Below are 69,929 nucleotides of genomic sequence, written 5' to 3'. Positions count from 1 at the left end.
TCTGTTCAATAAATGTTTGAAAACACACTTCATTGACAGTCTTTCAGCCTCTATCTTCAAACCAAGAGTGCCACCTGGTGGAGTCAGAAAATATAGAAAGTGGTTCATGAATCTGCTTTGAAGCTTCATTTGCCCATCTCTACAATCAATCAATCAATCAACTTTATTTATAAAGCGCTTTTAAGCAGCCGCAGCTGAAACAAAGTGCTGTACATTGTAAATAAAAATATATATCGCAAAATAAAAACATTAAAACAATAAGATGTTAAAACAATAAACAAAACATAAAAGGTTAAAACAACAACAAAAAATGAAGGCACTAAAACCAGACCAGAGTCTCACGCTGAGGTAAAAGCCAAAGAATAAAAATGTGTTTTAAGACGAGTTTTAAAAATGGACAGTGAGGGGGCTTGTCTAACAGGGGGGGGGGGGGGGGGGGGGCATTCCAGAGGTGAGGATGACATGTTCACCCGTCACTCTTTGGCTTCAGAGTGACGATGTAATGAAAGGGAGGATGCATCCCAATCGGATGTACCTGTGGCAGAACCCATCAACATCTCTGAAGCTGAAACAGAACTTGAAGCCAAACATGCTGCATTTTAGTGGCCAGCAGGTAAATATAAATCTCATCAGTAATGTGGATGAGTATATACATAACCTTTTTTTTTTTATTTATTGATTTCTACTACTATTTCCAGCAGATCTTTGAGCTTCAATCGGTGATTGAGGAGGTTCACGGTGTACAGAGAGGGGAGGTAGAACGCTGGATTTCATCTTTGACGTCATGCTTCCAGAAGTAAGATGGTCAATCTTGCTTGCTTTGGAAATGGAAAGAAACTATTGGGTCAGTGCGGTCAATACGGCACTCCTGAAATCCATTAAAAACTCAGTAAAATGCTGCACTACCTGGAGCAACACAGGGGATGATTAGAGCATTTATCCAATTTTCTCCCTTTTAAAAGGGTGTTTTACCTGTCCATCGCTCATGCGGATTTGTTGGGTCTGTCTGTGTAAAAGTGCCGCAGATTAACTGCCAAATAAAGTTGAATTAAATTAACATTTGGTGAACTATTTTCCAAAGTCTTCACGGGGCTGTGGAACAGCTTTCATACAATGTGGGTTTTTAAAGCACTACTGCCTTGGGGGGTCAAAGGTCACAGCCATACAGTGTCGATTTACAGCCCTGCCCTCTACCCTCTGAGATTTCTCTGAATCCTTTAATGATACCAAGGGTACGTCCGAAAAGTCCCTCCTATCTCCTTTTCTATTGACGCACACTTTCTCAAAGGAGGCGAGCCATGCACCCATTCCGAGCGTTTACGTAAAATGACGGAAAAAGGATCATGCAAGTTACTTACCAGAGCAATAATCTACATTGAACTTCAAATCATCTAAACCCAGATAAATGTTATGGATGTTGTAGCCTGGCAGCCTCTTTTCTTTTGAGTTAATTTCAAACTTTGACATACTTAAGTTTATACCAGCGGTTAGACACAGGGGAAAGTGGTAGAAATGTGCTTTTTGTAGTCCATTTTTGGAAACTTTTAGTTCTCTCCCCACCACAGCAGACGTCACCAACTTGCACCGCCGTCGCATTATCATGACATCACCAAGTGAAAGTGCGGTCCGACAGCTATACCAACATGATCGCCTTTTACCAACTCTTTTAGGAAGCCCAACACCTTTCCGTAACTCTGTGACGTCATCCACGGGGTTGAAGTAAAGTCCATAGATAAGGAGATGGGGACTTTTCGGACGTACCCCAAGTGTTGCAGATGTTGAAACAATTTTAGAGGATGCCCAAGTGTTTGTCCCTTTCATTAGTTTAAAGGCTCTTCAAGCTAGATATTGTTTAATGCATTTATTGTAAAAAGATTTACAATACTATATTTACAGGAATTGGCAACCTTCAAAACGATTTAACTTACTTTGCCTTCCATGCCCACTTCAGTTTTACATGTTGTGCAAAGTTATTAAGCACCTATAGAAGTATAAAATTGTTTTCCAATCCACCAGCAACTTCACACAATACAAGGTTAAGTTTTAAAATCCAGTTACTTTATGCCAGGTAAATTATCCAGTATAGTGTCAAGAAATGCATGCCTCATCTGCAGGCAAATAAGACTTCTTCCTGCACAGTGGTCACTTCCAGTGCAGAGATCAATGGCAGCACTCTTGCTTGTTGTAAGGAGCCTCTCAAGTTCCTCGATAATACAGCAGGAAATAAGTATTTTAACATCTTTGGCAAGTTAAGTGAAAACACCATGAAACAAATACAAAATTCTATATTTTATTTCAAAAAATACATTTCCTCAGCAGGTTCAGGTTTTTCAGTGATGTGTCACCTAAAGACAAAAATCCAAAATTACAACTCCGCATTGCATTTGAAATAGCACATTTTATGTACATACCTTATTCATTGCGCTTCTTGACGAGAAACACCAACTGAAGAAAAGGTTACAGTTACTGTTCAGATATTCAACCTGGAAGAATGTGCTGATAACTTACCCATCTTATTCACCTGAATCAATCCACCAAAAGTCAAAGTTGTGTTGCACCAACAAATGTTAGCCAGTGAACTGCTTGGTCTGCCAAGGGTTCTTGGGAGTGAGGCGTCGCCAGTAGACTGGCTGCTTTACTTGAAAAATTGAATCCTTGATCTGGAGCTGCAGAGTCTTGGGCTTGAAAATTGGATGATGGAAGGGGTCGACAACGATCTTTGGCAGCTTGGGTAACTGCTTGAGCATCCCGGGCCCCTGCGGTGGCAGCTTGGGCAACTGCAATGGCATTTCAGGCAGCTTGTGTAACTGGGGTGGCAGCTTGGCTAACTGGGGTGGCAGCTTGGCAAACTGGGGTCCAAGGTATTTGTGCTCAGCTGGCTTGTGATGGTGCAAACTGTTGGGAAGCCCATGGTGGGAGGGGTGCCCAGGTCCAGGATGCACATAGCTGGGGAGCAGCTCATTGGATGGCTCCAAAGGTCCAGGATGCACATGCTTGTGGGGCAGATTGTGGAAGGAGGATTGTGGAGGGCCATAGTGCAAATTCTTCTCAGACAGCCCACTGTAGGGGTGCTGCGGCCAAAGGTACGCATGCTTCTTGGATGGGCCGTTGTAGGGTTGCTGCGGCCAAAGGTACGCATGCTTCTTGGATGGGCCGTTGTAGGGTTGCTGTGGCCCACGGTACGCATGCTTCTTGGATGGGCCGTTGTAGGGTTGCTGCGGCCCAAGGTGCGCATTCTTGTCGGGAAGCCCGTTGTAGGGGTGCTGCGGCCAAAGGTGCGCATTCTTGTCGGGAAGCCCGTTGTAGGGGTGCTGCGGCCAAAGGTGCGCATTCTTGTCGGGAAGCCCGTTGTAGGGGTGCTGCGGCCAAAGGTGCGCATTCTTGTCGGGAAGCCCGTTGTAGGGGTGCTGCGGCCAAAGGTGCGCATTCTTGTCGGGAAGCCCGTTGTAGGGGTGCTGCGGCCAAAGGTGCGCTTGCTTGTCGGGAAGCCCGTGGTAGGGGTACTGCGCTTGCGTGTCGGGAAGCCCGTTGTAGGGGTACTGCGCTTGCTTGTCGGGAAGCCCGTTGTAGGGGTACTGCGCTTGCTTGTCGGGAAGCCCGTGGTAGGGGTACTGCGCATGCGTGTCGGGAAGCCCGTTGTAGGGGTACTGCGCTTGCTTGTCGGGAAGCCCGTTGTAGGGGTACTGCGCTTGCTTGGCGGGAAGCCCGTTGTAGGGGTACTGCGCTTGCTTGTCGGGAAGCCCGTGGTAGGGGTACTGCGCATGCGTGTCGGGAAGCCCGTGGTAGGGGTACTGCGCATGCGTGTCGGGAAGCCCGTGGTAGGGGTACTGCGCATGCGTGTCGGGAAGCCCGTGGTAGGGGTACTGCGCATGCGTGTCGGGAAGCCCGTTGTAGGGGTACTGGGGCCCGAGGTGCACTTGCTGGTCGGGAAGCCCGTTGTAGGGGTACTGGGGCCCGAGGTGCACTTGCTGGTCGGGAAGCCCGTTGTAGGGGTGCTGCGGCCCGAGGTGCGCTTGCTTGTCGGGAAGCCCGTTGTAGGGGTGCCACGGCCCGAGGTGCGCTTGCTTGTCGGGAAGCCCGTTGTAGGGGTGCTGCGGCCCGACGTGCACTTGCTTGTCGGGAAGCCCGTTGTAGGGGTGCCGCGGCCCGACGTGCACTTGCTTGTCGGGAAGCCCGTTGTAGGGGTGCCGCGGCCCGAGGTGCGCTTGCTTGTCGGGAAGCCCGTTGTAGGGGTGCCGCGGCCCGAGGTGCGCTTGCTTGTCGGGAAGCCCGTTGTAGGGGTGCTGCGGCCCGACGTGCACTTGCTTGTCGGGAAGCCCGTTGTAGGGGTGCTGCGGCCCGAGGTGCGCTTGCTTGTCGGGAAGCCCGTTGTAGGGGTGCTGCGGCCCGAGGTGCGCTTGCTTGTCGGGAAGCCCGTTGTAGGGGTGCCGTGGCCCGAGGTGCGCTTGCTTGTCGGGAAGTCCATTGTAGGGGTGCTGCGGCCCGAGGTGCGCTTGCTTGTTCGGAAGCCCGTTGTACAAGTGCTGTGGCCAAAGGTGCACTTGCTTGTCGGGAAGCCCGTTGTACGGGTGCTGTTGCCCAAGTTCATATTGGTGATTTGGTGACACATGCTGGGGTACGGTTATATTCTGGTGCATCCTTGGCTGTGAAGAATAAAGCAGGGTCTCAAACAACTGTCATTGGGCTTTAGAATACACTTGTAACTGTAACAGGAGAAAGTGCAGAAGTATTTTGTAGCTACTTGCCTTAACACCTTCATAATAAAAGATAACAGGTCCTGATGAAGCATCATCTTCAGCATCAATGCTCCTTACATCTGGCACAGCTCTGTATTTTTCAAGAGTTTCCATTCTGGAGACTGAAACATTTAAATATTTTAGACCAAAAATTGATATAATTAGCCAATAAACAGTTTTCAGTTGATATTTACTAGAGATGGGCAAATGCAGCTTCAAAGCAGATTCATGAACCACTTTCTATGTTTTGAAGCCACTAGATAGCACTGTCTGTTCAATAAATGTTTGAAAACACACTTCATTGACAGTCTTTCAGCCTCTATCTTCAAACCAAGAGTGCCACCTGGTGGAGTCAGAAAATATAGAAAGTGGTTCATGAATCTGCTTTGAAGCTTCATTTGCCCATCTCTAATATTTACCATTTCTTTGATGTCCTCCTACAGCCAACAAGGATAACAGCAACCATCTAGACAAAACAGACAAATTACTTCAGGTTATGATCTCTATATTTCACTGCATTAATTATTTAACGTGAGAGAACTTGTACCTCAATTGCAACCCCATCATGCCAGCTGCAGGCGACAACAAAGTCAGTTTGACACTGAGGTATCTTTTGTAAGCTCTCCTCTCTTTAGGACTTCATTGGATGCAGGTGTGGGTGGTTGAAGAAAGGTGTGTCCACCATTGAAAGTTCAAACACTTGTGGGGCATGGCAATGACTTCAGAACATTTCACACAAAGACACGTGTGTATATATATATATATATATATATATATACATATATAGACAGAGAGAGAGAGATGCTAAAAGAGAGATAATCTTTCCTCTGCCTGAAATGATTGTATTGATGCATGTATTGGATGCTATAGAAAGAAAATATAGAAATAAAACTATATCGAACTTTGGGGGACAGGAAGTACACAGAACTGTGTAAGTGCGTAAATGCGTAATGGCTTTTTTTGGTGGATAAAATAATTCAAATAGAGAAACACTGTGTTTAGTCGACCTGACATACCTGTAAAATATATGTATTTAAAGTAATAACATTCCATGTTCAATTAAAAAATTTGATTACTTAAAGTCTACATTTCATGAAGCAAAAAAAAAAAGTCTACATTTCCCATGCGAGACAAAATCATGCAATTATAAGCCACTTCCTGCACTTCAAAATTAGGCCAAATCGTTCCCAACACATCAAACAGTGCATCACAAACATCAGCGATGAGTTTTATTTTGAAGTCAAAGTTCCTCCTCCATTTCCCGTCGCTTCCTTTGGAGACCCCAACAGCCGGTGACCTGGGGTGGGGCAGCCTCATGTTGACGCTCCCTCCGACGGGTCAAATCTGCCGTGATGAGGCTCCGACTGGCTTCTTCTTTTCGAAAGGGAGTTTTTCCTTTCCACTGTCACTCATTTGTCTTCATGTGGATTTGTTGGTTTTTTTCTCTGAAAAAGGGCCTCAGATGTACTGCTATATAAATAAAGTTGAATTGAATTGAATTAACATTTGCTGGACTTTTTTCCAAAGTGTTCTTGAGGCTGTGTAACAACTTTCATATAATAATGTGCACATAATGCAGTTTTTTACACGCTACTGCCTGAGAGGTCAAAGGTCACAGCCATTCAGTGTTGATTTTCAGCCTTGCCCTCTACATTGAGTTTTCTTTGAATCTTTAATTATGACTGGGTTGTAGATGCTGAACCCCCACAATAGATGAAATAATAATAATTATAGCCAAGGATGTCCAAGTGTTTAAGCCTCTTTTATTCGTTGTTTACTACTCAGTTTTACTCACTGTACAGTCATTAACTCAATCAGATAACTACAGAACTATAAAATTCTGTTTTCCAATCCATCGGCTACTTCACGCAATATATATACAAAACCATGTTTTATTTGGCCAAGACAACCACATTGAGAGTAAAAATGTCTTTTCCATGAGTGCCCTGGAGAGCTGGGGGACTGAGGCCCTGGATTTGAACCCACGACCTTCTTACTTTGAGGCAAAAGAGCTGACGGCTGTGCCACAACCAACTACGTTGCGAGTCAAAACCCACCAGCAACTTCATGCTGTGAAAAGTGACCTGTATGGTGTTGAGAAATGGCGGCATGCCTCTTGTCTGCAGACCAAGAAGACAACCTTCACAGTGGTTACTTCCGGAGTAAGAGAAATGGCAGTATGATAAATCACCCCAGTAAATAACTGAATATCTAACCTGCGTCAGAGCAGATTCACATTATAGATCATTTGGATCAGACTAACAGCTCTGCCTCTTCACCAATCAGATCTCATGGAAAATTAGCTGCCCATTCTTAGATGGAGAAAGCATTCAGAGCAATCCATTTGACATAACCTAAACCCTCGTCAGAGTCTATGAAGGATGTCATTGACTCGTTCCAAGTCTGTTTAGCTACATGAGGGATGACCTGCAATAATAGTCATGACAGAACTGCAGAAACATTGAATTTATGAAGCACCCATCTACTCCCGCCGTCACGGTGATTAATATTCTAACAAAACACACGGGGGACACCGCCTCAAAACCACTGGATGGAAAATTAACTGAAAGCAGTGAGGAAGTTCTGCCAGACACATTTCTATTAACACCAAGGGAATTGACAACTTTCAAAAGAATGATTTAACTCACTTTGTTTTCCAAATGCCAACTCCAGTTTTACATGCTGTGCAAAGTCAGTCAGTCTAGTAACCAACTATAAAATTATTAAATTGCCTTCCAATCTGTGGGCAACTTCACACAATACAAATTTAAGATTCAGTTTCAAAGTCCAACTACATTATGACATGTTAAGTTTCAGGTAGTGTTAAGAAATGCATGCGTCTTGTCTGCAGGCAAAGACTTCTTCCTGTGTAGTGGTCACTTCCAGTGGAGAGGTAGAAATGGTGGTACTCTTGTTTGCTGTAAGGTGCTTCTCAAGTTACTCAACATTTCTTGCTGTAAGTAAGTACTTTAAATAACTTCTTGCTCAAACAAGATTGAAGTGAAAACACCATGCAACACAAATACAAAATGTGATATTTTATTTCACAAGTATATACATTTCCTCAGCAGGTTCAGTTTCTTTAGTGATCCGTCACCTAAAGACAAAAATCCAAAATTACAACTTCGTATTCCATTTGACATAATGGTACACTTTGCATACGTACCCTATTTATTGCTCTTGTCTTGACCAGAAACACAACAATTGAAGAAAAGGTTTCAGTTGCTGTTCAGATGTTCTACCTGGAAGAATGTGCTGATAACTTGCCCATCTTATTAGCCTGAATCAATCCAACAAAAGGTAAAATTGTGTCGCACTGAAAAACGTTAGCCAATGAACTGCTTGGTCTGCCAACGATTCTTGGGATGGAGGCGTCGCCAGTAGAATGGCTGCTTGACTTGAAAAACTGGATGTTTGACCTGGAGCTGCAGAGTCTTGGGCTTGAAAATTGGATGACGGAAGCGGTCGACAACGATCTTCGGATGCTTGGGTAACTGCTTGAGCATCTGGGGCCTTGGTGGTGGCAGCTTGGACAACCGCGGTGCCTGAAATGGCAGCTTGGGCAAATAGTGTGGTAGCTTGGGCAACTGAGGTCCAAGGTCCTTATGCTCAGCTGGCATGTGATGGTACAAGCTGTAGGGCAATGCAAGGTGAGGGGAGTGCTGGGGTCTTGGATGCACATACTTGTAGGGTAGCTCATTGTGGGGTGGTTGCAGAAGTCCAGGGTGCACATGGTTGTGGGGGGACTGTGGAGGGCCATGGTGCAAATGCTTCTCAGGCGGCCCATCGTAGCGATGCTGCGGCCCAACGTGCGCATGCTTCTCGGACGGCCCGTAGTAGCCGTGCTGCGGCCCGTCGTAGCCGTGCTGCGGCCCAACGTGTGCAGGCTTCTCGGGTGGACCATCGTAGCCGTGCTGCGTCCCAACATGCTGCGGCCCGTCATAGCCGTGCTGTGGCCCAACGTGCGCATGCTTGTCGGGAGGCCCATCATAGCCGTGCTGCGTCCCAACATGCTGCGGCCCGTCGTAGCCGTGCTGCGGCCCGTCGTGCGCATGCTTGTCGGGAGGCCCGTCGTAGCCGTGCTGCGGCCCAACATGCTGCGGCCTGTCGTAGCCGTGCTGCGGCCCAACATGCTGCGGCCCGTCGTGTGCATGCTTGTCGGGAGGCCCATCGTAGCCGTGCTGCGGCCCAACATGCTGCGGCCCGTCGTAGCCGTGCTGCGGCCCAACGTGCGCATGCTTGTCGGGAGGCCCATCATAGCCGTGCTGCGGCCCAACATGCTGCGGCCCGTCGTAGCCGTGCTGCGGCCCAACATGCTGCGGCCCGTCGTAGCCGTGCTGCGGCCCAACATGCTGCGGCCCGTCGTAGCCGTGCTGCGGCCCAACATGCTGCGGCCCGTCGTAGCCGTGCTGCGGCCCAACATGCTGCGGCCCGTCGTAGCCGTGCTGCGGCCCGTCGTAGCCGTGCTTGTCGGGAGGCCCGTCGTAGCCGTGCTGCGGCCCGTCGTAGCCGTGCTGCGGCCCGTCGTAGCCGTGCTTGTCGGGAGGCCCGTCGTAGCCGTGCTGCGGCCCGTCGTAGCCGTGCTGCGGCCCGTCGTAGCCGTGCTGCGGCCCGTCGTAGCCGTGCTGCGGCCCAACATGCTGCGGCCCGTCGTGCGCATGCTCGTCGGGAGGCCCATCGTAGCCGTGCTGCGGCCCGTCGTAGCCGTGCTGCGGCCCAAAGTGCGCATGCTTGTCGGACGGCCCGTCGTAGCCGTGCTGCGGCCCAACATGCTGCGGCCCAACATGCTGCGGCCCAAAGTGCGCATGCTTTTCGGACGGCCCATCGTAGCTGTGCTGCGACCCAACGTGCGCATGCTTGTCGGACGGCCCATCGTAGCTGTCCTTGTCGGACGGCCTATCGTAGTCATGCTGCAGCCCAAAGTGCGCATGCTTGTCGGACGGCCCATCGTAGCTGTGCTGCGACCCAACGTGCGCATGCTTGGGGGACGGCCCATCGTAGCTGTGCTGCGACCCAACGTGCGCATGCTTGGGGGATGGCCCATCGTAGCTGTGCTGCGACCCAACGTGCGCATGCTTGGGGGACGGCCCATCGTAGAAGTACTGCGGCTCATGGTGTGCATGCGGGTCGGGAAGCCCGTTGTAACGATGCTGCGGCCCAAGGTGCACATATTGGTGATTTGGCGGCACATGCTGGGGTACAGTTACATTCTGGCGCATCCTTGCCTGTGAACAATAAAGCAAGTTGTCAAACTACTGTCATTGGGCTTTAAAATACACTTTCAACAGGAGAAAGTGCAGAAGCATTTTGTAGCTACTTGCCTTAACAACACCTTGATTATAAAAGATAACAGGTCCTGATGAAGCATCATCTTCAGCATCAATGCTCCTTACATCTGGTACAGCTCTGTATTTTTCAACAGTTTCAATTCTGGAGACTGAAACAGTTAAATATTTTAGCTCAAAAATTCATATAATTAGCCAATAAACAGTTTTCAGTTGATATTTACCATTTCTTTGATGTCCTCCTACAGCCAACAAGGATAACAGCAACCATCTAGACAAAACAGACAAATTATTTCAGGTTATGAGCTCCGTTTTTCCCTGCATTAATTATTCAACATTTGTGAACTTGTACCTCAATTGCGACCCCATCATGTCTGCTGCAGGCGACAACAAAGTCAGTCATACAATGACCCAGACTCTGAGGTATCTCTTGTAAGCTCCCCTCTGGTTAGGACTTCATTGGATGCAGGTGTGGGTAGTTGAAGAAAGGCGTGTCCACCAGTGAAAGTTCAACCACTTTTGGGGCATGGCAATGAGTGTTTCACATTTCACATAAAATCTCCTCTCTCTCTCTCTCTCTCTCTCTCTCTCTCTCTCTCTATATATATATATATATATATATATATATATATATATATATATATATATATATATATATATATATATTTTCTTTTATAACCAATCATAGATATTCATACATTTGGTGTTTATTCATATACTCATTTGCTGCACGTGGTTCTGCAAAGATTTCATCCCATCACAAAGATCACCGATGAGTTTTATTTTGAAGTCAAGGTTCCTCCAGGTGATGAGGCTCCGACTTCGGCTTCTTCCTTTTGAAAGGGAGTTTTTCCTTTCCACTGTCACTCATGCGTCTTTATGTGGATTTGTTGGGTTTTTCTCTGAAAAAGGCCTCAGTTGTACTGCTATATAAATAAAGTTGAATTGAATTGAATGAACATTTGCTGGACTTTTTTCCAAAGTGTTCTTGAGGCTGTGTAACAACTTTCATATAATAATGTGCACATAATGCAGTTTTTTATGCACTACTGCCTGAGAGGTCAAAGGTCACAGCCATTCAGTGTTGATTTTCAGCCTTGCCCTCTACATTGAGTTTTCTTTGAATCCTTTAATTATGCCTGGGTTGTAGATGCTGAACCCCCACAATAGATGAAACAATATACATTTTAGCAGGTTAAGAAGACTTCTTCCTTTATCGTGGTTACTTCCGGAGTAGAGGGAGAAATGGCGGCACTCTCCATCGTCTCGTGTTCACAGTCAGGTGCCTCTCAGATAAATCACCCTGGTAAATAACTCTCAATGTCAATCCTGCTTCGGAGCAGATTACATTATAGATACTGTGACACAGACTGTAATGGCTCCGCCCCTTGACCAATCAGATCTCATGGGAAATGACCTGCCCATTCTTAAATGATCGTGATTGGTGTGTGGAGAAAGTATTTAGACCAATCTATTTGACATGATAACCCAGGGGTGGGCAATCCTGGTCCTCCAGAGCCGCAGCCCTGCATGTTTTCAATGTGTCCTCACATCAACACAGCTGAGAGAAATTATTGTCTCGTTATCAAGCTTTCTGCAGAGCCTCATCATGAGAACTCAGGTGTGTCTGAGCAGGGAAACATTGAAAACGTGCAGTGCTGTGGTCCTCGAAGACCAAGATTGCCCAGTCCTATAATAACCTAAGCCCTTGTCAATGAGTCTGTGAAGGATGTTTTTGTTATTGACTTGTTCCAAGTCTGTTGAGCTCCGTGAGGGATGGTCTGGAGTAATCAATAAAAGCACACATCTACTCATGGCGTCGCTGTGATGAATCAATATTCCAACACAAAAACACACTCACACGGGGGAAACTCAGCCTCAAAATCCTCTGGATGGAAAATATAAAATAAAAGAGCAGTGAGGATGTTCTGTCTGAAACATTTCTACTGTAATACAGTGAAATTGAGTAATCACAGTCTGTTTATATTGTCCGGGTGAATTAAAATTGCATAATCTCACAAAATCACGAGTTAACAACTCTCAGAGAATCACTTTCAGTAATCTGTAGAATGTGCTGCAGGGATGTGTTTGACGGGTCAGATGCTGCAAACTCTGCCCCTTTCATGTGAACGTGCACACTATTGTAGGAAAAACACTGGGTTGAACGAGCAAGTTGATAACCTGCTTCCTACTGCTGTTGATCTGGACCGCACGGCTGGATAAGTCAACCAAGGCAACAGAGAGACATTCTGGATGTGTTTATCGCGGTTCTAATACAGGCCTCAGTTTCTGCACTGAGCAAGTCCTGTTGGCTCCTCAGCCACACCTGCCATTAACTCGTCCCACCTGACTGCAATCAACAAGACAAACTGTGACGGCTTTAAAAAGGAGCCACGTCAGGTTGCTTTGGAGTTCTGACTGAGCTTGCTGCTCACAGTGGTGGAAGTCATGGAGTTTTGTGTGAGGTATGTGGTCAAGAAGCTGCCTAATGATTAATTTAGTTAATTATCTTGTTGGTAACTTGATCTTCTTGTCCAGATGGATGCTGCTGTCTTTGCTGGCAGTTGGGAGACATCAAGCAGATGGTAAGGTTGTTAAAATAGCTTTACTTTGTTGGCTGTATGAACTTGTAACTGAAAATATTTGATTCCCAGCCTTCACTTTTGAACCTGCTGACCATCATGAGAGTGGGGGAGTCGGGGTTGTACGTTATCCACCAGCTCCACGTGGCTTTATTGCGAGTGCTGCTTCATCGAGGACCGGGCTCCCATGGACTGAGTCAAGCATGCATGAAAACCAGGCAAGTAGCTGCAAGACTCCAGCGATTGTTTAAAAACCTGAACCAGGTTGAAATGAGACCTGAGCCTGATGTGCAGTTTTGTGTTTCCTTCATCAGCCACTAGGAGCAGCACCGGGTGTATGGAGGCCGAGGGCAAAGAAGCCAACCACCACTCCAAAGCCTGACGGCCCCTCCACCACTACAAAGAAGCCCCCCTGCCCACGTGATCGACCTTACTGTAATCAACCATACTGGGGGCCTAATCTCTACCACCATCACTTTGTGCTCTTGCCAAATGATAAGGAGCCCCACTATCCTGGCCATGATGATCATGAACATGATGATGATAACCGCTACCCGACGGGGCCACAGGCGCACGACGAGGTCAGGCGCTACCCGACGGGGCCGCTCAGCAATGGCGGGCGCTACCCGACGGGGCCGCAGGCGCACGACGAGGTCAGGCGCTACCCGACGGGGCCGCTCAGCGATGGTGGGCGCTACCCGACCGGGCCGCAGGAGCACGGCGAGGTCAGGCGCTACCCGACGGGGCCGCACGACAAGGGCAGGCGCTACTCAAGTGGACCGCAAGGCGATGGCAGGCGCTACCAGACGGGACAACACGAGCACAATCCTCGCCGCTACCCAACTGGGCCACATGGTCGACCTCTTCACCAACAACGCCATTGGCCAGAAGCACAGCGTCACCAGCTCCAGAGGTTGCAGTGGCCTAAACTGAATCGTGGTTAAACCAAGCACTTGGCAGAACATTGACTTTTTAGCACTTTCAGCAGCCTCTCGGTTTCTCAAGTATTTGTTGGTGACTAATTGTTTTTTCAGGAACAAAAACCAGAGACCCTCTACCTGCTGATCTATTGTGACTCAAATAAAAACTATCAATGGTGGTTTGACTCTATGCCTCTCTCTCAAAGTAGCTTTCCAGTCACATGCAACCCTACAAAGAATCGCTAGACGTCACAATTTGGGCACTGCTTCTCAAACATGTCTTTTTGCTGTGAATGCCTAATATCAAGTATTTTTACTTCTGTGGAGATCTATAGCTGCTCTCTTACATTATGTCTAAAGTAACACTGCAAAATAAGTGGAGTAGTTTGTCAATGTTGACACAAATGTGTATTCTGCCAAATTGTCTTACTTTATATAGACATATTGTGTACCTGAAGCCCATCTCCAGTGCATAATATGCACCACAAATGTAACAAGGCTGGTACGCTTGGACTGGAAAATCCCAGAAAAGGGCCCATCAGCTGGTAGATTCAAATGGGGATGGAGGCTGAGCAAACAGCTGAGTGTTGTATCATACTAAACATTTATTATATAAAATGTCTCCACTGCCCTTTAGTCACTAATCCAACATTTAAAAAATCTGCATCAACAAAATATGAAGTGTGTTGGAATAAAATGTAAAGTCCCATGTGTACTGTGTTGAACAGACTAAAATACATACATTTACAATTTCATATACACATTTTTTGGGCTGTTCTAGCACTGTCAACTCACCTGAACAAGATGCCAAGAATGACTTCAGGCCAACCATTGATTGCTGTGAGTTTGCAGGTTTTCTCTGGATTCCACCCACGGTCATAAACCTGCAATTGAAATAAATTCACGACCAGGGTTCGAATTACAATGTGGCTTTCGGGGGAACCCTATTTTCCGATCAGACCTCTCAAGTTTGTAGAATAGGTATGCCGCATGTTTTTAGAGCTCCCCCTAAATTTTTCAAATTAGGCTTTCAGGGGAGCTCAGGTCCCTTTCAGGGGAGCCCAGCTCCCCTTAGCTCCCCCGTAATTCGAACTCTGTTCACGACTCTAAATGTCCTGTAGATGTGAATGTTTGTGTGACTGTTTGTCCAGTGATGGACTTGCATCCTGTCCCGGGTCTCACCTGCCTTCGCCCAATGTCTGCTGGAACCAGCTCCAGTGTCCCGCCCCCTCTCATGTAGAATGTTTGCTTTCTAAAAATGCTTTTTAGGCTTGTCTGAGAACTCTTGTCAATTGTTCAACCTCAATTGCAAGAGATTCTATTTGCTATACTTTATAATTCATCTTTCTTACCGTGAAATGTCCTGCTGTTCACTATTCTAAGAATTAAGTCAGCTTGAGGATGGCTTACCGTCATATTCTTTTTTTTTTTTTTTTCCGGCCTTCCTGAGTAAACAAACATCAACCCTTCAACACGAAGTCACAATAAAGCACATGTGTGCAAGAAGAGAAAGAACAGACAAAAAACAAACCTAATCTAACTGAATATTTTATGAATGCAATACATTTTGCCTGAATGTGTTTGGTGGAGCCGACATGAACTTAAACACATTGCGGTCATGTGAACATGTAAACAAACCAATTCAATCCAATCATCAGGATTTTCTACATTTGCTTTACACCAACGTGACTGAGGGGGAGGTTGTTGGACTGTATTCTGATCGTGATGACCTAAGCACTGGTTTCTTCATTTTTTGTTTGTTTGTTTGTTTTTTTTCACATGAGCTGAGACAAGAATATAATTGGTCCATTTTTCCTTAAGTCACGCAATCCTTCAACACATGTCTCTGGTCTTTGCAATGCCCTGTACCACACCTCCTGAATACTTAGCCCCACCCACCTCCACCCAGTCACACCTGCATTCATTTAATTAGAAAAGTAAGTGCAGAAAGCTTATAAAGAGTTGGTCTGGTGGAGGACTGTTTCCTGCCAGATTTCGCTGCTTGCCGTGGCTAAAGCCATGGGGTTTCTCCTAAGGTAAGTCCCGTAATGAGGAAAGTTGTTCAGTGAAGTAAAACAACATATACTAACTAACTTGGGTGTGTGTCTGTCTAGATGGTTGCTGTTGTCCTTGCTAGCTGTTGGAAGACAACAAGCAAATGGTAAGCTTGATCGAATGGCGACAGTTATTGGTCGTGTGCAGTGACTTAACGCATCTCCAACAGCGTTCAGTATTCGATCTGCTGCTGAGGAACTCGAAGATGAGAAGGTGTCTGTTGCGGGCAATCAAACGGAACCACTTGGCTTTCATGCCAAAAATGAATCTTCATTGAACGTGGAGATTTACGGGAGTGGTGATTCGCCTTCAGACGAGAATGAGGTGAGTAGCTGCTTTACACTGCTGCCTGATGACCATCTGAAACTAGAAAGGCAAATGGGAATGAAGCTGATGGGGTGTGTATGTTTGTTTTTTGTTTGTTTCACCCCCAGCCACAGGAAGAAGGTTGCAAATCTCAGCAGCAGGAAAATCGCCCACAGCCAAGGTGCCCCCCATGCAAATCCCCAGTGACTAAACTGGACCAGTGTCCATTCAAACTGCCAATCTGCAGCCCCCGGCAGCTCCAAGAGATGAACCCACGCAGCTGCCCACCAGATCTGCCAAACTGTGATCCGGAGAAACTGCCGGTAGGTGAACCGCGCAGTTTCTCACCGGACCTGCCAAATTGTGATCCCAACAAGCATCAGGTAGCCGAACCGCGCAGCTGCCCACCTGGGGTGGCATCCTGTGAGCCCAAAGTGTCTCAGCCACATGTCTGCCCGCCACATCTGCACACCTGCCTGCTGAAGCAACCTAATCGGCTGAAAGTGACCCGGAAACCTCTGTGTTCGCCCGACCATCCCCTCTGCCAACCGAAACGGCCCGGCTACCCCCCCAAGCGACAACCGTATTATGTGTTCGCGTCCAAGCGGCCCCAGCCTTATGTTCACCCTTCCAAATGGCGGCAGCCGCACGCTCCCCTTTACAGGCGGTCCAAACGGCCCAAGCATCCCAGCTACTCCATCCACTGGCCCAAGCAGCATGGCTACCCCAACCGACACCAGCTGCCCAGCTATCAGGTCATGAGGCCAAGTTAGCTGCCCTAAATACTGTGCTACTGGGCCAGGCAGCTCCAGCAGATCAGTCACTTCAGTGATTTTTGATTTGCTTTTTTTTTTTTTTTTTTAATGAACCCATTTGAGGATGATCCACACCTAAGCTACAGATTGGTAAGTTTTATTTAATGCATCACTGAACAGAAAAAAAAAAATCCTTGTTGAACAGTTTGTTTGTTCAGGTGAATGCAGCATCAGGGGTGTGTAAAAACAAAGTCGTGAGGAGCAATGGGCAGGGTATGTACGTTCATTCAGTATGATAACTCATATTCTCACTGTTCATAGTTTAACGCTTATGCTTTGTCTTAGGCACACAGAGGATGCAGAACCTTCGCTGACCTATTAAAATAACTTATTCTGGACTTGCTTGGCATCCTATGTTTGTTTGTTTTTTGTTTGTAAGTGCCTCAGCTTTGGCATGATTCTTCACAACATGGTCAATGTAAATATACAAATACTGGAGTAAAATGTTTGGTCAGTTTTGATCTGGTATAATCTGAACTTGAATTGGTTCCTTTGTCTTAAACATGTGCAGGACTAGCTTGCACTACTTCTCAAAAGAAAAATGTTAATAATTTGGCGGGGAATTGTTAGTTTATGCCAATGCATCTGGTTAAAAGAGTAAATGGTATTGCTACCAAACATGGCCTAGAAAGTTGTGCCACATTTAATTTGAACTGTACAATTGTACACCATGCAACCCTGCATTTGTAATACAATCAATTGTGAATATTTGGTTTCAAGAATGCTCAGTCATTAAATTGTCCATTTAGGTTTGTTTTGTTTAACGCACACGATTGAGTCCCTTTTTTTTCCCGCCCCTCCTTAGATCCAGTGGTGCAGTAACGCAAAATGAAGCAGCCTGTGAACATCGAGTGAAGACAAATTGGAAACCAAAACGAGAACTGATTTAGAGGTGTGGAAGGGCTGTTAGATTCCCCCTCCTTGCCCAAAAGCTGTGGGAGAATAAATGAAACTCTAAAAGATACAAGAGTGGCGTCAGGAGCTGTAACTGTTGTAGCCCACCAGAGGGGGTCGGAGTCTTCATCTTTCTCTACCTTCATGAACCCATGCAATGAGCCTGGGGGGGGGGGTTGTTGTGCTCTCTCACATGTATATCATCCACTATCTTGATCTGTGCATTTGTTTCAAAATGTTGGACCTCGGTTGACCCAAGTGGTTCTCAAACGTTTTCAGCCCGTGACCTCTGGGTTCTCATGTGGGTCTGACAAAAAACATGTTGGCTGTAACTTTGGAGGATCATTTTGTCATCAAATATTTACTTTGGGGGGGGGGGGTAAATCATGCATCTTCATGCCCTTGAAACTTTTTAAATGTTCACATTGTACCCACAAACTATGTTCATATGTGACGGATAAACATGAAGTGGAGCATATTAATGAAGAGAAAAGCAAAAGGCTTTAGTACTTTGATCAATAAATTACTGTACTCTGATACTCTAAAATAAATTCAATGCAACCTATTGTCTTCACAAGTTGCCTAAAAAGTGCACAGTCTAATTTATATTCATTAGGAATACAGGTGTTCTGAGAAGGCCTCAAGGGTTTGTTGAACACTGCTGAACAATGAGCAAAACGAAAATCAATGAAAGTCCAGGGGTAAAATGATCAAAAAGTTGACAGCTGTCATAATTTATTTATATTTAAATATACCTCACAGAGCACTCACTTGAAACTTGGTGGGATATGTCTCGGCTGCAACGTAGGTGTCCACGTAAACTTAAAGCCCAGAAAAATGGATCACTGATCAGAGACTTCACAAATATGACCTTTATCGGAAAGTGGCAAGAAGAAAGTTGTAAGCAGTCCTGGTTGCAGTTTTCCACAAATCATAAAGGGGACAGACCAAATATATGAAAGTAAGATTTCTGGTCAGATGGTTGGAATGTTATGTATGGATGATAACTACCACTGTGCATCACCCTGAACACATCATGCTCACCTTGAAGCATGGTGGAGGAAACATCCTGCTGAGGGAAGCTTCTTTTCAGCAGAGCCAGGTAAGCTGGCCAAAGTTGATGGGGAAGATGGATGAAGTTGAAGACGGGACAATCAAAAGACAACAAGCAAAAGGCTTGAGAACAGAGCGGAGGTTCATCTTGAGCTCATATAACATTCAGCCAGAGGTGTACTTATCCCAATAGAATGGTTTAAATCAAAGCATATTGACGTGTTGGAATGGCTGTCAAAGTTCAGACCTACATCCAAGAGACAATCTTTGACGGGTTGCTATTCATAGGCTTTCTATACAGTCTGACTGTTGAGTTATTTTGCAAAGAGAAATGTGCAAAAATGTCTCTATGCATTTACAAAGCTCATCAGAAGAAAACTGAACGCAGTAGAGGTCTTGCAGGAAAGGAAAATAATACTCGAGCTGGCATTTGTTTTACAATAACTCTCAGGCTTTGAAAACATCCTGAGAGATGAAGAGCCAATCCAGTGAATCCATTACCGGGACAGCACAAAGAAGCACAAACGTGGCATTTTGGAGTCTCCTCTTGACCCAGACCTCGGCCCTTTGGTTGTCTGTGATCGTCTTTCTGGAGATTAATGGAAAAATTATAGATAATTGTAATGGCTGTGCATGATTCATGCAACAAATTGAATTTGCTATGTGGAAGGATTTTATTTCTTTGTAAAATGCTTCGGCACCTATAGCCATCTTTACTGTGTTTGTGAGCGGTGCTTAACAGTCGCTATCCCACATATCAGGTGTATAGTAGAGTATGGAAAAAAGGGAAGTTGTGGATATTGAGGCACATACCATCTTGAGTAAGACTGTGAGATGAGTGAGATTTCAATGAGACATGCAGCATGACACTGGACTGTAGTATCACTGATTTACCCGTTTTGTTTACACTGACGGATGTTGACATGTCAAAAAAAAACAAACATCAACCTGCACTTGATGGCCACTCCCATTCTGATTCAGGGGGTCTGGGTGTATTTCCTCAAGCTGATGACATAATGATGAAAAACAGCAGCTTCCCTGAGTTCAGTCGGGACAACAGTTGCTTTTCTCCATAAAGTCAACCAATTACACCGCATAGATATTCAACAAATGCTGAGACGAGCTTTAATCTCCGTATCGGGGATGCTAAGCTCTTTGGCAATGCAAGTAAATAACAGCTCTGGTTATTTTCATTGTGGCCCTACATCTCTCTGTCACATAATCATTCCCCATGGTAATTTCTGTGAACCATTTTGAGAAACACAGTACAATAGTCCAGTTTTGCAAACCCATACTGACCCACACCCATGAAGCTCAATTCATGTTTTATTTTTGAATTGTGCTATCCGTTTTCAAATGACATTTTTGCTCATTGGAGGATGGTGGCTTTGAAAAAATTAAATAAAATGGCACAGCAGTTTCAATGTGAGGCAGTATTGTCTACTTACAGGAATATAAAAATATTAAAGTATCCAATCTTTGACAAACATAATAATAATATTAACATATTTAAAAATACATATGTATGCTTTCAACATCATTGACTTAGATGATGCTGCTTTATAGAGTACTTTGCATTACAAATAATAAGAGTGAGTTCAAATCAACCAGGGGGGTAGTCAGTAATTACTAACAGGCACAGGACTAATCTGTTGAAAATAAGCTAAAGGAAATATTTGTCATCAAGTTTTTCAAACATGTCATTCATTTTCCAATTTCATCTTGAGGTTGCTGCAAGGCAGTGGACTTCCCCTGCATACCCAACACTTAGCCACACCTACCTTTAACTACTCACACCTGAATCTTATTACTTAACAAAGCAAGGCACATAAAGGGTCTGCAACACAGCAGGGGTGTTTTTTCTTTCAACGGAGGTTGCAGTGACTGAGGTTGCAGCCATGGGGTTTCCCTTACGGTAATTATTGAAGCATTTTCAAGTTGGAAGTGAAGCATGCATTAACTCGGGTGTCTGTATCCTAGATGGCTGCTGCTGTCCTTACTAGCAGTTGGAAGACATGATGCAAATGGTAAGTTTGATCAAAACCAAGGCTTCATTGTTTATCTGTATGAACTAAAATGTGTTGATAGCCTTCAGAATTGGATCCGCTGGGAAGCATGGAGAAGAAGGTGTGGCTGTTGCGAGCTATCCATCAATGCTGCGTAGCCTTCACACTGGAAATACGTCTTCATGGAATATGGGACCACTTGGAAGTAATAATTCATACTTCAATGCAATTGAGGCAAGTGACTGTCAGTTACAAGCCAGAAACTGTTGTAAAAGTCAATCTAATTTCTGCTACCTTTCACAGGAGGCAAATCCGCTGTCAAAGGCCTTACCCCAAGCACAGATGCCACAGCAGCATGTCAGTTGGCTCAAATGGCCACAAAAGCCCCAGTTACCTGGTTCCTCACTTCAGAAGCCTCACATGTCCCAAACTGAGGAATTCTTGCCACAGTCACTGCAGGTGCCACAGATCCTATATGACGCACTCAAGCAGCCCCAGCTTCCAGCCCAGCTGCCTCAAGGTCCATGGATGCAGGGTCACCAGTCTCTCAAGTTTCCTCTTGGTCTGAGGGAGCATCTCCAGTCCACCCCTGGTCTGCCCCAGGGTACACGGCATCTCCTAGCACCTGCTCACGGTCCCTGGCCTCGCCCTCAAGAGCCTGGTCAGGGTTCCCAGCCTCAGGGTCCCAACTCTCCCGCTCTCAGTCCTGGTCAGGGCCCTCAGACTCTCTTTCCTCCTGGTCAGGGTCTCCATCCCCCATCTCCCCACTTTACTTCCGGTCAGGGTCTCAAGCCCCAGGTTCCTAAGCCTCCCCACTTTCCCTCTAGTCAGGTTCCCCAGTTCCCCTGGCCTCCTAAGCCTCCCCACTTTCCCTCTAGTCAGGTTCCCCAGGTTCCCTGGCCTCCTAAGCCTCCCCACTTTCCCTCTAGTCAGGTTCCCCAGGTTCCCTGGCCTCCTGAGCCTCCCCACTTTCCCTCTAGTCAGGGTCCCCAGGTTCCTGAGCCTCCCCACGACATTTCCAGTCAGGGTCCCCAGGTTCCTGAGCCTCCCCACGACATTTCCAGTCAGGATCCCAAGCCCCAGGGTCCTAAGCCTTCCCACTACATTTCCAGTCAGGATCCCAAGCCCCAGGGTCCTAAGCCTTCCCACTACATTTCCAGTCAGGATCCCAAGCCCCAGGGTCCCTGGCCTCCCCACTTTCCCTCCAGTCAGGATACCAAGCCCCAGGGTCCCTGGCCTCCCCACTTTCCCTCCAGTCAGGATACCAAGCCCCAGGGTCCCTGGCCTCCCCACTTTCCCTCCAGTCAGGATCAGAAGCCCCAGGTTCCCTGGCCTCCCCACTTTCCCTCCAGTCCGGATCAGAAGCCCCAGGTTCCCTGGCCTCCCCACTTTCCCTCCAGTCCGGATCAGAAGCCCCAGGTTCCCTGGCCTCCCCACTTTCCCTCCAGTCAGGATCAGAAGCCCCAGGTTCCCTGGCCTCCCCACTTTCCCTCCAGTCAGGATCAGAAGCCCCAGGTTCCCTGGCCTCCCCACTTTCCCTCCAGTCAGGATCAGAAGCCCCAGGTTCCCTGGCCTCCCCACTTTCCCTCCAGTCAGGATCAGAAGCCCCAGGTTCCCTGGCCTCCCCACTTTCCCTCCAGTCAGGATCAGAAGCCCCAGGTTCCCTGGCCTCCCCACTCTCCCTCCAGTCGGGATTCACAGGATCCTGAGCCTCCCCACTTTCCCTCCAGTCGGGATTCACAGGATCCTGAGCCTCCCCACTTTCCCTCCAGTCGGGATTCACAGGATCCTGAGCCTCCCCACTTTCCCTCCAGTCAGGATTCCCAGGGTCCTGAGCCTCCCCACTACATTTCCAGTCAGAATCCCAAGCCCCAGGTTCCCTGGCCTCCTAAGCCTCCCCACTTTCCCTCCAGTCAGGATCCCAAGCCCCAGGTTCCCTGGCCTCCTAAGCCTCCCCACTTTCCCTCCAGTCAGGATCCCAAGCCCCAGGTTCCCTGGCCTCCTAAGCCTCCCCACTACATTTCCAGTCAGGCTCCCAAGCCCCAGGCTCCTAAGCCTCCCCACTTTCCCTCCAGTCAGGATCCCAAGCCCCAGGTTCCCTGGCCTCCTAAGCCTCCCCACTTTCCCTCCAGTCAGGATCCCAAGCCCCAGGTTCCCTGGCCTCCTAAGCCTCCCCACTACATTTCCAGTCAGGCTCCCAAGCCCCAGGGTCCTAAACCTCCCCACTACATTTCCAGTCAGGCTCCCAAGCCCCATGTTCCCTGGCTTCCTAAGCCTCCCCACTACATTTCCAGTCAGGCTCTCAAGCCCCAGGGTCCTAAGCCTCTCCGCTACATTTCCAGTGAGGATCCCAAGCCCCAGGGTCCTAAGCCTCTCCACTACATTTCCAGTGAGGATCCCAAGCCCCAGGTTCCATGGCTTCCGAAGCCTCTCCATTATATTTCCAGTCAGGATCCCAAGCCCCAGGGTCCTAAGCCTCCCCACTACATTTCCAGTGAGGATCCCAAGCCCCCCCACTTTCCCTCTAGTCAGTTTCCCCAGATTTCCTGGCCTCCTAATCCCCCTCACTTTCCCTCTGGTCAGGATTCCCAGGTTCCCTGGACTCCTAAGCCTCCCCACTACCCTCCTCCACAGGATCCACAGGGTCCCTGGCCTCCAAAGCCTCCCCGCTTTCAGTCCAGTCAGGGTCTCAAGCCTCCCCACTTTCCCTCAAGTCAGGGTCTCAAGCCCCAGGACCCTAAGCCCCCCCACTTTATTTCCAGTGAGGGTCCTCAGCCTTTTCACTTTCCTTCCAGTCAGGGTCCCCGCTCTCCTCCGCTCACTCCTGGTCAGGGTCCTAGACCTCCCCGCTTTACTTCCAGTGAGGGTCCTGAGCATCCCCACTTTGTCCCTTCCCTGCCCCAGCATGCACAGATTCCCCAGTCTGCCACATTGCCACGGCCTCAGGCACACACCCCACCACCTCAGAAACCGAGGTTTAAAATCTACCGGCGCGAACAGGTCAAAAGACCTCAGTGGCCTCCGTATCGTCGTGGATCAAGCCTCCCATTCCAGCAGCGCAGGGTGTCGAGCTATCCAGCCAGATTTGCGCAGCAGCCTCGTAACAGGGTGCAAAAACGTCCACACCCTCAGCGTTCACTAATACGGGTGTCCGGCTTCCCAAGGCATCGTCCACAGGTGTCCGGCTTCCCAAGGCATCGTCCACAGGTGTCCGGCTTCCCAAGGCATCGTCCACAGCTGTTCCGTAACCCGGCCAAAAAGCCAGTATCTCTCCGCGAGACTCGCTACCAGCCCAAGCAAGTCCAAAAGCCACAGTTGCCCGCAGCTAATATGGTAACAGCCCCAGCAGCTTCTGCTCTCTGAGTGAGTTCAGGGTTCTCCAGGTTTTTAAAATTTCAAGGTAAGGTGCTTAAATTGGTACATGTTGGACTTTCTATTTCAATGTATGTGACGTTTACAAATCTGTTTGTTCTAGGCACTGCAACACTGAAGATACCTGGCCGATTCATTGTCACGTACTGTGCTGAACGTCATCATAATAAATCTGCTGCCATATCAATACTTGGATTTATTTTCAACTTTACACAAGGTCAGGGGTCACGCTGCACTTCAGTGAACCAGCATATCATAACTTGTCACTCCAGCTTATTTGTTAACAGATGCACAGTAACTGACTGTCATGGAACTTGCTACCATTTTCATACAAAAAAGGTTGCCTGCTCATAAAAGGGTGCTTAATTTTATTCCAAATCTTGAGCATGGAAACTCCTATATGGTATTTTCATACTGGAAGTCTTGATGCTGGTTATTTGAGTTCTCCTGGGTGAACTTTTGAAAGTCAATTAACTGAGTTTTGATGGCGCCGCCTTGACTTTGCGTATTTGTCAATTAAATGTTGCTTAAAGGCTATATTACATTTTTTTAAGGTATTTTTGATAATTTATTTTGGTGGCAGCAATATATTCATTGTACAGTTTTGGTTTTTTTTGTCTTGGAGTGCCAAATAACTTAAGTACTTATCGAGAAGAAAAACCCAACAATTCTCAATCTGCAAGCTTGGATAATTGAAAGCAAAAACTCCATGTTGGGAAGAAGCGTTACTCCTGATTATGGAGAAGTCACAGGCACAATAGTGGTCCTGTAGACTTTAGTGTGAGAGCTGCAGGATAAGTTGTGGTCAAAAATAACTCCCAACTTTATGTGAATGTCGAAGTAATGCACTCGTGCTGTTTGTTCATACAATTTGTCTCTTGGCTGTTTAGGCCCAAGTATAACCTTAAATTCAGGAGAAGAAAATGACTGCTCATTCAAGGTTTAAAGATGAGCTTCTAGTTTGATCAGCATCACCTGGTTCCATAGATTTGCTTTAAGAATGGGTTTTATTGGAGTGTTTCCTGAAAGAAGCATGTATAATATGAAAAGCAACTGTCTGACAGAACCCGGTGGAACTCCATGTTTAACTTCAGTCTGGGCTCAAGTCCACATGAACAAAAACTACTGAAACCGGCTTAGTGCTATATATTTACGCCTGATGGTACATTCCAGTCTGTCATAGGGTATTTGGCACTTTGAAAGAAAATAATTTCATGAACCAGAGCAACACTGGACTGTGAAATGTTTTTATATCATATTTATAGGCATCTTAATGAATTAATGGCACCTTTCAACTTCATATAGCACCAAATACAAGTCATCTCTAGGTGCTTTTAACAGAGAAAAGAGAAAAACCCAACAAATCCCCATGAGCAAGCAGATTTATTTGTGAATGAAAAAGGAAAAAAATTAACCGGAAGAAACCTTTGCAGAAACCAGACTCAGAGGTGGAGGCATTCTGCTGACCAGTTGGGGTGAGGGGATGGAGGAGAGGATAGGGGAGATGGAGAGTGAGAAATGAACCCTGGTTTGGGGAGATGGAGAGAGGTAACATTTGTGTATTCATTTCCATTTTTAATTAGTGACATCTAATTAACTATTTAATAGTGTGTTTGATTTTGGCACCATTAGTCCTCCATACAGATGGAACTGTAACGTTATTTGAATTCATTACAAGAGTCCTCCCGACCAGTAGAGGTCACACTACTGAACCAAATCACAGAACGACTGGAGAAATGATTGACGTTCCATTCTCACCAATCGAAATACAAAAGTTTTAACATTTCAGCCAATCAAATCTCGCGTTACAGTGTAGGGGGAGGGGCTAGAGGGAGCTGCCAGGAAGCTGTGTGTGGCTGTCAGTGAAGCAGCTTATCGACACGCAACTCGTTTAAAGTATTTTCCACGTTAGACTGGAGCATCTGTGAATGAATATCGGCTCCTTCGGGCTCCAACTTGTGATCTAAAGGTCTATTTCCCGTCAGGTAAGCGGATAAATCTCAGCCAGTGTTTGGTTTGCTCGGGTGCTAGTGCCACATGCTAATGCTACATGCTGAACGTGTAGATTTGGTCTTGATGTTTCTCGTGGAAACAGCTGTGTGAGATGTAACCGCGCCTCTGCAACCCGTCCTTGTCCGGGCTTTTTTGTTTTGTTTTTGCAGGAGTCGTCATGGGTGAGGTGGAGCTCTCCTGTCGGGCTTACGTCAAGATGTACCTGCACGCCTGCCTCTTCCCCCGCTGCAGCATCAACGGCCTGCTGCTGTCATCCAGCCCCGCAGGGGGCGCTGTGTGCGTGACGGACTGCGTGCCGCTGCTCCACTCGCACCTGTCTCTGGCTCCCATCACCCAGCTGGCCCTCACACAGGTCAGGTCTGATGGCGCTCAAGCACCTTGTTGAATACAGTATGTTGCTTCATTACGAAGAAAGAGAAAGAGCAAGTGCTATTTCTAAGACGACATCCCAATGTGCAAATACAATTTCAAGAATTTCCCTCATGGATTAATATGTTATATAACCCTAACCCCTTCCTCTCTCTGCAGGTGGACGTGTGGTGTTCACAGACTCAGCAGAGGATTGTGGGATACTATCAAGCCAACGCTTGCGCGTCAGATAACAGGTGAGGGAGTTTTCAAGACCGTGGAAGCTTCTTCCTTCATCTTCCCTCCGGAGTTCATTGCTCAAGATTTGATCAGAGAGCAGTGGAATCCCACCACGTCCTCCCTTTTCCAGTCGTCATTTGTCAGTGACGTCCGTTTCTCTCGCAGCCCGACGCCGTGTGCACTGAAGATAGCCGATAAGATCGCCGAGCAGTTCGACAACGCGGTTTTGTTGATGGTAAGAAACGCCAACGCGGAAAGCCGGAGCGGCCATGCCGGAGGTGGGGAAACAATCGGCTGAATAATTGTCTCGTGTCTCCCCCGTCCCGCCCCGCAGCTGGACGGCAGCAAGATGTCTCCGGACTATCGGGTTCCTCCCATCGTCATGTACGAGCGGAAAGACTCGCGGTGGATCCTCAAAGACAAACACACGTAAGAGTCGAACGGTTGATGGGAGGAGAAAGGCGTGTGATTTAAATTTAAAAAAATACAAAAATTTAACAGCAGTGAGTGATTGTCTCTTGCTTGGCGCCTCTTCAGGATCATGCTGCGGCAGTGGGAGGAGACCCGGGCCATCGCCTCCCAGATGCTGGAGTCGGGCGACCACTCGCTGCTGGTGGACTTCGACAGCCACCTGGACGACATCACACAGGACTGGACCAATCAGAAGCTCAACACCAAGATATCGGAGCTCGCCTCGCCGGCCAACGGGAACATCTAGACGGGAGGAGCGGCGTCCGCTTGAACCCTCCCGCCCTGCTCAAATGTGATTCTTGCTCGTTTTTGTTTTTACACAAACCCACACCTGCTGCACAGACTCCAGGAAGATGTTTGTTTGTTTGTTTTTTTCTCTCCACTGAACGAGAACGTCCGCACATAAATAACATGATATTTCCATCTCGGTACGTCCCTCCAGTCTTCCATCCAGTGTCTCTTCCCACTAATGCAGCGTGTGCCTTGCGGTCCAGCCCGACACCACCCTGCTCTCAAAGGCATCCACCACCACCACCGTTCCATCTCCGCTACCGCTTTGTGCATTTTTAGAGTTTGTGCTTGACAAAGTAACGGAGACAACCCCAGTACGAGGAAACCTGGACTGGACGTGTCCACGCGTTGAAGCTCAGAATGTTTTGTCAGGAGGTTGAAAATGAAAGCCCACAAGCTGTACGTGGGCCTGTGGCGAAATACAAACGACGCTACAGTGTCGTTTACGTTGTTTGTGTGGCTAAGACGGTAACATTCTCCTTTAACCTGCACCATCAACTCTTCTTTTCACTACTTTTTTTATTGTGCACATAAACATAAAGCACAGGTGCAGTTGGTGTTTTTTGTTGGGGTCCAATAATAATAATAATAATAATCATTATTTAGCACAGACCTCTCAAATGTGTTTCCGGACAAGTTTGATCAGCTTTGTAATACAACTAGTCGCCACAAGGTGGTGCAGTGACACGCCTGTAAGATGAGACAAAGAAATCAACCCTCCAGCTGCAAAAACTGTGAGGAAGCAACACAGTTGTTAACTGATATTGCAGCAAACAGGAATATGAAGAAGCCAAGATGATGCACAAGATGGTCTGGGGGGACAAAAAACAAAACAACAAACCATTCTGAGCTTCAGCTTCCTTGTTCTCACCGCGGGAGTTTTTCTACAACGACTTGAATCCGTTTGGTACCACAGCAGCGATAAGGCCCCGCTTACACCACGTTTTTTTCAAGAAACTATGTTTCATTTTGGGTCCGTTGACGTGACGTACTTTTCTGGAAATGTTTGGCCTCCGTCTCCGTGGAAACGGGAGAACACAACTTTTCTGAAGCACGGCCGTCGTAAACGGTAGATGCACAAATAACAACAACGGCGGCCTTCAGAGCGTCATGACTCTCAGTCCATATATCGTCGTCTTCGGCATTTCCGCCGTCGCCGTGTGAATAGACATCATTTCCAAAACTTAAAACATGTCAACGCAAACCTTTTCTGAAACGAAACCCCCCCCCAAAAAAAAACATGTCTTCACTTGAAACGTTGTCGTGTAAACAGGGCCCAGGACACTAACATTATCACTGATCTAAAAATAATTAAAAGTGCACTGAGCGTCTCAGACGGATGATTCCTGATCGGCAGCACGAGACTTTTCCCTTCAAGTGTCCAACCTGCTGCGTTTTGCCTGTGTGACACTTTTTAATGTATTAAAAAAAGATGACTAATAACCCACGTGTGTGTGTGTACAAGCATTTATTTACCGAAAGACGACACATCCAATAAGGACTATTGTTCTCTTCGGCGACTGAGCTACTTCAAGTTAGGATGTCTTCCTTTATCGGAATGGTCATATTTGTATCCGTAGTATAAACAACAGATTTTTAAAGCCTTTCAGACTCGTGATCCTTTAAAACAAAACAAAAAACTAAAAGTGACAACAAAAATAGCATTATAAACTCAGTCCACAGGTTGAGCACCACTTCCATCAAGCGCTTTAGTGTTTACAGAAAACCAACAAATTAATCTTTAAGGTGCATTTACTTTCGCCCGACCAAACCTCGGCATCCATTATCAGTGTGTAACAAGTCCAATTATATAGTGAAGTTTGATTAATCTGTCGTAGCTCTGAAACAGAGAAGAGCTTCCGCGTAACATAAAAGTTCTCATCTTGAAAACGGCACAATGACGTCAGGGAGGAACTTTAAAAAAAAAAAAAAAGACCAACAAAACCTGTCGAGCACAGCGTTCAGGCTGTACCGCAGGCGGTGGCCTCCGGGGGCACCGCCACCAGGCTGAGGGTGATTTCTCCCAGAGGAGACTGACTGGCCAGAGACTGCAGGAAGGAGATGGAGTCTCGGATGGCGCGAGCCTTCTGCACCTGCTTCTCCGCCCAGGGAAGGCTGATCTGCACACAACACACAGTACACACACTGTAACACACACTGTACACACACACTAGTACATATGGTTACATACACTGTAACACACACACTAGTACACGTGGTCACACACACTAGTACATATGTTTACACACACTGTAACACACACTAGTACACATGTTACACACACTGTAACACACACTAGTACACATGGTTACACACTAACACACACACTAGTACACATGGTTACACACTAACACACACACTAGTGCACCTGGTTACACACACTGTAACACACTAACACATGGTTACACACTGTAACACATCCTAGTACACATGGTCACACACACTGTAACACACATGGTTACACACTGTAACACACACACGAGTACATGTGGTTACACACTGTAGCACACACACATTAGTACACATGGTCACACACACTGTAACACACTAGTACACACATGGTTACACACTGTAACACACACACTAGTACATGTGGTTACACACTGTAACCCACACTCGTACACACATGGTTACACACACTGTAATCAAATTATTATTATTTTTCAACTTGGGCCATAATGATCACAGCTAACTAAATAAAGTTTGGGTGTTTTAGTTCGAATGAATGAACTTTTAAATGATCCAAAAAAGTTGTTTTTTTGATAATGTAATTCAATCTATGAGTCTCCGTCGTGGATTTATGACACATAAACTGTAACATCACAGCTTCACTCTTGGTTTGTAGCCGATTCGGAGAAGAAAAAAAAAAGAAAAAGACATTATTCTCATTGTTTTCATTCTCTTTTGTGCTGCTTAAAATGTATTTGCACAAAGACACTCGGCCACTTTGTTGATGGGCGGACGATGTTTGCAAGGATGAATTGTTCACCTGCACGATGATCAGCTTGCTGGACGGGTCCTCCTGGTTCCTCAGCTCCTCCCCGAAACAAAGAGTGATGCTGCACTTTGGAGGCTCGCCGCCGTTCGTCCGGAACTCGTCCAGTTCTGATGTGGGGAGGAAGTGAAGAAGTCGGTGGCTATTTGACAGGAAAAGGGAAACTTTGGGCTCCGTCCCCGACGTTAAAGCCTCCCCGACTCACGCTGCTTGAAGACGTCTTTGCTGAAGAGCATCAGCGGCTCCGCGTTCCTCTCCATCTTGTGCAGGCCCGGGCTGGTGGCGTGCGGCCCCGTCCAGAAGACCCGCCCCTGGCAGAAGCGCTTTCCGTACACGCCCTTCACCAGGGAGGTGAGCAGCACGCCGCGCTCCATGAAGGGCAGCAGCGTGTGGAGGCCCTGCAGCTCGGGGCCCGGCGGCAGCGAGGTGGGGGGCTCCGGCAGCGGGATGCGGGGGAAGCGGCTGCACAGCGCCGCCGGCGTGGAGGGGATGACGGAGGACGGCAGGTACATTATCCGCACGTCGGCGCCCTGGATCACATACCGGAGGACCTCCAGGCCTAAGTAGTGGATGGTGATGCCGAAGGAGTCCTGGACTGGAGAGACAGGGAGACCAAAACCAGTTTGACGAATTGAAAAAAAAAAAAAAGACGACGACAAAAGACACTCCGTACGCGTCGTCGTTTACCGGCTGCGGGGGCGGGGACGTTCTCCTCGATCCGCAAGTCCAACACCGCGTCTGCGAGGGCGAGAACAATACACACAGCGTCGTCAGAGCGAAAGCAGCTTCAAACAGCTCAAGTGTGTGAAGCTGCTGAACAAAAACAAAAAAAAATGCTTTTTTTTTTTCTTTTTGTTTTTTATGCAGGATATTTATTGTAAAGTGATGGAAGTGCCTTGAACTCACCATCGGTCTGTATGAGGTTGCTGTACTGAACACACTGCAGGGGGCTGTCGCTCTGAACACACAGGAAACACAGAGTTGAGGTAGAGGACAACCTCCACAACTGTACGTTTACGTGGAAATGTCTTTGATTCAGGCACTGATGTGATGACTGTCTGAGGAGATTGGTATTCAACAAGACGCCGTGGGTTTGGAACCAGCCGCGGAGCCACGTGTGGATCCCGCATGCTCTCAGGAAGTTATCAACACAATGTGAGTGATGTGACTTTTACATTAACCGATGATGTAAGAGCTCCAAATCCCACTTTGCTGCACGCAGCCTTTCCTGCCTTTCACCTCCAGTGAGTTTCTTGGTCAGACTCGTTTGTTTCGCAGTGATTATGCTGGTTTTCTTTTTGAAATGAGATTGCTGAAGGTGGTCACAACTAAAGTGGTTAAAACAAACGTCTCAAGAGGAATCAAACAGCCGAAGTGACTGAAATAGATTACATTTTTTTAATAATAATCAGAATGCCTCAATAATTCAAAACTGATTTTGAAAAAAATAAATAAACAAGTTGCTGAATATAGCTAAAATAAGTACAAATCAAACAACTAAAAAGGGTTCTAATGATATGAACAAATGTTATTTTTTTTTAAATGCAGACTTTTTTTATCTGTGTTTAAATTTAATTTTAGTGAATTAAACTTTCTATACGTACGCAACATAATTACTTGCTCAAGCGTTCAATTAAACAATAGATAATTTTATTACACTTATCCTAAAGTTTTTGCTTCTTTTTTATGTCTTTCTTAATCTCTTAGTTTGAATGTATTTCATAATCTTGACCCTTTAAATTTGAGATTCTTGACCGCAATTCTTACCCGCAGTACCCCGGTGGTCCTGCGGGGGCGCAGTGGAGATGCAGTGGACTCACCAGTTGTGACGTCGCCTCCTCGGTTTTGATCCGCTGCGGCGGGCTGGCGTCTCCGCTCTCCGAGTCGCTGCTGCTGCTGCTGCGCCGCCGCCTCTTCGACCGCCGGCCGGCTTTTTGTCTGCACTTCTTCTCGGGAAGCGACAAACCTGAAGCACACGGAAAACTTGCGTCAAACATTTGATCATTTGAGCTTCTCAAAAAAAAAACCTTTTTTAAAAAAATAAATAAAAGTAAAGATGCAGAAAAGTGACTCATGGTTTTTTCAGTGTTCGGTCACAACTGAACCTAAACTTGCAATTTTAACCACTTTAACGACCTGAGACTGTTTCTTTAAGAAGATCATCCAGACATTGGATGTTTGAGCCGTCGAGTATAAATCCCTCCTAATTGACCGTGACGGTTTTCTTGCAATTTCCACCAGCGTGTCGGAAGATGCTGCTTTATTATTTAGCTTCCTTCGCTTAACCACGTGAAAGTGCCGTGCATGTTTCGTCGCGCGGCGGCAGGCGTCCTCACCCTGCTCGCTGAGCGGCACGAGGCGGTACACCTTGTACGGCTCCGAGATGTCCAGCTGCGCCCGCTCCATCACCTCCTGGAACTCGGGGCTCTTGTTGAGGGCGCAGCGCAGGCGGGTCTTCCAGTTGGCCGGGTTGTCCTGCGCCCCGTCCGTCAGCTTCCCCTTGAACTCGGCCCAGGCCTGAGAGGTGGGGCGAGAGAGAGAGAGAGAGAGAGAGAGAGGAGAGTCAGAGGGGGCATAAAAACAAACAGCAACACCCACTGGTGGCCCAACGTGGGAACGAACAGCGTTTTCAGTGTTTCTGCCGTTGCCGTGTAAAGTAGGGCCGCAATGAGAGTGTGCCATAACATATTGAAGTCAACATACATTTTAAAAAAAGGCAAACAACAGTCTTTTCTATAGAACTCTTACAAGTGCTTGAATGCACGGGGTATCAAAACCTAATCTCTCACAGCTGACTCGGCATTTGCATGCCGATGTCGCGATTGCAAACTCTGACGTATGAAAATGTCCCGTTTGTTCCTGCTTCAGTGAATTAGATATGTCAAGATCTGCCTTCAGAAGTGACTCACACGTTGACCAGAGTTTAGTCTTCGTCCCGCTGGCGGAAACCCTTTCAGTCAACGTTTACAGCGTCTCAACCAACGGAATGTGTCGTTTGGCTTCCTGCCTGCCGGGTGAGAGCAGGAAGGACTCAAGAGCGCCCCCCGGTGTTTCCCGGAGCAGGGAAATGAAGCGGGACTAAATGTGAAAAAGAAACACTATTTCGTGCTCCTGGCCCCTGCAGCTTCAAGCCGCGACGCTGTTTTCAACAGACTTTGGCCCAATCCCAATTCTCTTTTGTACCCCTCCGCCTCCGCCTCCAAAACGAGGGCAAAGGCAAAGGGATACAAGTTTCAGCCCTTAGATTTGGCCCCTCTCGCTCCGTCTCACAGTTATGACATCATAATACGGCGCCGTTATATCAGCAGAGCTGAACCACGGATGTTTGTTGATTTTCCAGCAGGAGCGTCGTCACGCCGTCCCAAATTCAACGTGTCGCAGCAGCTTGGCTGCTTTGTTTCGTTTTCCGCCGTTCCACCATCAAGGATAAGAAATAGATGGAGACGTGGATTACTTCAGTTTTTTGCGCTGTATTTGGACTTCAGAAATATTTCCTCATTCACCATGTGAAAGCAGAGGAGCTTCCTCGTTTGCTCGGGGCTCCCTGTTTTCAAAACACCCATATTGGAAGACTTTGGAACTATGAAGTGTAATAATAAAATGTTATAAACACGGTCTCTACCAAACAAATACACACGGAAGCTCCATACGGCAGAGCTACTGCCGCTCTTACTAGTATAAAACACAACAGGTTTATATAACTTTAGAAGCGTATATATGTGAAATGCGAGTCCTTCGGCGCCATGTCCTCATACCCCTCTGTTTAAAGTGTGCATCTGTAAAAGCTCTGTTTCGAGGGGTGAATAGCCCTTTGCCTTGGCACAGTAGTGAAATGGGACACCCCTCAGACTCGTGAACGCGCATTTCAAAGGGGTAGAGGGGTCAAATGAAGGGCTAAGGGGGAGAATTGAGACGCAGCCTTACAATTCGAGGTCCGGCACCATTCATTCCCACGTATTTTGCAGATAAAAAAACATTTACTGACACGTCGCATCTCTTACTCTAACCTGCGCTTGACCCTTGGATACGCTCCAGACGACTGCAGCCACTCGCCACATCGTCCACCAATGACCAAACGCACCATTTTTGGGTAACAATAGAAAAATAAGAGCTACACACACAAACACGGGTGTGTGTTTTTTTTTACCTTAAAGATGGCGGCGTCCTCGTCCTTGCGGAAGTCCTGTTTCCCGGCGTGTTTCCATGGGATACGAAACCTGGTTTTGGAGTCGTCGTCCCACACCAGCCCCGGGTATTTACCACTGCTGACCTGAAACCAGACGGAACACACGCGTTAAAGGGGCTCATTCTTCTCCACACGTGTGTGTGTGACTTCATTACAAACATAAACAACAGCGCCAGCTGGTGGCCTACGCCGTTTTTAAAGCATTCCCGTTTGAGTGACTCACTGCACCCTCCTGTGGTTAAAAGCGGTATTACAAGACACGTGGCTTCAGCGTCAGCATCTATAAGATTATTACTTGTAATCAGTTTAATCACACGATTTATAAGCTGTGTTTATCTTCAGTTTAATGTTTTGTTGCTCAGAGAAGTAACATTGTCCTCTGGAGTAGCAGGGAAGGAAAACAATTATAATAATTTGATAAGATAACAAAAACGGCACCACCTGTAAAAAGATCTCACAATGTGTCCAAACACTTCTTCACCTTCTTCCACCTGAATCCTTATCATTCTGTTAATTCTCCACATGAGCACGCATCTTTCTGCTGGTGGCGCCTGCTTGTAAAAACTAGACTCGGAAAATCCGTGCGGCAAAAATAAATCAACATTGAAGCGAGATCTGGAAGGAGTTACAGTGATTCACTGGCTCATGTGAGATTGTTGCAACACAAACCACGAGGAAGTCCAAATGAGATGGAAAGCAGATGGAGGAAGAGGCAACGAAAGCACAATTCTGTTGATATGTAAATAGAGTCGGAAGTAAACTTTGCTGGAGGCTTGATTAAAAAACAACAACATTTAGATGTAAATTATTCGCCATTAAATGGGTTAAAGATTTGACTTTTTCTAAATTTAGACAATTTACTGTTTTATTTTTATTTTTTTTGTTTAATGTGATTTTGAATTAAATTTGTTTTTGGCTGTAAAACACAAGTGATTTGAGGATGCTACTTTTGTTTTTTTGTTTTTTAAATAAAATATAAACCAGTTATTTGCCTGCATGTCTTTGAAAGATGCTCCAGCTGATATGTAACCTTATGATGAGCTACTGTTGAGCGGCTGATGCCTAATAGAGGCTTTTTACAATCTATAAAAGACAATTTAAAACATACAAAGAAATAATTTTAAGTACAATACATGTTTTCACACCATCAGATGACTGAAACTCACTTTGAAACTACATTTCCTACATAATAACACACACTGAAGAAACCTGAACCTCCATTCTAACCTACAGGATTATTATTATTAGATTAACAGCACAACTAAACAAATCAAACAATGGTGGTCGATTAAAAGTGGATGTAAACACACCTGTTGGCTTAAACAATGAATGGAAATGACAAACTGAAGCCACAGGCAACGTTTACTTGGGGCTATATCACAAGAAGAATGACGTCAGATGTTGTCGCTGTAATTGTGACTCCATTAAAAACCCATTAAACACATTTCCTTCACATTCCTAAAGATCAGTACAAAGTTATACCGAGTTGTGTTTTGGTGGGGAAAAATCGTTTTGTAATAACGCATTTCAAATCAAACACGAGACCAACTTTGTTGAGACGAATGGATTATAGCATTTCATTGAAATAAAGACAATAAAGGTTGCATTTGAGGAATTCAGTGGGTGTGGGTGGTTACTGGAGGGCGGATACGGCGAGTGCTGTGATCGCAGTATGCTGAGTAATCCACTTTGATTACTTGTTTCTCTTTCCGTCTCTCTCTCGCACGCGCACACACACACCCACCCACCCCCCACCGACACCCACACACACACAAATTAAACACTCTTACCTGCTCGACCATCCAGGCACGCAATCTGCGAGTGGAACGCATTTTCCCCGCTGCCATCACTCCGTTAACGATAAGACGTCAACACGCACAAACTTAAGAAAAAAACAAACCAAAAGTAGTGAATACAAAAGAATACAACACATATTCTCCTATAATGGATGTAAAAATGGACAACAACACAGTGAACGAGCGTAAAAGTCATATTAAAGCCTCGCGTTTGCAGATCTGAGAAACACACACGCGCAAACACACAGTTCTCGCAGTAAACAAGAGAAAAAAAGCGCTCCCACAAACACGCTCCGTTTCAGAAAACGAGTGGAACAAAACGATCTCTGGCTCGGCGGTTCTTTTTATTTTTTTTTGTAATTATTTTTAAGAACGAATCAGATTTAGAGGTAAAAGGTGTCGATAAGAGGAAGTGGCTTGAAGTTTCGCTAACCTCGCTGCCTGGTGTCGCTCCTCTCCTCCGGCCGTGCGCACTGACGCTCCTCCGCGACGCGCGCGCCGCGCTCACAACAGGCGCTCCTCTTCCCAGAAGTCACGTGATTTCACTGAAGAAAAAAAAACTCTCCCTCGGACGTCCACCAGAGGGCGACAGCCCCAACTCACGTTATTAAAACGATGATAAATAATAATCTAACAATAATCATGATAATAACGATAGCAATGATAATAATGGCAGTTTTATGCGAGGCTGCGATCAGTCTGCAATAAAATTAACTTTTTTTTTTTTTTTTTTTATCAATCTGTTGTGAAAAGTGCAGTGTTTTTTGTATGCTGCTTATTATTATTATTTATCTTGTTAAGTCTGTACTGGTGTGAGTGTTTAGTGATGCAACACATTTAATAAAATGTGTTGCTGCTATCAAACTCAAAATGAGCAATTACAAATGTAGAAATGTCTTTTCATGTTTATGTTTGATCAGAAAAAAAAAAAAAATAATGGCTTTATGAGATTAGTAATACATTTTTTTATTTTGCATCCCACCGTTTAAGAATTGGGGATGGACAACAAGAGATTCCAGAAAAGACACCCGTGTCAGTTTTGAGTCAATCCGAGCACTGAAGGTAAATATCACAAACACAAATTATAACTTTTAAATCCACATTTTTCTTCTTTCAAGAAGAAGAAACAAATGATCCACAGTACAAAGTGACTCCTTTAAAAGTTTCCCCACTTTACTCAGCCCACTGATCACACTGAGCCACTTCATTTTTACCTTCTCTTCAATGAATTAAAAGAAAGTTTGAATGGAAGCGTGTAAAAACCCTGTAGTGAAGTGCCGACGGTGGACATGATGAACGTGTTTCTGCTCCTTCGTGCTGAAAAATCAACTCTTATTCTGAGTTAGTTCACCTGGCTGACATTTGAAAATACGATCAAACATGAAGAATTGTGCTTCCATATTTAATCACAGTACCTGAGGCACTCAGATAAACGTCCAAACTGCCAAACAATAAGGCTGAACAAGACTTTTCAACGGATCCCAGTAAGAAGCGGATCCATTTATTCAGGAGATAAATGTATAATCTTTAATTTTTTGCATTTAAAAAGCCTTAAACATTGTCCCAATTTAAAATATTCTCTTTCAAACTGTTCAAGAAGTCAACACATTAGTCTTCATCAAAATAGATTTTTTTTCTTCCCTCCCGTTTTAAAGATATGAAAAGAGAAAGAAAAAAAAACAGGAACGAATGAAAAGAGCCATTACTTGACTTCAAAAACCCCACATAACATGTTTTCAAACACGCGATTGTCTTCATTTCCGGGGAACTTTTTCTCCGAGGGGAACCTCCATCAGTTTCTGTGAGGAGAAAAAGATCAAGAACGAACATGACATTTGTTTTAATGAGAGAGTCCAGAGACCAGACTTGCACGTGCTGATATAATAATCAACCACAAAATCAAAACTGGATTCAAGAGTGAAGATTTAACCAGTTAATATTCAGTTCTTTTTGTGAATAGTTTAACCATTTAAAAACAAAACACATCATTGTTTCTAAATTGTGACAGACTGAGAATAAGCCTCAAAGCTTGTGCTGTACGGGTGCGTTTGTAAAAACATGCAGAATACAACAGGTATAGGACAAGTTGTTGGACATTTCACTGTATTCTGCATCATTACAACTGTCTCCATGTTGAGATTGGAGTCATTTTCTGGACTAAATGTTTGGTTTTCGTCAAAATACAGACATTTTCCTCACATATACACGACAAAGAAAAACGTAAAAATTTATATTTAAAGGTTAAAAGGATGAAATTGGACTGCATGCGTCCCCTGAACTAAAACGAGTGACACCCGCGTGTCAAAGTGTGTGTGTTTGTTGCAATGTATTTCAGTGTGCCACCTTGAGGAGTCTGGCGTGGTGACCGTGGTCGTCCTCGGTCTCCCCTCGCGCCGTGTCCACCTGGTATCTCTCGCAGGCCCTCTTCAGCTCGGCGGCGTCATAGAGCACGGCGGGGTCCAGAGAGTGAGCGTTGATCAGGCTCACCAGGTACTCCCTGTAGTGCTTCCTGCACGCACACACACACACACACACGCGCTAAAAACCTGCAGCATGCGATGGTACAGGCAAGCATTTGCTCTCCGACTGGGACTCACTCGCAGAGTCCCGCCTGTCCTGGCTGAGTCTGGACGCCACACGGCGAGTCCTCCTGCTCGCTGCCTTCATCCTTCTGCTCCAGCACGCCACAAGCGTCTGCAGGGAGGACACACACACACACACGCGCACACACACCCAGATTACCATCACATGAAACTTCATTTGGAGAGCTTTCCGAAGACATGGGACAGATTCATATTCACCAGTGGAAGCGTCGTTGGAAGGCTCCGTGTTAAACTCCACGCCGCTCCTCTAGACGAAAGAAACGCAAACGCGTGACTTAATTAAGAACAATTTCAGACACGATACAAGTTTTGCTGACATCTTGAATTTCCTTTAACAAAAACAGTTGATACTTTAATCGCCGAGTGTGTAATCGCATCTTTCCTGTATGGAATGTTTATTTGCAATTGGTAGATGATTTGTTATGATCATGTAAACGTCATTGCACGGGTGATGCTTTCTAAAGGAAATGATGAATTTGAACATCTCAGGCTGCAGATACTTCATATAAATATTGGCAGAGTATTTGGATGTCTTATAGTTCTAATTAGATAGATCTATAATAAAAATAAACAAACAGATTTGATTGCGATCATTCTCATTATTATTAACAAAATAGGTTTTAAATTAAAAAGGCTGCTGTTCAGGTGAGAAGGTGTAAAGAGTGTGAAGGTATGGCTTCGACCTTCAGCAGCTCCTGCAGCCGCGCCGGCTCCCAGTCTCTCAGGTAGAAGAGGCAGTCTCTGGGGTGGTGGGCGTGAAACCCCGGGCAGCTGCACTGGGCCGTCTTGCAGTTCGTCTGCGGAGACGGGGAGCAGCAGGGGTCAAACGACAAAGAGCGTCGCGCTGAGGAGGTGGAATCAACGCGGCTGCAACCGTCGACCTTTACACAGAACTATCCCAAGCTTCGTAGATAAACAGAAGGACTTTTGGTCCTCGTCGTGTTTCAACAGAACCAAACGATCACACAATAAATCAGCTTGCATGTTAAAGACAGACAGAGATGTATTTTGTCCCCCCTCCCCCCTCCTATCAACTTTTCTCTTGCCGCAGTGTATTGTTACCTCTCTCTACCAGATTTTCACTTGACTCAGTTTGACTATTTGACAATTTCATGCTTCTTATCGATTTAAATTCCAATTCCGTCTGTGCACACTGATGCCGACTGTGGACCCGCATATTGCCGGACTGGTCGTTGCAGTCGGCGCTCACCTTGTGGTAGGGGTTGTTGCAGCCGCTGCAGAACTGGTACCTGCACTGGCAGCAGGTGAAGTGCATGCAGCCTCCTTTGCTCAGGGCGTACTGGAAGCGGCAGTCAGGACATGCTGCAAGAGAACAACAAGGTTTCACCAGAGAGGCTCGACAGTTTTTATTACGCCACCCCCCCCCCCAGGAGGCTTTAATAAACACCGTGTGGGGTTGTGAAACGATATTCAGCGGCTTGAACAAGTATTTGTACTCTTTTAAAACTCTTCCACATTTGGTCGCATTGCATATAAATGTGCTTTACTGGGATTTTTATGTCACAGACGAACACAATGTGCCGCGGGTGTGGATTCTATGATATATCGTGAAGAAAAACCTGGAAAATGCCGCATGAAAAACTATTCCTCCTCCTTTATTTTGATCCTCCAAAATAAAATCCAGGACAACTAAGCGATTGATTAGAGGACATTTGTGAACAAACGGCATCACGGAGACTGAGAAAGACGTGGAGACCTTTAAAGTGGTCATAGTGTGCAAAGTGGAGCCAATCCCAATTAAGGTAGGCTCCTCCCTTAATTAAGCAGCTCTGCTCTGGCACATGGCACCACGAGAGGAAGCACGTTCTCCTCTTTCCAATCTGGGCCTGTGTGGGCGGAGCCAGTCCAGCTCACGCTGACACAGCAGAAGTCCAGACCTTCATCTAGCTGAAAATCTCTGCTATATGGAAAAGAAAATATGAAAAGCATCCATCATTTCCCTTAAGAAAAAATCCTCACTGATGCCGTTGTCCCGCAGGTAGCCGGCCAGGCCCTGCTTCTGGTACTCCGGGTCGTTGTCCCTCTTCCACTGCTGGAACTGCTCGCAGGTCACGTCCTGGTGCTGAGGCTCCCACTGCCGACACGGGAGGGGGGGAGGGGGGACACACAAGCGTCATGAGCTGGAAGGGGGCGACGCCGCACCCCTAGCAGTCAGACTGCGTGAGGAAGGTTTCGACTCACCGGCTTCTTGCACTGAGCGCAGAAACTCTTGCGGCACGACAGGCAGGTGACCTTCAGCTGGTCTCCGTCGTTGATAAAGCCGGAGGTGCACTGCGGGGGAGGGGAAAGGGGGAGGATTCGTGTTTTTTTTCCCAGCGTTTGAGGCTCGTACAGGGTCGCCTTTGTTGTTTTAATCTCTCTTCCAGGGCCATCATGAGCCGAGCGAAAAACAAAAAACAAAAAACAAAAACCCAGAGCTTCATAAAAACAAAAAAAATAGAGAAGTCATGAGAGCCAATCAAGAAAGGTTATGGGAAGTTCAGTTCCAAAAAAGCAACTCCTCAGAGTTATATTTGTACTGTTTAGCTCAGCGTTTCTCCGACTCTTGAGAAAAGCCTGGTTTTAATTCCCAAAACATGTTCGTGAGTTCAAACGCTGAATGGTTAGATATGATTTTAAATCTGCTGCTCAGAAGAAATGGAAGTGTAAGAATCGACTGTAAGAATGTTCTCACAATCTTACCAGAATAAAGCACATCTTTTTGTTGGTATTTACCAGGAGTTTATCAACATTTTGTAACTTTATATTGAGCTACTTCAATGCAAGGGAAAACATAATCCAATGTAAATTTCTCTCATTTTATAACAAGCAAATTGGATATTTGGAAGTTATCAGCCAACGTGTGACTCATTCTGATCTTTAGATGGTATTTTCTTTTTTATATAAAATTAGCACAAACTAATCAGCAACTATTTCAATGGTTTCCAACCAGTTTGAATCGTTCTTGAAGCAATTCATTTTGTGGTTTCAGAGCTTTTTTTGCAGCTTTACTTTATAAACTGACTTTTTTTTAATTTTGTGCTTTTTATGTTAAAAAAAAAAAAAAAAGAAGATTGTTCAGTGCAGGTTTGTAGTTGTAAGTAACGTCCAAGCTTGGCTGAAATTCAGACATAATAAAAGCAAAACTTGGACCCGAGGGACGTCCCGACATCTTCCCCCTCGTCCTCAAAGGATGTGGGACAAACTCACATTGTAGCACCACAGGAACTTTGGGTCTTTTTTCAGCGTGTGCTCCGTCAGCTTCTTGTGAAACAGCTCGTACACGTCGTGCTCCAAACAGTCCCGCAGCTGCAACAGAACCAAACAGCTCAGGCTTCCTGTGAGCAGCGTTTCATTCTTTCCGCCACGTTTGTTCGTTGAATGTAACTTTTACAGCTAAACTCATTTACATTTAATTGAAATGGGTCGTGAAAGCATTTCCATACAACTCAACGGGCTTCACAGACGACGGACAAGAAACGCAAGCTCTCAACATGAATGATTGAGTGACAAGGCAGAACACGGTTCGGTGGAAATGTTTAGTGAAAGGGGAAAGAGATGGATGGATGAGCTGACCTGTATGTCCAGCGTGGAGAAGTAGCTGTCCAGCTGCTCGGGGTCGTTGATGTCGGGCTCGCTGCAGGAGGGACACACCATGTCTCTGATGTGTTTGTCCCTCACGGCGATGGTGAAGTGCTGCCTGAAGCAGTCGTGGCACACGGAGCACTGGCAGGAGGTCAGAGACTGCATCTGGAAAACCCGGGAGGGAAACAAACAAACAAAAAAAACACAAAACAAAACAAAACAAAATATGCACAAACGCTTCCCGTTAGATACTCCATGTACACCACGTCTCAGTCGGACCAGACTCGGTCCACGTGATCCACTAAATAAATACGTTTTAGTTTGAAACAAAGCAAACATTTGATTGACAAGCTTAATTTACAGACATTCAGTTCAGTCTTGATGGCTCCACTTCTCACACATCACTCACTAATAGAGCACGCTGGTAGAGAGGGTAATATACATTTGACATTCTCAATACGATCAAAGATGAGCGGTCCTGCTTTAACAGGGTGAAACCTGTGACATCACTCATCTGCAGCCTCCTTCCTCACCTGCTGGAGTATCGGCAGACTTTCCATTTTATTTTGAACTGTATTTATAAAACAAACCGGACTTTCCCTTCACCGTTTGACGTCTCTTCTGAAATGTTGTTTTTACACATGATCCTGTCTTTTTTTTACATTTTAATTGGCTTTTAGTTCAATCTTGCATATTCGTCAACATTTCTCGTCAATTTCGCAGCTTCAGCCCTTCCCTCTTTTACAAAGTTATTATACACTCAAACCATGTATAAATGTTCAATTTTTTTTTTTTGAAATCCTATATAGTATACAGTTTTTACCAATTGGATTTGATTAAGTGGCGTCTCACTTTGCTGCGCGGGAAGATGCTCAAGCAACACGGGCACTCGTTGTTGAGGAGGCGGCGGATGAAGTCCTTGTCGTGGGATTCCTTCACGGCCTGGACCACGTCCTCCAGGGAGTACGGCGCTTCCTGCTCCTGCAGCAGCGCCAGCGCCAGCTCGCAGCGCCCCCAGCTGGGCAGGTCGTACAACGCCAGCAGGCGGCGGCACATCCTCTGCGGGAGCGCGGGGAAGAGGGTGAGCGAGGACAAGGGCGGAGGCGGTGGAAAGGAAAAAACAACAAACTTCCCGTGTTGTTGTTTTTTTGACTGTCTGACCTGTTTGTCCGGGTGTTTGGGGTCGATGGGCGGCTCCGGCTGGTCGGCCCAGATGCGCTGGTGGAAGGACTCCAGGAGGGGGCGCTGGAGCAGCGACAGGGCCCCCTTCACCTCCCCGCCGCTCTGCCGCAGGGCCTCCTCGCACCGCGCCACGTCCCGGAAGCCCAGAGAGTGAAGCTCCCTCATCTGTGTCGGTCCAAAAAGACATGACAACTCGTGTTCTTACTTGCTTATTAGATAGGGAAAAAAACAAAAAAAAAGTGCCACTCTGGATTGACTGAGCTCATTATGTAAAATATATTCGAATAAAAATGAAAAAAAATATCACAAATGTCATTTTGTTAACGGTTAAAAAGAAACTCAATGGCTTTCAGACTAAAACAAAACTGTTATATAGAACAAGCCTGACATTTTATGCAGATGCGTTGCAGAAAAACATTAAAAAAAATTTTTTTAACATAATTTGTGCCTGATATTAAAAAAAAATAAAAATTTCTGAAACTTAAAAAAAAAAACTTTTTCCATCTGTATTCCCTGTGGAAGAACTGAGTCCATAGTCGGAACGCTTTGTCGTCATAATCTGTGAGGTGAAGATAAGAGAAGTGGAACAGGATGTGATATAAAACAGCCACACGGCCTTGAAAACGGTTTTAGACATCTCACGGTGTTGCTGTGTGCTGAAGACGTTCCCGGTGAAACTTTTACACTTTGACACTCTTTTCCCCCAGTCGCTTGAGTAAATTAACCTCGCGGTCCGATTCTTCTAACGCATTTCCAGGAACTTTTCTTTCTCTCGGCCGCAGCTTCAAAGATCCTCCGGGTTTTTTTCTTATCGGGATGGAGTTTGTACATATTTGCTCAACACTCCCACAACATCCACACACAACCAGGGTCACCCTGCACTGCCGTATTTCTGCGTGTAGAGCCTCAGCGCCCCCTGCAGGTCTCTCATGTGTCTATGGGCCGCTTCCTTTGTTTTTAACGGTTTTTACAGTAATACTATTAAATGTTGTTTCGCTGCTTTATTCTGAAGGGAAACGCCGTGGCAGGCCAGATTCCACTTTCTCGTTCTTCAGAGAATTCTGACTTCATACAAAGATTTGATAGAACAATTACAACGTGAATCTATAGAAAAGAACGTCTTGCTGTATGGGTTTTTTTTTTTTTTTAACCGATGTGGCCCAAGTGAGATCCAATGGGGCAACAGATAATGAGTTTTGTGGAGAATTGCTTGTAAAAATGTACAAATATGAGAGGGAAACTCTCACGTTCTTATTTTGCTTACCAAATAGTAAAAAAAACACAAACTGTTCAGTTATTAAAAAACAAAAAAATAATCAACTCTTGAGTGCGACCTCATTTGTGTGTTCAGGTAAATTATAACAACAACAAAAAAAAATTGTAAATTGGCTGCATTTATATTGTGCATCTCAACTTTTGCAGTCGGTAAGGCAGGAGATTCACATTCTTTTTAGTCGAGGGGACACAACTTGACCTGGAGTGGGATTGGCCAGGAGATGACGGCATGAAGGCGAAGAAATTTGCTCAAATAAAATAAAATGTTCCCCTTTGTTTCAGTGCAAACGGGTATGAATCCATTATGAAAACACACAAAGTTCTATAAAGTTGACTAAAGTAGCCTCATTGCAAAAAAAATGCAGACTGGACCTTCTGGTGGACCGGGTCCACATGTTGAACACACCTTTTATAAACTGTTTTTTGTCTCACACACTCGATGGTGACGGCTGTAATACAACGTAATGCTGTAATGTAGCTCGGACATATAGAAAAGGAGGGACGAGGGATACAGATGAGAAAAATAACAGATATGAGTTGGAGCTCTGCTCAGAGCGCTCTTGCAGTCCTAAGTCAACCCCGCCTCGCCACCTTTGGCTCCGCCTCACAAGACCCCCGCCGCCATGACGTCTCCCACCTTGGTCTGTCGGTCCCTCAGCAGCTGCCTCACGGCTCGGTCCGTGTCTCCTCCGGCCGCCAGCCACGCCAGCTTGGCCTCGGCTCTGGAGAGCTTCGCGCCGTCGCCTGCGCCGTTCAGCCCGCCGCGCTCCTCTTCTTCCTCCTCCTCCTCTTCCTCCTCCTCCTCCTCCGTCTCCTCTCCGTCACCCTCCACCGCGGGCTGCATGCTGGCGTTCCCCCGCTTGTAGCTGAGCCGGACGGACGCCGCCATGGCGCAGATTTCGTCCAGCAGGTGCGGCAGCTCCGACGCCAGCCAGTCGCAGGGGTGGACGTTGCTGCCGCCGCACATGCCCAGGGCGGCGTACACTTCCTCCGGGCTGACGCCTCGCTTCTCCGCCTCCTGCGGACGAAACCCGGGAATTTTAACTCGGCAAAAACCGGATTCGTGTTGCGGCTGAAGCTGGAATTTAGGCCCTTTAAAGCTGAGCTCACGGCAAAAGTTGGAATCAATGGCGACAACGATCAAATGAATCATCACTGGCTTGAATGTGAACCTGCTGCAATGCGTCATTTTCCGTACTCGTATCTGGTGGATGAGGTTGAGGCCGTCCTCCTTCATCCGATTCTGCCTCCTCAGCTCGGGGTCGACCCGGGGCTTGGGCTGCGGCCTGGCACCCGGCTGAGGCGGACTCTTGCCGCCGATCGGCGTCTGCTGCAGCGAGCGAGGCGCCGGAGCCCCGGCGGACTCTTTGCGCGGCAGGTTGCACATCTCGCAGACCGCCGAGGGCTTGGTGTTCAGGTACGTGCAGAACTTGCACATCCACTGTGAGACGGCGGGAGAAGAGACAGCGGGGAGTCACGTGGAGGGGAGGGAGGGAGGGAGAATGCGCCGAGCGCGGCGACGGTCGGTCGTCATCCTGACCTTTCCCCCGGGGGCCGGCGGAGACCCGGGGCCGGAGGCGGTGGGGGGGCGAGTGGCCAGGCGGGGGCGCTCACACACCTCGCAGAGGATGCTGCTGCCTTGATTCACCACCGTGCAGCTCCTGCACTGCCACTCTGAGGGATTGGACACAGAGACAGCTCACCTCCACACAACAACTGCCTGATCCATTTGGTTTTTTTAATCTTTAATGTAAGAAAGTCCTTTTCCGCACGGCAAAAAAAAAAAAAAAAAAGACACAACCTGACTATATTGCAATACTAAACTTTTATTTCAGTCCTGTTGACCTCTATAGATCATCTGATCACACAAAAAACTATTTTCTCGACTATCATTTGCAAAAAGCATCAAGAAGAGAAACAAAAACAATCTTGTACATTCAGCATCAATTTTGATTTCATAATTTTTTAAGGATTGACTATTTCATTGAGCCATTTGTGGAGGGTTTTTTTTTTTTTTTTTGTCATTATGCAGTTAGACCAGTGGTGTCAAACACATTTTCATGGAGGAGCCACATGCAGCCCAAGTTCATCTCAAGTGGGCCGGGCCGGTAAAATGGAGCCACGATAACCTTTAAATGTAAAGCTGAAAGATTTTCTTAGTTGTGGCGAAGCAAATACTTTTAAAAACGTCTATATTTTCACAAAAAACCAAACAATTACTACAGAAATGGACCACAATCTCAATATTAAAGCCAATTTTAATGGAACCTTCTTGTGCAAGTGCCCCCGAAAGATTCCTCCGGTAGCTGTTGCATTATGGGTGTTTTTACAATTTGCTTGTTGGTTTGGCCTTATTGGAGCTTCTTGTGGCCCAGTTTTGGTCCACGGGCCTTTTGTTTGACACCCCTGAATTAGAAAGTTAAAACATCACCCCCCCCCCCCCTTGTTTAAATTGCTCGCAAAAAACATTGTACAGCCACCCACCACTAGTCGGGGCTATAGAGCAGTATGACCTGTCCGGCTTGACGAACGCCAACGGGCGCGGTGACGGGAAGGGAATCTCACCCGAGTTTGGAGAGGTGGGGAGGGAGGCGGAGGTCTCCGGCGCGGGCGAGGCGGCGGTGGCCAGCCGGGGGCGCTCGCAGGTGATGCAGAGGACGGCGCGCGTCTCGTTCACCGTGGTGCAGTGCGAGCACGTCCACGGGGACAGAGACGGACTGGAACCGACACAAGGAATCTCATTTCACGTCGGAATGACGAATGCCATAAGGTGGAACATGGGGGAATTGTGGGATTTTGAAGTATTGTGTTTCCTGCCCACAAATGTGAGCAGGAAAAAAAATTCTGTTTTTTTTTCTTTCCTTCCCTGACTTTAACAAGTCTTCGACTGCGTTTTGTCTTTCTCGGTACCCCCTCGCCTTATACCTTAACCTTCCATTTAAGTCGATTTTAATCACGATTTCTTTGTGGAAAAAAAAAAGCACCCGTCCTCCACTCCACTCTAACTCTCTGCTCAGATGAAGCGAACACTTCTCGTCCTCACCTGGAGGTTTTGGCCGGCGTGATTTGCGTCCTGCTGTGTCCTTTGCGGTCGGGGTGAGAGTGGAAGAGCCGGTCGCAGTTGGCGCACAGCCTCTGGACGCAGGTGGAGCACTGGGCCTGGACGGCGGAGACGCCGCAGATGCCGCACGTTTCTGCGCGGCGAACGGACAGAGTCCGGATGAATAAACACCACAAAGCAGCAGCGGCGGCGGCGACAAACAATCCGAAGGCGGGCGTTCTCGGGTCGTACCCGGTTTGCTCCTCTGCAGCTTGTCCCGCTTGTGACTGGCTCTGGAGGGGTGGCGGTGGAAGAGGTCGTCGCAGGCGTCGCAGAAGAGCCGATTGTTACACGACGGGCAGAGCAGGGACGCGGTGCCGCCGCCGCACAGGCCGCACGAGCTGGCTGCGGGGGGGTCCGGGGACGAGGGGTCCCGGGGAAGCACCGGGACGGCCGGCGTCGACGCTTCAAGGGACAGAAAAACTCCACGTGAGTCATCCAACGTCACGGAAAGCGCATCTCACTTTCAGCTTCACGGTCATGCGAATCAACGTAGGAACACGGTAAACGGAAATGTTATTATTCTATAAGACGAGGTGTGTTTGAGTATTTGTCCAAATAATGGCCATAATCATCAGAAATTTAAATAAAAAACGCTTAAAACGTTTAGGTTTTTATGCTGTGAGTGTAGGAAGGGAAGCCAATGATAAAAATCATTTGAATTGCATAACAAAATACATATGCATAGCTATTTCAGTGTTCAAGTTCAACTTTTCTTTTAGTGATGTTGGGGCTGTTGCTCCCTTTCTATCATCTTGATTTATTTATTCATTTTTCCATTCTCTTAACAACTTTTTAAGACCAAGAGCAAACCGTGGCGGTTTCTGGGCGAGGCGCTTTACAAGAAGCTCCCGTCATGTGACGGGGGGAAAAAAAAGCCCTTGGGGCTAAAAAGGTGCGACACGCTGAGCTGCCTGTCTGGTCTCGTTTTCACATGGGACTCGTGTTGGACGTTCCCTCACCCGCGGACGGCTTGGGGAGCACCGGAGGTTTGGTCGGAGGGGGCGGGGGCGGGGCCTGCGGTCTGTTCTCCTGCTGCTGCTGCTGCTGCTGCTCCTCCTCTGCGGGCGGGACGGCCACGGCGTCGCTCGCCAGCTGCGTCTGGAGAGGCCCGGCGGCACAGTTCATACATCAGATAACGCTCAGAAGTGACAGTGGCGACGCAGATTAGACAAAATAGAAAGGAAATCCTGGCAATTCAGACAATTCTGTGTTTTTGCCTCTATAAGAATTCATTCTAATCTTTTAAATTATAGAAAAGCACATCAAAACGTGCGGAATATTCAGCAACAGCGTGCCGTGACTTTAGTTAAGGATCCAGTGAACTCCTCTCAGCAAAAATCGCAAAAAAAACAAAAAAAAAACGTGCAAATAATTGGCTCATGAAAGCTGATGGGATTTTGGTGAAAATGGAAGCATGTGCACAAAAAGCACATCAAAACTGGCGGAAGTTTCAGGAATATTGTGCTTTTAATTTTCTGGCTCTACTTATTTTGATGGAAAAAAAAAAAGAGAGAGAGACAAAAACAAAGCAAATAGTTGTTTTTCTACCATATCCGTGTCGGTAACAGTGAGGACCTGCACACACACCTGCTTGACGACTGACGGGATGATGTCTCTGAAGTGTTCTTGGTGAGGATGAGTTCCCTGAACACGGAAACAGGAGGTGGAACAGACTGAAAGCTCTCATGCTGAAGAGGCCGGCTTGAGAAGTGTAAAAACAAAACAAAAACAAAAACAACAAACCTTTACGATCATGTCCATTTCGGTGCGCAGCGTCATGACCTCCAGGGTGACCGCCGCGACCTTCTCAGTGTCCGGCTTGGCGACTTCGTCGGGGAAGCTGAGGCCGTCGATCTGCTGGTTGGTGTAACCGTACAAGTACAGGACCGTCCGGCCTCCCTGTGAGACAACAAGCCCCGAAGCTGAGACGAGGGGCGGCTCCATACCACTTTTTCCACGTCCGATACCGATCGGCCGACGCCATTTCTTTTTGTCCCTCGAAAAGTTGTTAATAATACGTTTTGCTTGATACGGATGTCGAAAAACATCCCGTTTCCCTGGACGACAACTATTCTGGTCCCTTTATTCAAACGTCAAAGGTCACATAGCTTTTAACGACATTCGTAAACACAACAGGCCCAGCTGCACCATTCTAATGTTTGAAATCTTTTTTTTTTTTTTTTTTTTTAAAGTGCAACTTTGTGACAAATATTGTAATTCGATTAAATCATTCCAGTTGTATAAACAGAAAAGTCACATGAGGCGAGCTCCAGTAAATATTATGAATTAAGATGAAATAATAGCATCGCCATTAGAATAATGCAGGAAGACACAATCAAGACACACAATCAAAACAAAAAAGACTCGAGATAAACCAGATAAACCAGATAATCCAGGTTTTCTCTCTGGTTCCTGGTTTGACTGATCCAGATGTGATCCTGAACGCCATTCCTACGAAGCAGGTCATCGACTCACTGGTTCAACCCAGACGTACGTTTGCACACAGACACACACACACGGAGAAACCCTGCAGATCGGTTTTTACAGATGAAAGAATTAAAACACCATCCGGCAGCTACAAGCAAGATTTGGTGAGATTATAGGATATTAATTCATCGGCGGACGGCGCAGCACCGCGATCACGGGGCGAACTTCCTCACCGCTCTTCTTTTAGTTTAGATTCTCCCTCCAGCTGTTTTGAGGCCCAGAGTTTTTTCTTTTCTTGTGTTGGAATATTAATTCATCACGAGTCATTGTGGTTCCATAGATTCACGTTCCTGCGGGATCTGTCAGGTGAGATCGTTAACCTCATCACCACAGATCAAACCTCGTTGGGAGAAAAACGGGCTTTGAGCAAGTGTTAAAAAAATGTTTTTTAAATAAAATTCTTTAAAGCCTCAGTGACGAGGATTCATTTAATTATGTCTAAAGATCTCGAAATTCACTTCTCGTCTCCTCTCTGCTGCACATGGTAACCATGGCGACAGCTCGTCTGTGTTACGGCATGTCGCGCAAAGTGAAGTTGAGCTATATGAGATAGCTTATGGATCGGATGGGTTCTAATAAAAAAAATTTTTAAAAGTCTGATACCCGATCCAGTGATTTTGGCCTGGATCGGACCCGATACCGGTCCAGTGGATCGGACCGTCCCCAGTTTAGAACTCGCACATGAACATATTTGTCCGTATTCGACCCCGGATGTTGATCATTCACAGCCAGCTGCTGTGTGAAACGCGTCGTTTTCTCACCTTGACTGCGTCCACCGTGGTCCTGAAGACCGGGTTGTTGTGCTTGACGCTCCTCCAGTACGGCGGCCTGGAGGGACTCGTCAGGTTACAGCCGTACTTCTCCAGGATGCTCAAGGCCTTGATCAGTCTGCTCAAGGAGTCCAGGGCCTGAAATAAGAGACGGGGGGGTTAGAGCTCTTAAAGCCGACTTAAAGAATGCATTTTTTCACAAGAGCAGCTTGTTGCAACATCCACATAATAAAAAAAACGTATATTAAACGTCAGCAACCTTCCCCTCACCCTCTTTCTCGCTTCCTGTCACGTGGATGAATAAATTGACATGAAATAAAAGCACAAATATGAAATAAACACAAAATTTAACCGAAATAGCTCACATATAAAGCAAAAAATACGACCTATTTCTTACATGATAATATTAAATCTATTCATTACAAATACACAGACAAGAAGAGTGATTTACATACAAAAAAACCCATAAAACAATTCCTCCTTCACAACACAGATTATTCAGATTTTCACCAGAATGTGTGGTGTGTTTTTCAAGGCGTAGACGACTGAGAGGATGTCGTCTATATGTAATAACAATTAAAAGTGGCGGGGCGCTTCTCAACTATCACTCTCGACTCACCACATACTAAACTACTGCTTGTCGCCCGAACCATCGCCATGGAAACCATACTCACAAACTGGAAATCAAAAAATAACATCAGTAGACACCAATGGAACAATCTGCTGTCTGACTATATCATTACAGAATCTCAGTCAATAACTCCCTGAATTTATGACAATAGAACCTCAGTTCCAAAACAAACTCATTCAATTTCTACAAAATGGATAATTTCACCTTTTGTTTTGTTTTTTTGATAAAAAAAGAATTCCATAATATAATTTGTTTTACTCATCATCCATTCATTATGTTGTTTATTCCATTATTCTGTTTATTTTTGTTTTTAGTGTCGGTTTTACGTAATGTTATCAGACAATTTCTACACACACACATTATGTAAACAGTATTTGAGGCAGCACTTGTTTGTATTACTTTTGTATATAGAATGTATTGTTCATCATCACACATCTATGGAATTGTTTACTGTTTTGCATTGTTTATCTGCACTACCCTAAATAATAAATCACAAGGTAAAAATTACTCGCAAAAGTACAAAGAAACAAAGATACCCAAGAACAAAAAGGGGATGCAAAGTTATGTGTTTAGAATGTCAAGATGTTGTAAAAAAAAAGAAAAAAAAAGGGAAACAGCTCATGTTCTGTAGAAAACAGGAAATAAAACGGTTTCAATATTTATATATTAAACCGTTAAATTTGAATTCATAGAAAGGATCTCAAGAACAACCCGGTTTCTCGATACTGACAGGGCAAATAAACATCATCACCTCCTGTTCGTTCAAGCCCGCCGTGTTCTCCATCAGCATGGCCTCCGCCGCCAGGTGACAGTACTTCTCCGAGGGCGGCAGCGCGATGGCGGCCATCGTCTGGATTTCAGCCTTCACGTCCTGAGCGGCGCCCGAGGAGGTGAGGAGCGACTGGGCTCTCGTCCGGACCTCGTCCATCTGCGCCGACGCGGCGGCGCTGCCGCTCATCGCTGCGGCGAGGAATGAGACGCAGAAGTTATTCACCGGGAAGAAAAGAAGACTGGCGGCTGCTCATTACTGCGCCGTCACATTCATATGACAACAACACCAACTTTAAGCACTTTGACTAATACGCAATATATAGAGCAGGGGTGTTAAACTCATTTCAGTTGAGGGGCCACATCCAACCTAACCTGACCTCTGGGGGGCCCAACAAGTCAAACGTAACATATTAAACTGTAGATATGGACAAATGTCAAAGTCTTTCCTTCTTTTGATCCTTTTGTAATTGCAAGAATGTTCCAGTCTATTCTGAAATATACAAATTAAAGGAAATCAGATATTATATTATATATATATTATAAACCCTCAGTCACCTGTATCTGGATATCGTATTCAGGATTAAAACAATTTGTCATCATCTGGAAATTGTTTTGAGTTTACGTGTCTAAAGTATCATTTCACATAAGTTGGACTTAATGTTGGAGGTCAAATTCTGACCAAGGGTGGTTTTGAAGGTCATTTTTGCCGATCTAGTGTTTTTAGATCAGCCTCTGTCAGTTTTCACTTTTATACTTTACACTTCAAGAATCACATGGCGGCCGGATTAGATGGTCTGGTGGGCCGGTTCTGGCCCCCAGGCCGCATGTTTGACACCCCTGATACAGACGATCATTTTTTAAAAAAATTTTTAAGTTGATTTAATTTGATTCAAGTGTTTTTGAACTTGCAAAATAGGAAGTACAAACTTTTAAGCTTTTTTTTTATTTCATGTAATGATTTGGCCTTTGGTTAAAGAATACTATAAAAATGCAGCTATAGTGAAATATTAAAATACTTTTGAGAAACTATGTACTTTATTTGCACAATGAGAAAAACAACACTCGTTTGAAATGTTTCGGTTTACGTGCAATGGCGAATATGCATGTTTTGCTGCTTGAATTAAATTATAAGGGGGGAAAAAAGCCCTTTTCCACTGTATTTTACCGTTATTGAGGTACAACCATAACAGCCGGGGGGAAAAAACTAAAAATAACAGCAATGAGACAATCAGATAATAAGAGGAACGAATAGGACAGAACAGTAAAGAATAATGAATGGAATTATTTATTATTAACATTACGTATTTATTTATTAGCCTTTAATTAGTCAGGAGAACCACATTGAGATTAACAATGAATTCATGCACCGACTTGGGCAATATTTGAGCCAAAGCATTTTAAAAGCATTAATAAGTACGTTTCTTTTAAATCACATTCATGTGATTTCTTCATTTTAAAGAGTTTCCCTCTGGGAAAAGTACAGGTTTAGGATGAGGGTTGTAACTACCATTACATTAGGTGTACACACACACACACACACACACACACACACACACACACACACACACACACACACACACACACACACACACACACACACACACACACACACACACACACACACACACACACACACACACACACACACACACACACACACGCTACAACTCATAATTTGCTTCATAGAAACAAAGATTTGTGTTGAATTTGTCTTCTGATGGATGTGATGACGTCACACGGTGTAAACGACTGGAAGAGGGAAACTCCGAGCTAATCTTAGTTTCTGCGGAGCAACACAAGATCAAATCACAGACACGCAGGTTTAATTACAGTAGCGCACAGTTTGGACAGAGTTAACTGGGGCGGTGGGTCGTCTTTTTTGCATTTTAACGTTGGAAACATTGAGCTAAAAACAGTTTTTAATTCCCTCCTGTCGAAACCGAAACTTTAAAAGAGGTTCAATAAACAGCTACGTACCTGCTCGAATTAAGTTTTCTTAAGCTTCTGTCAGAATAAAATCCTCCTGCAGGATCCCGGGGTTAAATCTCTATACTGTCATGGTTAAAACGCCCGTTTTTCGCGGATAAAACAAGTGAAAGCGCTTTAACACTGTTAGCTTTATAGCTTTAAAAACGCGGAACTCCGCTTTGACGTTTTGACTCACTTCCGGCTCGGACCCCGCCTCCTTTTCAAAATAAACGTCTAAACATCCGCTGCTTTTACTTTCAAAATAAACGCAAATTAATGTTTCTCTGTTGTAAAATAAGTACATAAAATAAAAATATATGCAAAGTAATAAGAATATATATATATATATATATATATATATATATATATATATATAATATATATATATACACATTATATATATATATTAAAAACCTTCACAAAAGTAAGGCGATTGGTTTGAATAAAAATAAATCATACATCAATTTTGTTTCAAAAGTGAGTTTTATTGCCAATTCTGCTATACAAACAACATAAATAGCTAATCACCCCAAAATAAAAAATAGAAAATAAAGACAAAAGATACACCAGAAATAAAAATAAAAATAGCAAAAGGAGAATATGGGCGAAGGCAAAGAGTGTAAAAATTATCAAAATATAGAAGTACAAACCTCAAATGTGCTAAATACAATACAGTGTCGCCTTAGGAAAAGCTATATTGTGTCCATGGAGTGGTATAATGTGCATAAGACCTCGCTGAGGTTCCATGATCACTTGGACTTGAAGCAATAAATGAAGATTTTAGACGCCTTTTCTCAGACGTATTAATCTTGTTAATCATGTATCGTGATCGTGTGCAAATCTTGACATTAAACCTATGAGGAGACTTGGTTTCTGAAGTGGGAGGCGCAAATGTGATCGTTCAAGCATAAACCGAAAGTCAAGTCAATGAGGAAATAAAAAAGAAATCACACCAGACGAACAGACGCGTCGCCTTCTGCTCGACCTGCGTGGATTTATCTGAAAACTTATCACAATATTAACCTTGTAATCTCTGTGTGGAAGGTTTGCGTCGCCATGCCAACGGCGTCAACTCTGAAAATAAGCCCCGCCAATATGGGGAAGGTGAGTCTGCGTAAAGTGACTTTGCACTTTGGATGAACGTTTGAGGTCACTTGTGTCCGAATAGTCGCCGGGAAGTCCCCCTCTCGTGGGAGGAAAACGAAAGTAAATGCAGACGGTGTTTTTTTGGGGGAAACGTGAGTCAGCAGTTTGACGGGTTTTACTTGTGTCCACAGGTGGAAAACTTCCGACAGTCGCTCTTCCGTGAGGTTTGTGGAGGATTTTGTATCGTATTTTTATTAAAAAAATTTAATCTTAAGTACTTGCAACTTTTAATTGCAGGGTATTAATATATATTTTAGTCGTTTCTTGAGAGGAGGATCGTTTTACGCAATCATTACGCACAGCTTACGTACGGTTTAATTTTTTTGATGGACAAATAATAAACATGCACGTAGTTCGTTGGATTGTGCACCAAACATTCCTTTGCGCATGTAAAAAAAAAAAAAAAAGTCACAAATTTTCCAGTCACATTTACAAACGAATTCATTCTAGAAATGAGGATTAAAGTGCGTTTTGTTGAGACGATTTGTAAACCTGGATAAATGGAATTTCTGGAGATTTAAAACAGTGAAAAATGAATTTTTTCGGGGGAATTAAAGTAAACACAGGAGGTGGATATTCACGCACTTACTGAATTTCACCCTGTTTATTGTCTATGCCATAACCCATAAACATTCTACATGTTTGCTCGCAAAAGTACAAAAAAATAAAGAAATAAATTCTCCACTTTGGAAATCTCAATAACAGTTGAGTCATCAATTCAAGATGCTGAGAGATGGCAGCCCTGAAATCAATTCTGTACTATGGCCCAAAATAATCCCGTGTAACTGTTTTCATGATTACTGTATCCCTCTTTGTTTAATCATTTCCAGGCAGACAATCTGTTCTCCAACTTCATCCCACTGAAGATTGTCCAGCTGGACGCTCTGCTCAAGGTTCAGTATCCCATCGCTTCAGCTCAGTGACCTTTGACCTGCCATTTGTAGAGTTTGTCTTGACAGTTCGCTTCACGACTTTATCCATTATTCACCAGGATGAGGCCCTCAACGTCAAAGACAAGTCCTCTCTGCGAGCCCCCCTGGACATCCCCATCCCCGACCCTCCAGCCCCCGAGGACGAGGTGACACCACCGGCCGCCTCAGCACTTATATTATCTACACGTTTTTTTATTTTTTTTTATTGGAACATAATCATGGGCTTCTTGAAATGTTTGAATAGTGACAAGTCGGTCAAGGGAAACTAAAAATTTACCATAATAATAGGAGAAAACAAAGAAGGGACACAAAAACATTTAAAGAATTGCAACTCAAAGCAAGCATTGAAGTGGCAGAATTGGAAAAGGTTGACCACAAACAAGACACAAAATGACTATTGCACAAGGCAAGATCAAGACAACAATGATAACAAGACAACAACGAAAGAAAGAAAACCTTGCAAATTAACACAAAATTTAAAAAATAAATAAATAAAATGGCCATGCAATTTCAAATCCCTTTGGAAAATTAGTTGGGGAAAAAAAATCAATTGACACTGTAGGATAATTTCACTGTAGGATAATCAAGCGGTCGATATTTTCGCCTCAGAATAAAAAATCACAAGACGCTATTTTGCAGGCAGTTTTATCTTCTTCTGGTTTCTCCTTCAGGAGATGGAGACTGACGAGAATGAGGAAGGCAAGAAGAAGAAGAAGAAAGGTAAAGGTTGTCTTCATGCTCTACTGGCTGCCGCGTGGTGGATGGTTTCGTAGTTTGAAGCTTGAGCTTGTGTCCGTTGCCCCGCAGCTCCAAAGCCCAGCTTCATCAAGGGGAACGAGAAGATCATGGCGCTGCTGGATCGAGTGAAGCCCGAGATCGCCGCTCTCAGAGAGACCATCATCACCGTACGGGAAAACCTCTTAAAGCTGGCGTGACTTTTTCACATTGGCGTCTATCACTCACTAAACCCTTTAAAGACGGCTGCTTTTAAGTTGATATTCTAATGCTTTTAGTGTAATAATATAATGGAGAGTTTTACCCTCTATGTATTTATTAGCAGGATTTTAATAGAGAGAACAAAATGAGACATCAAAGAGGTCTGGAGCCTCTCAAAGTGCGAAAAAATTAAGAAAAAAAGGTTTAGGAACTAGTGAATAAGGAGGAAAGTGAAGAACTTGTACAAATTTTTTTTTGTTGCTTCCAAAATATTTTTTTCATGGAAATATGATAGATATTTCACAATGTTTACATCTCGATAAGATAAGATAAGCCTTTATTGATCTCACAGTGGAGAAAATTACTCGTAACATTCTGCTCTTAAGGACACTCATGAGGAAAGGAAAGACGAGGAATGTGCAGTTATGTAAGAATAGAGGTATCTTATATACAATGACTATCAAATAGGACTAAAAATAAGATAAAAATCACAAACTATAATAAAGTATAATAAGTTCTAATATATATATATATATATATATATATATAATATTACATTTTCTGCAGGACTGTAGCTAAAACAGTTTCTAATGTCACAAAGTACCCCCCCCCCCAAAAAAAACAAAACATTTTAATGCCTCATTAATAAAACTAAGAAAATGCAAGACTTATTATTACTAAAGCAGAAATATGCAGAAATTCATTATTTTAGTTTTGAGTTTGTCCTCTGCTCTGAAGGTGTCCTCCTGGATTCAGCATCTCATCCCAAAAATCGAAGACGGGAATGACTTTGGAGTGGCCATCCAGGTACTTTCCTTCCCTCTTTATTTTCTTTATATTCTGTATGTTTCTATCCTCACTCCTGTGATTTCCGCCAAATGCTCATAGGTCTCAAGCTCTGCCTGTGAAATGTGAGAAAGGGCTTCTTTTTTTTTTTTTTTTTTTCCTATTATTAAATATAATCGAACTCAACAAAAACTTGCAGCTACTTTCTCTCGCCCCCAAAATTAAAACCTTTTAATTTAGACTGGTTAACTGGTCTTTGACAGTCAAATAAGTGTTTGTCATATTTGTGTTCAGTGGTTTAGATTAGATTAGATCTTTTGAGGTCTGTTAATATCAACCGATAGACCAGTAAGCAGCGTATCAGAAAAGTTGCATTTCCCGCCGTTTCCATGGAGACGGAGTCGGAGCATTTTCAGAAAGTCCCACCTTGGGAGCAGTTTCACAAAAGTCACTTGTCAAGTCAAGTTTTTCACTTGAAAACGTGGGAATGGAGCCTTTGAGTCAATAAATGGAAATTGCATCATGTAAAATGCGAGGCACTTATTTAATTTTTTTATTTTTTTTTCTATTAAAACATCTCTTTTCCTCTTTTTAAAAATTCCAGGAGAAAATCTTGGAGAGAATCACTGCAGTGAAAACCAAAGCTGATGCTTTTCAGGCCAGCTTGAACAAGTAGGTCGGATATAAAGACTCTTTGAGGTCAACGTTCCCCAATGGGGGGGGGGGGGGGGGGGGATGAGAATTACTGCTTCACAATCATACAGAAGTCTTTATGCCACTTTTACAGTCATATATAAAAAAAAAAAAAAAAAAAAATGTGGTCATGTTTGGACTCTTTCCATCAGGTACTATTTGGAGCGAGGGGACGCCGTCGCCAAAGCGTCCAAAGAAACTCATGTGGTGAGTTTTGCCTGCGGCTTCATGTTGTGTCACACGCCCTTGTCTACATATTAGATGCATTTATCAGCTGTTTAACTTTATAGTATGTGGAAGAAAGTCCTCGGTATTTATTGAAAGTGACTTTGAGATTACACTCTCATTTGTATCGTTATTGTAAATTCCTCTACAAATTAAAATGTATTATTAACAGCGTCTCATTTTGAAGCAATTCCCTTAACAGCAGAATCGGTATGACAGCGTCGGCCTAATCGTAATCGATCTCTCTTCATCCCACAGATGGATTACCGCCAGCTCGTCCACGAGAAGGACGAGTCCCTCTACTCCGAGGTCACCGTGATCGTGCTCGACATCCGCGGCTTCTATGTAAGTATCACTCTATTAAAAAAAGAAAAAACCTATGGTGGCCACTAAATGTTAAGTTTCGTCTCTTCTGGACTCATACAACACTTTTTTAAATTGAGTTTTTTTCACCTTTGGAGGTCCTTAAATGCATTTTCCTATATACGTAAACACCAATATGTGCTATTTATAAAGGATGCACTTATTTGGAAATAGTATTTTACAATTTATCATTGAAACATTAATCTAAATCAGTTAAAATGATCACTAAATGTCCTGTATTAAAAAAAAAAAGCTTTCACAATAATTGTGTCATACTGAACATTACATCTGTTTTGCAATAGTCGTTAACTTTTAAACGAGACATTAATGTAATTCAGCAAATCGATTTTCTCAATTTTACACACATACCTCGTAGTGATGTCACAGGAGTAAAACACAAAATGATTAAAAAAAAAAAATCAGCATTTTGATGATTTCTCCCTATAAAGGACAAATATTTTTTTAGGGATTTAGTGACATCCAGCTTCAAAGTTACACATTTAAACCACTGTTTATGGTCACAAGAGCGTTTATTCTCAGTTTGAGGTGAGCTTACACAAACAAAAATGTAATTGTGAAGGTTTTATTTCACTCTTGCGACATGCTTCAACCCCTAAACACTGATTGTGTAATGGAAATACGCTAATAGAAGGGGAAGTCCTGGACATAAGGTATTTCTCAGCCCCGAAAAAGTCCGATTTGTAAATTGAACTAATGTCTAACTGCAATGCTGCATATTTAAAATTTTATTAGAACTGACTTCAGGTCAGTTTGTCAGTTCTGGGCCCATTCAGAGGTTAGCATTCGCAATTTCAGTTTGTCGCGCTACTTAAAAGAGATAAAAACACTGAATTGGAAAGTAAAGTTTTGTAATTTAGGATTAAACTCAAGAGTTGCTTTTTTTAGTCAGTTGATCTGAACATCAATGGAAATATGACTCTGATGCATTTGCACAAATCGACGAGCCGGACGATGAGAAACGCCCGTTGGGAGTTGAACCATCGAAACGTTCTCTCCCTCCAGGCCGAGCTTTACGACATCATCTCCAAAAACCTGGAGAAGGTGACCAACCCGAAAGGCGAGGAGAAGCCGTCCATGTACTGAGCCCGACAACCGACGGGGCAGATTCTACAGTCCTCAATCCACTCTCACTCTTCAGTTTCACTCTCAATAAACCGCTTCCATCTCGGCTTTGCACCCGCTGTGTGTTTGTGTGAATGAATAAAGGAAACTTCTCTGTGAGATTTGGATTTATTTGTAACAAAAACGGCATCATTGGTCACCTGTGTGAGACACGGTCTCATGAGAAATACTACAAAAATATTTTCCTTACTCAAAAGTCCACGGAGGGGGGAAAAAACAAACAAACAACAAAAACAACAAATCACTTAATGAAATCAGGAACGCAAAACACAAACGTCCTCCCAAGCTACACGTCCGGGCCTTCTCCTCCGGGGATGAGCTGCAAACACACAAGAGTCACAACGTTGATGAAATGAACGGCGACAAAACCAGAGGTCCAATGTGCATCCTGACCGGTTACCATGGTGATGTTGTTGCCGTTGAGGAGGATCTGGTCCAGTTTGGTGATCCTCCGTCCCTCCGGCGTGAGTTCACTGCAGCAGAAAGACAAGGTTGAGCAACATAGATTGCAGCGAATCCCAAGAACAACTAACAACAAATAAATAAATAAATAGTGTGTGTACTTACAATTCCGTCACGTCCTCCAGGACCATGTCTGAAACTCTGAGTTAGGGGCGACACAAGGAGGCAGGAGACTGGCAGAAATGAGGCGCCGCGTTTAAAGAAAGGATACTGACAAAGTCGTCGAATCCCAGCAGGGTGCCCACGATTTCCTTGTCGGTTTTCATCACGATGTGAATCCGAGAACCGATACATTTGTCAACCAGCTCTGGAAAAGCATTACATGAATCAAATCCATTTTAGATCTTATTCAGTCTTCAATGCAGACAGGTTGTAAATTAGAAATCTTCCAACTGAGGTTCAAACAATGGTTTCAGATGGTAAATATGGTGCTTATATTTTTCAATCACAACCAGGGGGTTTGTAAAACCAGCAAAATAAGTTTTGGGTTGGTTTTTTTTTACGTTTCACTGTATTTAGCACCAGAAGGTTTCAATAAAATTGGCTCCATCCTGGCAATGTCGTCATTAAAAACACAAAACAAACTAATAATCGTTAGGTTTTTGTGAAAATATTGTCCTTTTCATCATGTAAACTCTGCGACACAACAATCAAAAATTCAAAAGTTTAAATAAAGGTTATTATGATGATTATATGAACTATTTTAACAGTGCAGCTCACTCGAGATGAACTTGGTCTGTATCTGGCCCCTGAACTAAGATGTGCACGACAGCCCCTGATTTAGACAATTAAATAAATGAAAACCAAGAGCTTGACGTAAATTGTATATTAAATTATAACAAAGCAGGAAACAATGAAATCTAAACTAAACCTGCAGAAGTACTGCGGTTATACAGGAAGCTGAAATAGCCCGAGAAGATATCAATGTATATTTAAAGGACGAAATTACACACGCAGTTGAAGGTGAAGTATAAGTCGAAGGAATAAAACAAACAAATTCATTTAGTTTTGTCTTGTTTTTTTTAACATGACATGGATGTTTTACAGCTCATACATTTAAAATCTCAACTAAAATTCTACTTTAAGTGTCAGCCAATTGAATGGTTGATAAATACAGCCGTGTGTCTAATTTTGGAGCGTCAACAGCCGTTTTCTGTTAATATTATGTTATTTTTGTTTCTAATATAAATCCATTCGCTCTTCGTTAGCTCCACGCAGCCGGATGCTAAAGCTAACCACTAAAACATCGCTAAAATGTATATTTCTGTCGGCTGCTGTCCAAACTCTGACTCCAGAGCTTCAGCAATATGGCTGATCTGTTCAAACTTTCTGTGAAATTAAGTGCATTGATAAAGAATTCGAGGATTTACAGACCGAGAGGGAGCAACTGTGAAGGATTGGTAGTCTGAGCAGCCGCCATGTTGGATCTTACAGGAGGCGAGGCTCAACCAATCCATACAAGAGAGGAAACTCAAGCAGACTAAATGAATCAAACTCCGGATAAAATGATTAATTTGACTTTCTATTAATTCGTGGATATTGTGTCTCCACCTCAGTTGTTTGTTGGCTCATATGGCCAGACTGGATTTTGAGGGATGTGGATTACCTAAACCTTTGACCTATCTCACCCTTCAGTTTGTCAACTTGTTATTAACTTCCTGAGCCTCCCAGAACTAACGTTCATTTCATTTATCCAGCTGCCTGCTCAACAATGGATGATCCCTTCCTTGCTGCCTTGAGGGACAGAGGGACACTTGAAGACAACCTTGAAAAAATGTTGCTTGACAAGGCAAACAACACACCTCTCAATCTAATGTTGACAAGAAGTTGACCTTTTTCTAATGAAATGCCAATCTTCATACACTTTTTTTACTTTATCCATGCAGAAAAACCAAATGTCATTACATTTAGGTAAACATGTTTATTCTCTTCACATTCTACATTTTCATGAGGAATTAAAATAGTGGATTATCTTTGGGCAACATATAACAATTGTCACAGCATTAGCAGGTGTTATTCTATTGATGACGAGCAATGCAGCCATGACTGAACCTCCACTATACATTATTTAAATATTATGTAGTATTTCAGTGTTCTTTTCATTTTGATCGTTTTTTGTTTTAACCATGGCAGGTTGCCAGGACGATGGACGTGAATATACGACAACAAAAGACCGCATGGGTGACGTGTGCAGGAGCATCAGTCAGTCCAGGAGTGGGAAGGAGCCAGCCACCTGAGTGTGTCTTAAAGGAAGCCACCTGCTGAAGGGATGAGGAGGAATTAAAGTCCGCCTAGCATAGGTGTACCCTATTACCCCGATTACGACCCCACCCAGGAGCCTGCAGAGAAGAAAAAAGCCAGTGAACCAGCATGGAGAGACTGACCCACAGGGGTCTGAACACATGTTTCTCTTCCATCTGAGGTTATTCACAAGCAAAAACAACATTTGTAAAGAACAATCCTTTCTCCATTTGCAGCCATTAAGAATGTATAATGTAAATTCCTTCAAGAAAATGAGGGTATTTGTGAAGCACATTTGGATTTTAAGGACATGCAAACAACGCATACAAATTTAACACGTGCTGTTTTTTTATTTATGATGCATCCACTGTATGTTTCATCCAAAAATAACCCTGTAAAAAGAGAATCAGAAAACAGGTGGGTGAAAAACACAAGAATTGGAAATATGCTCATAGTAGGCTTGACTTTTTAACAACGGCTGGTGTGAATCAACTACAATCTTGTCAAGTGCGGGTTAATCTGACACTTGTCCTCTTATGCAGGGCCTCAGCTGTCTGCACAGTGTGGTTGCCTCAGCAGCATGATGGTCAGTCTCAAGATGAAGTTCTTCCATCATCAGAACTCAGAGTTCATGAAGGTCTGGATCACACAAATGTCAGTTTTACACAAGCAAACATCCTCTTGCAAAACAATATCCAGTCTGTCATGGTCCAGTGGCTGGAGGTCGTCCTGTGCTTGGTAAGGTTCTGCTCCATGAAACATGAGGAAAGATTTTCCATGGTACAAATCACATCCATTGGCACCTGGTGGGATCCCATAGCTGTTCCACATTCTTATCACAATGTCCAGCTCCTTCTTTAAAATATAAAAAAAAAACCCACAAGACACCAGTGAGTGAGTGAGTAAGTGAGTCAGCAAGTGGTTGTTATAGCTCTCAGGTTGACGCGTGATGGTAACTGACTGGCTTCTGTTCACATGATTATGTCCGGCGTTGTGTTTCCATGCCGGATGACTACTTTCTTGCATATTTTAGCATGTAAGGAGATTTTCTTTTTGTGTGCATGAGCGTCAGAACTCCTCTGCACACACACACACACACACACACGCACACACACACGCACACGCACACGCACACGCACACAGACACGCACACACTCAGACATTTAACATTTGGGAGCAAAAAACATTTTTCTGATTAGCTCTGTTTCTGGAAAAGCCAGTTTTAATCAGTCATCAGTAACTCCCTCTATATTGTTCCTTCTTTCTTTAAGAATGGACATTTGAAGCTGGTTTTAATAATAAAGTTTGTTTTTTAAAATGACTAAATTGCGAAATGTGTGGGGAATTATTCTTTTCTTTTTCTGATCACCATAAATGGAGAGAAATGTTTTTTTTAAAGCTCACATACTTAACTACGTCAATAATCTGATTAATTACAATGTAGCTCATTCTTACATCAGTTTTTATATTTTGATATGGGCAGTTGTGGTCGGTGGGCCGTGTGTGCGTGTGTGTGTGTGTGTGTGTGTGTGTGTGTGTGTGTGTGTGTGTGTGTGTGTGTGTGTGTGTGTTTGTTTATTTTTTAGTGAAGCACTTTGCATTGCATTGTTATCTGTACAAAAAGTGCTGTATGAATAAAGTTTGGTTTGATTTGAATGGCTTTGATGTGACTTGCTTTAGTTTGATTGGCTTTGATCTGCCTTGATCTGCCTTGATCTGCTTTGATCTGCCTTGATCTGCCTTGATCTGCCTTGATTTGATGTGCTTTCATCCATTTAGCAGCTATAAAGCTCCAGTTCACGTTCGCCCATCATTCTGACTTGCGAGCAGGACTTGACAGCACTCAACGAGCGGACCAGCAGCCTTCAGTATATTGTTGCCTTTTTTGGAGTTTTCACAAGAAAATCTACCAACTTTTCTGAGACCATCAACAGCCCCACAGAGCCGATGACAGAGAGCAGCAGGCCCATGGACGCCACGCCGTCTGACCAGATGTTTCTTGAGGAGCTGAGCTGCCAGCTGGACAGACTCCTCCTGGACGTCACGGCCAGTGACCAGCAGGTCTTTGACTGGGTGGAGGTACGAAGAGTCACCTTTCAAATATCTCATAAGAAAGACTGTATATGATACTTTATTGATTATTTGTTATGATTTGTTGCTGATCAGGCCAAGAATTCACTGATGATGATGATGCTGATGCAGATTCTAATTTATTTACATCTATACATATATAATGCTTCAAGCCTCTTTGTTTGAAAGAGCTTTACATTTTGCCCATGAGTCAAAATGATGTTCATGGTGGACGTCTGTACTGACCTCTTCTTTCTCTGGGCTCTGTTTATCAGGCGAACCTGGATGAAGGTCAGAGGAGGTCGCCGCCCTTCCTGAGGGCTCTGATGACCTCCATGTGCCGGTCAGCATATATGTATAGAGGTAAGCTGGCCACCACCTGGAGGAGACGCTTCTCTGGTGTTCTGCTCAAATAGTAACGCTGATTGAAAGATGTCCACTTGGAGGCTCAGCATGCACTCACTCTTCCTCCTGCTTTGCTGCACAGCTTTTGGCACCAACTACCTTCTGGACCACAGCGTCCTGCAGAGGAGACGACCGGTCCTGCTGAAATACCTGGACTCAGACACTGAGCTGCAGGTGCAGGCGCTTTATGCCCTTCAGGCGCTGGACGTTGCCCTCCGTCATCCTCCACGTAAGTGAACTGGAGCTTTCTTACACCTTCTGTTTTTTTTGACAAAAATAGAGACTAATAGAGACATAAACATAAAGAAGAGTGAACACTGACATTGTTGTCCTCTCCAGATGTTCTCCAGTTTTTCTGCGAATGGCTGGCTGACCAGGGCCTGATCTCTGACAAGGCTTTCAACAAGTGGCAACCCAGAGAAGATCGTGAGGAGCAGCAGGGGACAGAGAAGGCCGCGGAGGAGAGCGAGCAGAGAAAAGTAGAGCAGAGACAGAGAGAACAGGAAGAAAGAGAGCAGAGACAGAGAGAACAGGAAGAAAGAGAGCAGAGACAGAGGGAACAGGAAGAAAGAGAGCAGAGACAGAGAGAGCAGAGACAGAGAGAGCAGGAAGAAAGAGAGAGAGAGCAGGAAGAGAGCAAGCAGATAGAGCAGAAAGAAATACTTAGCAGAAAGCAGATGAGAGAGCGGAGAAAGCAGCAAAAGAGAGAGCAGAAAGAGAGAGAGGAGGAAGAGATAGAGCAGAGAGTGACAGAGCAGAGAGAGCAGAGAGAGAGAGAGCAGAAAAAGATAGATCGGGAAAAGCTGAGAAAAAGAGGGAAGAGAACATGGTACAAGCTTGAGCAGAGAGGGAGAGAGCAGCAAGAGAGTGAGGAGGAAGAGAGTGAGGAGGAAGAGAGTGAGGAGGAAGAGATAGAGCAGAGACAGAGAACACAGGAAGAAAGAGTGCAGAGAAGGATAACTCGTAAAATGCTGACAATAAAAGAGCAGAGATACCAGCAAAAGCTTAAGCAGAAAGTAAGAGCGAGTGACCAGAGAGAGAAAGAGCACCAAATAGTGTTTCCTGAGGAGTGAGGGGACTGCTGAGAAAGGAGCCCGCCAGGCCAGCATCCCAACGGCAGAGGACACTTCCACCTGTACATCCTACCATGTGTTTCTCTCTGTGTTGGTTTTGCTGATAAGAAATAAAAAGATGGAAAAAGAAAAAGAAATGAGTGGACTGAGTAAATCCTCAAAGGGGAAGCATTTTGGTCTGACGGATGATCTCACTGTGATGTAAAGAAATACCCTGATAAATATACATCTATCTATATATATATATTTAACTTTCTTACATAATGGTAAACGTTCATTAAGATCATTTAAGGTGTTTTGCGGATATGGGACACAGACGGGCCCATTCAGTGTGAAAAGCGACGCCTTGGCAACACTGTTTATGTGTATATTAGTGTTTTTGTGTAATTATTGAAGATCATTGGGAGTTTTTTACTACATAGAATGATGATCAGATTGAAAACTACAGCCTGCAAAGGCCTGTCTTAAAATTAAAAACTGTGATTGGGGAAGATAGTGTTAATAGTTTGGAAACTGGTCAAACTAGTTAGTGATAATCAAAGTAGTGGTACACTCAGCAAATCACTGGATTTAATCTGGATAACACAAAGTGGTTCAAGTAAGAATTGGATGACGTAGATACAGTAAAAATATAGTATGGTAATTATAGTATAGTATAGTATAGTATAGTAAGTATAGCTAGTATACAGTGAGCTGCTGAGGTGATGATGATGCTGAATATTACATAACAAGTGTTGTGGTGTGCACTGAGGAGAAACTGATAGACAGATAGATAGATAGATAGATAGATAGATAGATAGATAGATAGATAGATAGATAGATAGATAGATAGATAGATAGATAGATAGATAGATAGATATACAGATAGATAGATAGATAGATAGATAGATAGATAGATAGATAGATAGATAGATAGATAGATAGATAGATAGATAGATAGATAGATAGATAGATGATAGTTCCAGCAGCAACAGAAATAAGTTTGCAGAAACAACAGAATTGGTTTGCATCATAAAGAAAACAAAAACGTAGTATAAACAATAGAGTCTTGTACCCGTGGTACTCGGGTCCCTCAGTGCCCTTGTCCACGTTTTGTTTGTTTCTTTTTTACTCCTAAATCCTTGGAGGAGTTAAACAGCCTCCTGGCCTGAGGGAGGAGAGACTTCCTCAGTCTGCCAGTGGAGCAGGACAGCGACAACAGCCGGTCACTGAAGCTGCTTCTTTGCCTGGAGACAACTGGTCAGCACTGACTAAAGCAGGAGAGTCAATAATACTACAAGTAAAGTATAATGAACAAACTAATAAACGACGAGATGAAAGTCTTTTTGTGAATGTGAATTACTGAATTTAAAATAAATGAATAAATAAACATATAAATGTGCATTTTGTTTAACATAAAATAATTATTATTCATATGTGAATAAAAAGGTGAATTAAAGAATTAAAACAGTTTGAAGGCAAGTGTTTTTTGTTCAAAATAAAACTAAATAAATAAACGATTGAATAAAAATGTGTTTTCCCCTTTGTTTGGCTAAAACACTAAAAGAATAAATAAAAAGTGTTCAAAGATCTGGACTGTAAAACTTCAGGTATGTTTTCTTTCATGACTCTAAACAAGTGATCATGTAAAACTAATTTTGACTAAGATTATTCTAATGTTGGATGTAATTATTACAGTATCAATTATTTTATTTTACTTTTCTGAAATGTTGCGACCCAACCAGCAGGGAGCCTGTGCACTGCTTGATGTTGATAATCCTGAGGCTGAGGCGCCATCTAGTGGTGATTTTAAAACACGACACGCAGCCACACAGTCTGGCTTCATTGAGGAGGATCATGCACGAGAGGGTGGTCTTGTATTTCTCGCTAACTACACGAAGCAGAAGCTGTACAACTGTACGTCTGAAGTAATTGGAGGTACATTTCCTCTCTTAATGTACCACTTTCCCATTACGCATGAAACACTGAATAGATTTGTCTCTATTTGTATTGGCAGGTTAACAAATAATTAATTCCACTAGGAAACTGCTCAACGACACTGGGCATTGAAATGGATTTGATTTCTGATCCTCATGGAAACAGATTTATCATCGTTATCACGATAAATATACATCTATCTATATATATATATTTAACTTTCTCACATACTGGCAAAAGTTAATTAAGATCATTTAAGGTGTTTTGCAGATATGGGACACAGACGGGCCCATTCAGTGTGAAAAGCGACGCCTTGGCAACACTGTTTATGTGTAAATTAGTGTTTATTGCCCTCTGGTAGTTGTGATGGAGTATTGTTTTGCACTAGACGGGATTGGATATGTCAATAACGTTTTTTTAAATGACGTAATTCTTGTCTGTGACAAAGAGTATAAATGACAAGAGAGATGCTTCACAACCAGTATACAATTGAACGTTTTGCCCCTGTACGGTGTATAACTGGCTGGAGCCACCAGTGTCAGAAAATCTGAAAAGTGACAATATATCCGCTCTTTGTCCGTCCTATGCTTTTAGTAAATCAGGTACGTTTTATGCAAATACTTATCTAACAATATATCCACTGAGGTGACAGCATTGTGTAACACGTTTAAGAAATCCAGTAACACATTTGGAAACATTCTTACACGATAATGTACAGTATCAGAAAGTACATTTTCAATATATGTATACAAACAGTATACAAAACATGGTGGAATGAATTTGTGTTTGTATGCAAAA

At 44.5% G+C, this 69,929-nt stretch overlaps 5 protein-coding genes across 5 annotated transcripts; 2 read left to right on the top strand and 3 right to left on the bottom strand.

Moving 5' to 3' along the window:
• Positions 1-25,870: 25,870 nt before the first annotated feature.
• emc9 (ER membrane protein complex subunit 9) lies at positions 25,871-28,767 on the top strand. The gene is made up of 6 exons (XM_080514734.1): positions 25,871-26,009; positions 26,187-26,389; positions 26,566-26,642; positions 26,791-26,860; positions 26,960-27,054; positions 27,163-28,767. Exons 2-6 carry the CDS (start codon positions 26,195-26,197, stop codon positions 27,341-27,343), a joined length of 618 nt encoding a protein of 205 aa, XP_080370860.1. The 5' UTR covers positions 25,871-26,009; positions 26,187-26,194; the 3' UTR covers positions 27,344-28,767.
• Positions 28,768-28,838: 71 nt separating this feature from the next.
• irf9 (interferon regulatory factor 9) lies at positions 28,839-36,837 on the bottom strand. The gene is made up of 10 exons (XM_080515317.1): positions 36,798-36,837; positions 36,359-36,450; positions 34,530-34,652; positions 32,719-32,899; positions 32,203-32,348; positions 31,289-31,340; positions 31,070-31,120; positions 30,588-30,977; positions 30,377-30,492; positions 28,839-29,507 (listed from the first exon to the last, which is right to left on the bottom strand). The coding sequence occupies exons 2-10, from the start codon at positions 36,413-36,415 to the stop codon at positions 29,349-29,351; spliced, it is 1,275 nt and encodes a 424-aa protein (XP_080371443.1). The 5' UTR covers positions 36,416-36,450; positions 36,798-36,837; the 3' UTR covers positions 28,839-29,348.
• A 558-nt stretch (positions 36,838-37,395) lies between these two features.
• Positions 37,396-54,902, bottom strand: rnf31 (ring finger protein 31). Its single transcript, XM_080515386.1, has 24 exons — positions 54,749-54,902; positions 52,752-52,960; positions 51,361-51,507; positions 49,856-50,011; positions 49,700-49,756; positions 49,072-49,210; positions 48,302-48,514; positions 48,053-48,203; positions 47,575-47,726; positions 46,550-46,683; positions 46,208-46,450; positions 45,647-46,027; positions 43,714-43,899; positions 43,405-43,611; positions 42,544-42,717; positions 42,178-42,276; positions 41,170-41,259; positions 40,948-41,062; positions 40,178-40,290; positions 39,651-39,764; positions 39,166-39,214; positions 38,962-39,058; positions 38,708-38,873; positions 37,396-38,163 (listed from the first exon to the last, which is right to left on the bottom strand). Exons 2-24 carry the CDS (start codon positions 52,956-52,958, stop codon positions 38,119-38,121), a joined length of 3,435 nt encoding a protein of 1,144 aa, XP_080371512.1. The 5' UTR covers positions 52,959-52,960; positions 54,749-54,902; the 3' UTR covers positions 37,396-38,118.
• Positions 54,903-55,693: 791 nt separating this feature from the next.
• On the top strand, positions 55,694-61,060 carry psme2 (proteasome activator subunit 2). Its single transcript, XM_080515406.1, has 11 exons — positions 55,694-55,843; positions 56,017-56,049; positions 56,716-56,778; positions 56,877-56,963; positions 57,489-57,537; positions 57,625-57,722; positions 58,492-58,560; positions 59,144-59,211; positions 59,385-59,439; positions 59,716-59,802; positions 60,844-61,060. Exons 1-11 carry the CDS (start codon positions 55,796-55,798, stop codon positions 60,922-60,924), a joined length of 738 nt encoding a protein of 245 aa, XP_080371532.1. The 5' UTR covers positions 55,694-55,795; the 3' UTR covers positions 60,925-61,060.
• Positions 61,053-62,851, bottom strand: lsm5 (LSM5 homolog, U6 small nuclear RNA and mRNA degradation associated). The gene is made up of 5 exons (XM_080515407.1): positions 62,800-62,851; positions 61,637-61,732; positions 61,531-61,558; positions 61,364-61,436; positions 61,053-61,282 (listed from the first exon to the last, which is right to left on the bottom strand). The coding sequence occupies exons 1-5, from the start codon at positions 62,843-62,845 to the stop codon at positions 61,250-61,252; spliced, it is 276 nt and encodes a 91-aa protein (XP_080371533.1). The 5' UTR covers positions 62,846-62,851; the 3' UTR covers positions 61,053-61,249.
• Positions 62,852-69,929: the final 7,078 nt, after the last annotated feature.

Source organism: Blennius ocellaris (assembly GCF_963422515.1).
Source record: "Blennius ocellaris genome assembly, chromosome: 19".
Classification (NCBI taxonomy): Eukaryota; Metazoa; Chordata; class Actinopteri; order Blenniiformes; family Blenniidae; genus Blennius; species Blennius ocellaris.
The sequence above is the reverse complement of the archived record's forward strand: the minus strand, read 5'-3'. Positions and strand labels throughout refer to the sequence as shown.

Excerpts from the sequence above, each read along its gene's own strand:
- emc9 (XM_080514734.1), top strand. The coding sequence starts at position 26,195 with ATGGGTGAGGTGGAGCTCTCCTGTCGGGCTTACGTCAAGATGTACCTG. Across the intron at positions 26,643-26,790 it reads GCTTGCGCGTCAGATAACAG|CCCGACGCCGTGTGCACTGA; the intron begins GTGAGGGAGTTT and ends TTTCTCTCGCAG. Across the intron at positions 27,055-27,162 it reads ATCCTCAAAGACAAACACAC|GATCATGCTGCGGCAGTGGG; the intron begins GTAAGAGTCGAA and ends GCGCCTCTTCAG.
- irf9 (XM_080515317.1), bottom strand. The coding sequence starts at position 36,415 with ATGGCAGCGGGGAAAATGCGTTCCACTCGCAGATTGCGTGCCTGGATG. Across the intron at positions 34,653-36,358 it reads GTGCCTGGATGGTCGAGCAG|GTCAGCAGTGGTAAATACCC; the intron begins GTAAGAGTGTTT and ends GTCTGGTTTCAG. Across the intron at positions 30,978-31,069 it reads CGTCCCCGCCCCCGCAGCCG|TCCAGGACTCCTTCGGCATC; the intron begins GTAAACGACGAC and ends CTGTCTCTCCAG.
- rnf31 (XM_080515386.1), bottom strand. The coding sequence starts at position 52,958 with ATGAGCGGCAGCGCCGCCGCGTCGGCGCAGATGGACGAGGTCCGGACG. Across the intron at positions 46,451-46,549 it reads CGCCGGCCCCCGGGGGAAAG|TGGATGTGCAAGTTCTGCAC; the intron begins GTCAGGATGACG and ends GCCGTCTCACAG. Across the intron at positions 39,765-40,177 it reads GCAACAACCCCTACCACAAG|ACGAACTGCAAGACGGCCCA; the intron begins GTGAGCGCCGAC and ends CCGTCTCCGCAG.
- psme2 (XM_080515406.1), top strand. The coding sequence starts at position 55,796 with ATGCCAACGGCGTCAACTCTGAAAATAAGCCCCGCCAATATGGGGAAG. Across the intron at positions 59,212-59,384 it reads TTTCAGGCCAGCTTGAACAA|GTACTATTTGGAGCGAGGGG; the intron begins GTAGGTCGGATA and ends TCTTTCCATCAG. Across the intron at positions 59,440-59,715 it reads CGTCCAAAGAAACTCATGTG|ATGGATTACCGCCAGCTCGT; the intron begins GTGAGTTTTGCC and ends TTCATCCCACAG.
- lsm5 (XM_080515407.1), bottom strand. The coding sequence starts at position 62,845 with ATGGCGGCTGCTCAGACTACCAATCCTTCACAGTTGCTCCCTCTCG. Across the intron at positions 61,733-62,799 it reads TTCACAGTTGCTCCCTCTCG|AGCTGGTTGACAAATGTATC; the intron begins GTCTGTAAATCC and ends ATGCTTTTCCAG. Across the intron at positions 61,283-61,363 it reads ACGGCAACAACATCACCATG|CTCATCCCCGGAGGAGAAGG; the intron begins GTAACCGGTCAG and ends GTGTGTTTGCAG.